Below are 55,000 nucleotides of genomic sequence, written 5' to 3'. Positions count from 1 at the left end.
TGCACCTGAATAAGTAGTTCAACCATAAAATAGTATTAAGAAACAAGTGACATTTGATGACACAAAAACAAACAAAAACAAAGTCTCCGCAATAATAATGGTTTATGCAGGGAAACAAAAAAATAAAAGACGACCTAAAAATCGATTGCCACAGCCATTTGTCATTGTAGGAAAAATCATGTTTCCTATTCTTATATTAAGTGTGTTCCTTCTACTAACACTTACGACAGGCATATATTTTGACAAAGTTATTGATTGTACAAGAGTACAACCAATAGGGATTTATCAACAACAGACACTTAACACCATTAGTGACACTAATGTTGGTGATATTATAACTGGTATTGGTACTGCTCTTGGAATCGCTCCACAAACAACGGCAAGTGGAGGAAGTCAAACTAAAAAGCGATTGAAGAAGTCATTAAAGACTCATTAACTGTTATTTTGGACCTAAATAAAAAGTCAGTACGATCAATTGGTGACTCCACTTTCTTATTAGTATTAACAGCCGCAAGAGATCAACTGGTGATTTCGCTTCTATAGCAGTATTAACGGTTGCAAAAGGAGCCGTAAAAGATGCTGGAGAAGGCGCAGGTTCCTTCTTCCAAAAGTTTATTGATGGTATTAGTGGAGCCATATTGTGGGCAGCAGTCCTATCACTAGTAGTATACCTAATTTTAAAAAACCAAACATAGATTATGTGCTACCATGTTTGAAGCAATATAGGAAAACAATGGTGGACAATACCATGGCAAAAAAATTTCTGTTACGTTTTACAATGGTAAAAATTTATGATGCTGTTTGGCAACGAGGTTGGACAATGATTTATTCCAATGGTGAGTTTTAATAATTAGTTATACTAACTTAAATTAGTAATAACAAATTTATATGATGATGTCTATGTTTTACAATAATGAACTTTATGATGCTGTCTTGCAATGATGAATTTTCTGAAGCTGTTTTGAGAACAAAAAACTTTTATGAATTTTTACGATGATGTTTTATAATGATGAGCTTTGTAATGCTGATTAGCAACGATGCTTTACGATTTTTAATGTTTATAATGATGAATTTTGTGATGCTGTTAATCAATAATGAATTTTTATGTTTTGTCATTTTTCTTTTTACCTGATGTTGCTGCTATTAGCGGGTTTGCTGTTTCGCTGTTTATACGAAACTTTGGTTTACTAATTTTGTTGTTTTGCTGTTTGTTCGAAACTGTGCTGATTATCAAGTACTTCTTCAAAAGGCTTTTTAGCATTCCTACTGTTTTGATGCTGTATCTGAGCTCTTGGATGGATTTTTTTCTTTGCCGTAAGTAATGTTACGAAGGTAACAACCAATCAAGCGTAAAATAGCAATCGATAGTTAAACAAAGCATTGACGCGTGAAGCGTCTAACAGTTGAATTTGATTAAGAACTTTTGGAAGGAAACGCGTCTGATCATTTTGATATTATATAAATGGAGAAGAGGTAAATGAAACAGAGTTCGGAGTTTAATCGTTCGACGTTGAAAAGAAGATAAGAGGCTGGAGATGATATAGGAGAAGAAAAGATATTAAAAAAAATTGTGTAGAATATCAAGTAAAAGTTAGGCTTCATATAAAATAGTATCAGTTATATTAATTGAAGAATTTATAGTAATAAAAAATATATTGTAATTAACTGATAGTTGTTTGAATTTATTATTATTAAATGCTAACCTAACACAAAGAATAAAGATTCTGGAAATATATTAAATGAATAGAAATCTTCTACCAGGTAACATTTATTATCAATTTTAAAGTAATTGAAAGAGCCCAAAAAATAAAATTTCTTGAAATGGTTATAGATAAAAATGTTTCATGGACAGCCCAAATAAAGCCTATCAACACTCAAATATCTAAAAATCTTTGTTTATTTTTCAAAGCAAAAATATTTCAAAATTTTTTTACTTTTAGTTTATACATAATCATCTTACATAGGCAAACATTGCTTGGGGAACACCTTCACAAAAGAAAAATTAAGTAAAGCTTGTGAAGCTCAAAGAAAAAAGAGGGATTGAAACTCATGACAAACTCATTGTAAAGACTAAAATAAACTTTTTACCATTCTAAAGTGCGGAGATTAACTTTTTAATTTAAATTTAATAGATCTGTAAATTAAAGATTGATAGGACTGTTTTGATTTAATTCTTGTGCAGTCCTGCTAACCTTCATTTTAATGAACTTTTAAGTTTTTATCAAAAATTTTGTTTTTCACTTTTGGACTTTTGGAGGTGGAGTGGTACGTATATGGTTAACATATACTTCCCACATGTGGGCCACATGAAACATTCACACACAAATGAAGTGTAGCATTTGTTCTTATTTAGTGTTGTTTTAGTAGTGTAAACATTAGCCACATATTGGCCGCACCCACGCTACCCTATATAGGAGAGTGGTAAATATATTGTTAACATGCAGTTGCCGTATATGGCCCGCATTAAAAATTTTTGTTGAGTGTCTAAAACTATTAAAACATATAGGCTCCTGCATCTGTAGTAGTATTGAATTAAAGTATTGTGTGTTGTTTTGGTTTAATGACTGTAATCAAAGTAGGAGTATTGCTTTAATTTAAAATAATAACCCGGGCAAATTGTCTGGCAACCCCTGTTAAGGTTCCCAAGCCACTTTTTAATATTTAAATTAGTTTAAATTCTTTTTTCTTTTTTACAAAAACTTTAATTTTATTGCAAACATGGTATAAGAGTGTAGATTTCACACTTATTGGTGTCTGTTAAAATTATTTTATAAGGTAAGTGGAAGCTTAACGATCTACGTTTTTTATTAAATATTACTTGAACACCTAAAATAATCTTTCCTTTCACCACTATATCAGTGGTAAATAACAAATTTTATTTTTCGTTTGTGACTCACTAACTTTTAAAAACTGCTATGAATTGCATACCTACAACTACAAATTTAAGAAATATTCATAAAAAAATGTTTAACTTATCATAACTCATTTCATAGAAATGTAGAGAAAAAAAAGAAGTTACTATATATTAAATATCTATGTAAAATAAAATAAAATGTCATTCATATTTTTATTACTTAATACCAAAAAAACATTCCATATTATATTCACATTAAAAAAGAAAGCTTTTAAAAAAAAAGCTTAAAGCTTTTAAAAAAAAAAGCTTTTCAATTAAACTTGTTTTTTAGTAATATCCTACATTGCAGTAGTTTAAAAAATTTCATATATATTTATGTAATAAAACTTTTAAAGTCAACTTATTTTGGGGTAGTTTATAACATTGCCGTTGTTTAAAAAAAGTAATGTTTTTTAAAAAAAAAACAATTAAAGAGAATTATATGATGTAAAATTCACCTGAAAAATTTTCAAAAATGATACCTAATACACTAAAAAATTTAAGCTTTTTTATGAAAATTCAATTTCAAAATGGTGTAACACTTTTTATAAGTTTTTTGATGCCCCGAACAAAAAAAATATATCTTGAGATGCCTAAAAGATACGATTCTGAAACTTTTTCCCATGGTTCTATATATAACAAAACTCCTTATTACAAAAAAACTGCAGCGGTTATCTTTTATGAATCTGATTTATTTGCATTGAAAGTTTTATAAAAAATTAAGAAAAATTGGTATTTAGTAATGAAAAAAAAATTATATACATTAATTTTTGCATTGATTTGAAAAGATTTTAGAATCTCGGGTATCTTCTCTTATATCTCCAAATGGGAGCTATTATTTTCTGTATTTTCCACTCTGACTTTGGTTTGTATGGGTTTTCAGAAGTAATTGCATCTGTTTGTATTAATATATCTCGATATTTTTCAAAATCATCTTTTCTTTATATTTCCTTATTAGGATTAAACTTTGTTATCAACTCCCAAAGTCCAGGAGTACCATCAATAATTATATCATCATCATTAATATGTATTGGTTTTTTTCCAATATACAATATATCATCTTTAGAATGTACTTTCAAGCTTTTTTTAATTTAAATAAAAGCCTGCACTTTATATGCAAGAATGTCAAAAAGGTCATTAATGAAGATGAAAAAATAATACACGTCAATGATTGATAACAAAGAATACTTTAAAAGAGCTAGGACACGGTGGACGGAAAATGTCAATTGTTGTATGGAGCAGAAAAAAAAATAAAGCTGAGAGATAGTTCCAAAAAATTAATTGGGCAGAAAACAAAATAGATAAATAAAGGTTTATAGAGCATAAATGAATAGTAAAAAGATGAGACTTTGCTAAATAACGAGTCAACCAAAAATGAGTTTTGGAAAATAGAACTAGAGATAGCAGCTCTTTTGACCTGAAAAAATAAAATTACACTGAAAGATGCACTTTTAGGCCTAATTAAAAAAGATTATTAATTATAATTTAAAGTCAAATAAATATTTTTTGAATAATAAATTTTTCATACAACGCTGTAAAAATAAGACTGCACAACACCAACAAAATCATAAAAACAGTTAACTGTTCTATACTACTTTTACTTTAAAATTCATGCACGCACTTCAGACTCGTTATCTTTCTGTTATTTGTTTAGCTAATGCTCTTTTGATCAAACACACACATATATATATATATATATATATATATATATATATATATATATATATATATATATATATATATATATATATATATATATATATGCAGATGCAAATTTCAAGCAAGCACGAAAACCATGTTCAGTCAACCACATAAGAAATAGTTCAGAGGCAAATAAGGAGAGTTTGCAAAAAATAATGCAAGACTATTTTGTAAGATAGAATTGATGTCTTGTGCCTTAAGAAAATTTAATGGAGAAAATACTTTAAAAAGGGAAACGGGAGTGATTTAGATATCTAAGCAGGTGTAATTTAGATTTGTTTAACTTAAACGGTGCAATAAATGAGGCTACATAATGGCCACATCAACGTTGGAACAATGTTGTATTATTGTTTTATTTAGTTGTTTTAACGTTAGGCTAACAATTGAAATGGAAAGAATGTCCTACGTTAGACTTTCCAACTTAAGATTTTTCAACACTAAAATGTTAGGTTTGCCAATGTTAAACAATTTTGTGATTTTGATGTAATAATAACGTATTTTTTTAAGTAAATATTGAACTTCTTTTTAATTACATAAGTAGTAATTACATAGTTGCGTTCTACCTGATATTGCCAACAAACAGATTGATCCATTGCTTGACATTCATATCACTCCAGCTTCTGCCTCTAAAGTCATTTCCTGCTCAGACTCTTCTACAAGACAATAATAGGTATGTTGTCCGTGGTTCGGACAACATACCTGTTATTGTCTTGCAGAAGTGTTCTCCGGAGCTGTTGTCTATACTCTCAAAACTATTCAACAAGTGCTTATCAGAGTCTTGTTTTCCAGCTTGCTGGAAAGCAACATCTTTTATCCCTACTTTCAAAAACCTTGAAGAGCGATCTGATTTGTCCAACTGCCATCCCTTTAGTCTTCTTCCTATCATATACAAGGTTTTTGAATCTTTACTTAACAAACACTCAATTTTTCATCTTTAATCTAAAAACTTACTTTCTGACCATCAATATGGATTTCTATCTTCTCGTTCTACAGCTGGTTTGGTAACAGTAATAACCAATAGGTTTTATTGTGCATTAGATAGAGGTGGAGAGCTTAAGGCCATCGCTCTTGACATTTCAAAAGCTTTTCATAAATTTTAGCATGCTGGTCTTTTAAATAACCTTACTTCTTACAGTTTATCTGGTAACATCTTTAAGATTATTGAATCCTTTCTTTCCAATCGCAGTATGAAAGTTGTCCTCGATGGACAGTACTCTTCTTTTTATTTTGTAACTTCAGGGGTTCCTCAAGGTTTTATCCTTGGCCCTATACTTTTTTTAATTTATATTAACGGTTTTACTGATATTCTCACATCTATGGTGGCATTGTTTGCTGATGATACTACCATTTATTCTTGCAATGATAAGAAACCAACACTCTCTGAATGCTTTGAGGGGGCATTTGAGCTTGAAAAGGATCTTACTTCAGCTACAGCATGGGGCTCACAGTGGCTGGTGAGTTTTAATACAGATAAAACTCAATTTTTTTCAAGTAATCATTATCGCAATAAGTTAGATCTTCCCATATTTATGAACGGTGATGTACTCGATAAGTCATCTACTCTTCATCTTTTAGGATTAACTCTTACTTTTGATCTTTATTGGAAACCATATAACAAATCAATTGCAACATTAGTATTAGCTAAGGTTGCATCTCTTTACCAAGCTCGACACTTTCCTACTCCGGATTCTGTTCTCTATCTCAAAAAATCTCAAACCCAGCCTTGTATGGAATACTGTTGCCATATCTGTGGCGGATTTTTAATTGATGCCCTTTCTCTTTTGGACACGGTGCAAAAACGCAATGTAAACATAGTTGGACCTGCTCTTGCAGCCAACCTCCTTTTTTAGTAGATGACACAATTAGAGCTAGTGTCTCATTGTGCCATCTACTACCTTTGATTTTTGTCTTACTCGACATTAAATTAAGTCTCATCTTTTTTCTGTGACTGTTTCTAAGTGCTCCACAATCTCTTATTATTCTAATTTTTTTTTCTCAAACATCAGTTTTTTGGAAATTGCTTCCTTCATCTTGCTTTCCTGATTCATATAATTTGCAATCCTTTAAGTTATCCGTCATTCTTTGTCTTGCTCTACAATCTTCATATTTCCTCTTCCAGTAAATTCCAACTTTAATTAGTGGTTGTCTGTAGCCTTGTTGGAGGCAAAGATATTAAAAAATAAAAAATAAAAAAAAATAACATGCTGCATAATTAAAATAAAACATATTAAAGTAAAAAAATAGCTTTGATGCATATCCTTACATGTAGCTATTGAAAAAATAATGATGAACTTTTATTAGGACAACTTTACATAAGAAGAATTATACTTAATCACTTAGCATCGCACTTGCTGCTATCCTAAGTCTTCTAATGTTGTCTATAAATCTTCATAAACAGTTATAAACTTATGTATGTTATTAAAAAAAAAATATGCAACTTCACTTTAACACAGAACGTAAAGCTCATTATGAATGTTATGCCACACAATATCTGAATTTGCAGAAGGAAAAAAATTGCCAGATAGGAATTTATATTAAATGTTAAAGAGCCGTTTGATGGTCTTAGAGACCTCAATTCCTAAATACACCATTAAATCAGGTATATTTTTTAATTGAATTACACCATAAATTTAGCTGGGCTCAAAACTAGAACTAAAGAAAAACTTAGGCAAATCAGTCTGAAAATTTATCTTTTTTAACTAATATGTACATATTTTTTATATTATTAAAGGAGCCCACCAATCAGGTTGCAAAATGGTAGGTCTGCCAGTCCACCACTGTTATAATAAATTTATGCATTTATACCCTAAAGAGAAAACTACCTTGAAATTCATTCTGCTTATCTAAACTTCCATATATTGGTTTGCCTTGATTTGAAAACCCATCTATTTTCCACAACGTATTTACTTTATTGTTAGTCCATATATTCTCAAAATTATAACCTATAATAAATTAAAACAGAAATATTTACCAAAAACTTTTTTTTATTTATATGTTACATTTGCTGACGTTAGTCAACACAAAAATTTATTATTTATGTATACCTTTACATTTGTATTAGCATTAAATTTTTTATTTGCCATTTTGATAGAATAAGATATGTGCTATGTTCATTAATATAGCAATGAAAATAAATGCTTACGTAAAAATAATTACTAACAAAACCAGATAAATAAGCAGATTTATCAACAACAACAAAAAAAAAAAAGTAAAACATTTAAAAAAAAGCTAAAAAAGTATAAGCATAAAAAATAATTTTAAATTTAACAAATAAAAGATAATAAAAAAGAATAAACCGTTTTTTTTTTCTATTTAATGTATTATAACAATTCTATTGTTATAATAAATTAAATAGAAAATAAAAACATTAAATTTAATACAATAGATTGATTTACTTTTATATAGAATTCATTTGCAAATAAATTTTGTCTTACGGTTGCTTTTAAACGCTTTCAACAATACAGTTATAGTTTTTTCCTAATGCTACAATTCGCTTCGAAAACTTCATGAATTTCTGTACATACATCAACTGAAGGTTTGTGGTTAGCAGATACTTTTTAGATCAGAAAGACTTTTAAAGCTGTAAAAAAAAATGATTTTATTTATGACTTTAATTTTGTTTTGTTTATGACAATATATCAGAGAGATTTTGACTGCTGTAAAAAAAAAATTTATTTTATTTATGATTTTTCTTTATATTTCTTTTTTTATAACAATTGATTAAAACTGATAACAGTTTTTAATGATATTAATTTTTAATAATATTTAAATAAGTAGATATTATTTGCATTAAGTTTAAATTTTTTGAAACAAATAATGATTAGTTTTATAATTTTATAAACAGCAGTTTTTAACAAAACTTACAAAAGATCATAATTTTATCCAATAGGTGTTTTAAAAAAGTTGCTATGTTTAGGGCACGCAATACCAGTTCTTCCTATAGTAATGGTTATTGTTCTCTGAACATCAGCTTTAATACCGGCATTTTTATTTAATATCTTTTAATAATTGCCTTGTCTATTCACTTTTAGGAAATGCTTATAACCTAATTCATTTGTTATCCTAATCATACTAAATTTAAAATTTTAAAAACTCGTTTAAGTATTCAATTTTCAACCAAACGTGGACTCGTATTCACTAAAAATGCGTGAAGCGTCTTTTAATATGCGTCTTTAAATATTATTTAAACGATGTGGTAAGTGGGTAGGGGATATTTGGTTCTGTGAAGCACTTTTTTTTCTTTCTAGTTTTATGTTTAGGAAATCATTTCAATTAATGAAAATAGTGCTTAGTCTGAAACATAAATCCTCAGTTTGATGTACAATCGACTGCTGCTATAACATTTTAACATAATTTGAATTGATTTTTTATAAATTGAATTAAATTAGTCGATTAATGTAGAGTCTGCAACGTCTATGGCTTATAATTTAATGATATAGCCGACATATTAACGATGAAAAATAGTTAATAGTGTAATAAATATTAAAAAAAAACAATAATGTAATAATTATTAAACAAAAGTAATAATTGTTACACATTAGCATAAAATTTTATCTGCACTGCGACACTAACATATTGCTAAAGAAGTTTTTTAAATAATATTTTTATCAAAAAAAGAAATACATGCTTGGAGTTTATTTGTCCAATAGTCACTGTTAATTTATACACGTTTTTATTTTATTATAGTAGTGCAAAAAAGTATATATGTACACTTTACTTCTCCCATACCAATTTAAGTCAGTTGATTTTTGTAACTACACTGTGACAACTAAATCAGACAATTTGTGTACAGATCAACTTTTATTATTATTATGTGAAACTTTAAAAATTTTAAATAATGAACGAATATAGTTTTATAAATAAACAACAACATTAAAACACAAATAACTATCAGTTCTATTTGTGTTAATAAGAGACAAAATGAATAACAATAACAATCTAAATTCACTGACAGGAGGTAATCCGCTTGTACTAATGGTGGTAGCCCTCCTATCCAGTAATCCAAATGGTTATTTTGCAGTTTGTGATTTCAACACCTACAAGTGTGAACAAGAAGCGAAAATTGAAGATTTAAAAAAGTTAATAGAAAATTTAACAAAAGGTAATGCAAACTTGACTAACAGAGTTCTTGAATTAGAAAATTCTCAATATAAATTTAATACAGCAGTGGCTGGTGATTAGGCTAGTAAAGTGAAAAAGACTCCAGATCAAATGCAAATTATTAATATTATCGCAAACGAAACCAAGAAAAGAGATAAGAGAGAAACTAACTTGTTTATTTTCGGTTTAGAGGTATCAGCATCAAGTGATAAAGTCAAAGCAATCAAAGAAGATAAACAAAATATTGAGAAAATCATGCGAAAGTTGAAGCTTAATGTCAAAATAAAACACATTATCAAATTAAAGTCAAAGAATGGATTTAAAGCTCCGTATATTGTTATTTTAACTAATAAATCGGAACAAAATTCTGTTTTAAAAAAAGCCAAAGAATCAAAGAAAGATAAAGCCTACGAAAATGCATTTCTAAATCCTGATTTTACTGAGTCTGAACGGTTTAAATCGAAGCTATTGAGAGAAGAGTGTAGAAAACTAAATAAAACAACATTGACAATGCAAATTATTACTTTGGAATAAGAAATGACAAGGTAGTAAGTATTAAGAAATAGCAATTAAACGCCAAAAAATACTTAAATCACATAAGATGCTTAATATTTGCATTAATTTAATAGTTTGAAAATATTTTGTAGCTGATAAAACTGAGCGCATGACATGTAAGTATACAACTCCAGATGAAGTAATAAAGGAGAAAGGAAAAAATAAATTTAAAACTGTTTAAATTTTACCATTTTCGCAAAATTATTTGTGTTCAGGTGAATTCATTCAAACACTAAGTTCAAGTTCATGTTCTATGTCAAATGCAAGTAAGTTTGCATTATTCAATTATTTTAAATTTTTAATTATCAGTTAAATTAGACAGGTGGTTACTTTTATATTACTTTAAGTTTATTTATTGTGAGTTTAAATTTATTAATTGTATAGTGGATAAATTAAAAGAGTAGGGAGCTCAATTTATTTAGTGTTAGATTTTTTAAATCCAAATTTTAATTCTAAATAAATTGAGAATATTGAATGATGTGTGTCAAATTTTTTTGAATTGTATGTTTTAATTTTTGATGATAAAGTGCATTAAATTGTTATCTTTATTTTTTTGGTTGTCAACAACAAGTTCTGGCATTTCAAGAAAGTTGTTAAGTAGATGAGCAATATATCCAATTATTTATCTTTAACAACAACATAAATTTCTCAACCAACTCCAATATTTTTATTTAGATTGCACAAAATCAAATAAAGAGCTTTTCCTGTTTGAAGAAAATATAAAATTTGATTTATTCCTAGAAGAAAAAGTAAGATTAATATATCGATATTTTTTAGTATGTCGGTATACACGTGTGTGTGTGTGTGTTTTAGTGCACTAAAATCTGCTAGTTTAATGTGACTTTTACTTCATAGAATATACAACTAAAACCTAAAGGAGGGCTTGATTACAAAGATATGATCAAAAACATGATCAAACGATTTTTCACCAATTTTGTCATGCGTGAAATGGTCATGAATGGTACCGGAAGCCTAAATGAGTTAGCTTTTGGCGGAACTGAGACCTACAAAACAATATACAAAGTAGTGACGCTCAAGCTCCTAATGATGACGGAAAAATAATTTTATCAAATTGTTCAAAGCCTCCTCAAATATACCCCTGCACAAGCAATAAAGATAGCAGTTGTATAGAAATAATATTGATATTTTATGTTTTATTGCGGATATATATATAGTTCCTTTTACATTTTGCTTAATAATTATCTTAAACTTAAAAAAACATAAAGTATGATTTTAAATATAATTATATACATACAAGTGCCCAATCTGTTTTATTAGTCGCTTCGATGAAAAACAAGAGAGGAAGAAAATGAAAATGACCCAAAGATAAACATAGATGACATTTATTCTGATTCTGATGAGGAAAACTTATATAGGAGTTTATTCAATTTCAGAATCAGGAACAATTGATATACCATCTGAAATTCACAATAAACACACTTTTTGTTCTTTTATATAGAAAATCAAAATAATCGTGAAAAAATTCAAAAAATTTCCCAATAAAAATAATTCTGTTTTACGAAATCATGTAAATGACAAGCTAGTATAAGAAATGTCATTGGTCTTAGATTCTTAAAACAGTGTGATTGCAGTGTGATTGTGTGATTGCTTCCAAAAAAGCTTGAATGATTTGGAAAACGACTTCAACTTTTGTTTTGCAGAATTAAGTTTATTTACTAGTATTATTGGTACATTGCAAACGATCAAAGCGGCAATTGAAAGATTGTCTTGGGTTGATGCTAATACAAAAGAACCGATGCAACGTTAAAATTATTATTAAAAAAATTATCAGAGCAAAGTCTCACGTATTTAGAGCGCTTGCTTACAAAGCTAGAGATATAGAGTTTAAAGCGAGCTCTGGGCATATTTTACGCCATCGGTGAAGAAGAGACATAAACTTATTTAAATTTACTTTCGCCATGTCCTGTGACAAGCCCATTATGCTTTTAGCTGAATAAAATAAAATTGAAAATAAAAGATTACGTGTAGAAATGAAGGGTGCGTTGATTCTTAAGATAGAAAAATAACGAAGTAAATATTGTGACGTTCTGGAATATCTTTACGAATCACACCAAATAGGAAAACGTCAGCGATAATGATTTATTTAACAACACAAAAAATAGTTCTTTTTTGAAGCTTGTTATCAACTTGCACAACGATTTAAACAAAATGAAGACAATCTTGTTGTTGTTGATCAAGAAACAAATAAAAACAACAATATTAAAAATGACTGTCACAAGAAATAATTTTATCATTAAAAGACATGATTCCAGGAAACATTGTTTTAGTGGATTTGTAGCACACCTATGTAAGCACTTTTAAGGGGTTCATTAGAGTTTTTCTGATCGGTTACTTAACAGACCATTAGTGGCAGCTGCTACAAGTGACCAGCCGATAACTTTTAATTGTGGTAATAGTGTCTTTTCATTAGCTAGCCATTTTTGCCGGCTACCACTAATAGTCCACCAAGTAACCGAATAGCAAAACTATAGTAGACCGCTCAAAATGTCAATATTGATCTCAACTAAAATTCCGCAATAGAATGCTAGGATATTAGTTATAAAAAGTTAGCAACGTTTACACATTACCAAAAATGCATTTGTTAGTCACATTGCAAGAATAAAAAAAATTTCAATGATTTAATGAGCAACATATAAATATTCTGGAGGAAAGCATCTTAAACAATTATATCAAGTTTTGTTAACGATGAGACCAACAAGTTCAATTAGAAAGGCTTTTTTCCGCAGAGGCATAATTTGAACCAAAATAAATTCTAGTTTAAGTGATAATCACAAGACTTTAGGTTAAAAATGTAGAATTTGGTAATAGCTAATAAAAAAAATTGATTTTATTATAAATTTTATTTGTTTTTAAAACCATTAGAGTACTGGTATTACCAGTATTAGAAGAAAGCAGTTGCGGCATAAACAGTATTAGTAAAATGTGGTCTTTTGCATACCCTTTATGTTTGAAAAAATTTTTAAACTTTAAATTTTTTTTTTTTTGGAGAGCAAAAAAAAGTTAATTGATTTAACAAAACATTTTACGCTAAATCAAAAAAACTTTTAGTTTTTGAACTTTAACGTATACTTTAAATAAAACTAAAAGTAAAAAAATATTAACAATTATTATCCAAATAGAAACAGGGGGTATGTAAAGCATTTGCTCTTCTTTTCCTTGAATATTATCATCAAAGTTGTGTCTGAATGGTGGCCAATGTAAAATATATTTTTTAATTTAATTGGCTATTTATTATTGATAACATTTTTTTAATGTTTTATATAATATTTTGTTAACTATATTTAATATAAACTAAACAATTTTAAAAAATCAAAATGTTTCAATGTTAGAGCGCTAAAACATAAATACCTGTTGGAAGAAAAATAAGAGGTTTCATTCCACTAACTCCTATAAAAAAATTAAAAACTTATTTCCTTAAATCTAACTTAAAATTTTCTAATTAATAAATCTTTTTAACGAAAATTACATTCAAAAACAATTATATAAATTAAATAAACAAAAAGGGTAATGATAATATATGTATCTTTTAATAAATTTAATAAGTTATTTATGTGCTTTCAGACGTCTTAGCGGTATTTTCACAAAGAAGCGCAAAATAGCATTTAACCAGCATAAATTCAAAGCCGGCTTAAAACTGCAGAGGTACATTTCTGGATCAAAAACAAACATACATACACACACATATATGTATATATATATATATATCTAAATATTATTACGCTAATATTATTAGTGCACATAGTTACGCATAGTTACGCCAATTGTTCGTATTGTTACTTACGGTTCTGAATTCTGTAAAATACACTATTTCTTAGTTTTTTAGTAGTTCCTAGACTTTTATAATGCGCGGTTATATGTCCCATGCTGTCTTTTAAGTAAGGTTAGCAGGCGAATTAGAGCTGATGTACTTTTATTCTCAAGAAGAATTGATATTGTTCATTGTTTAAAATAAAAATTTAAATAATCGTTTGTTTGTTGTTGGTTGTTTTTATTTTTCTTATTTTTATAGCCTGTTTTCATTTTTTAGAAGAAGTTAGATTATTTATAGACTATGATTATTAGATTATTTATAGATTAAGATTATTAGATTATTTATAGATTAAGATTATTAGATTATTTATAGATTAAGATTATTAGATTATTTATAGATTAAGATTATTTTTTGTAGAAAGAATAATAGGAATAAAATTTTATTTATGTATTTAATATGAAAAGTTAAATAAATAAGACTGTTGTTTGTGGTCATGTAAGTTTATATACATAAGTTTGCGTTTATTTCAATCTATTTTATATTTCTCTATATCTATATGTTTTGTTATATTCTAATATGTTTTATATTTCTCTATATCTATATGTACATTTTATATTCTTAGGAAAAATAATAAGGAATAGAAAAATTAAAAAAAATTCTTCTGGAATTTTTCACAAGAAAGTTGTGTCATGCTTCATTTTAAGGTATCTGTATTTTTGTTTATTAGAAATTTTTGATTTTGTTCTTAAATGGTTTCATCTTTTTCCTTCCAATGTTGTGAATTGTAGTCTGCATTCTTTGTTACATTAAAAATAATTGATGCTAATAAATGTTGTTTTATAGTTGTTAAAGGTTTGCATATATGTTTATACTATGCTCAAAGTTAAAAAGTTTTTGATAAATATGTGTATGTGATTATATATGTTATATAGTTGTTTTTAAAATGTGTTTATATAAATGTTTTTATAATAGTATGAAATGTATTTTATCTAATGTGTACATGATTGTTAAATGAGGTGCTTTTATATGTTATATAAAATTAAAAAAAAAATTGTGTTTTATAATTAGTATAACTATAACACACAATATATTTGAGATATAGATCTAGAGCAAGATTCGTCGACCTTACCAGTCAAGCGGTTTTACTGCATTAGGTCTAAGTGTAGTCTAGCCTTCAATATAACTATTCTGAAAATACATAACATTATTTTTAATAATTTTTTGTGTAATGTTGTTACCTTTGGCTTTTCTTTATGTTAGTGTCTGTTGTTAAAAATGATTAATAGGTAGTTTCATTACTAGAACTCGCTGCTTTTGTTTCTTAATATTAATACTTTAATATAATTTCTTCAAGCAGAAACATAAATTAGGGACTTTTATCTGAAATAGCGCAGTGAATATTATTATTATTATTAGTGCGTATAGTTATACCTACTGTGCGATATTAGTTACAATTCTGTATTCTGTAAAATACACTATTTCTTAGTTTTTTAGTAGTTTCCAGACTTTTCTTAACCAAGTGTTTTCTTAAAGAAGTCTTGACCTTTTATGGTACGAGTTAAAATGTTTAAGTTGACATTAGGTAGATAATGTTTAGTAGCTTGAAATGATAGGTAATATAAAATCTTTTTAAAATTTTATTAAGTAATTAGTTTATTGTAATCTTTTTTTAAATTGTACTTTTAAATTTAAAGCCTCGTGTTATAGATGTTAATATTGAAAATATAAGTTACTATAATTCTTAGATGGGGTCTACTGTTAAAAGATATTTATGGGTAGTTTCATGTTTTCAGATGCTTATAATGATTGGGATAAAAGCCATGACAACATTTTGTTGTAAATAAAATTTATCTATAGAATTGTTAAAACATTTGATCTTTGAAATAAATGTTTCTGGCTTTTCAGTATATGTATAATAATTTCACTTGCATGAATGAATTGTGGGTTAGGATATAATTGTGTTATTATATGTTTGTTTTTCTATATTTAATATAGCATTAACCATTTTCATACATTTTTAATTAAGTTTAATTGTTTATAATTTATTAAAATTTAGAATATTAGAAAATTCAAGTTAACAGAGTTGTTATTAATCATAATCGAGTTGTTGTACCAAGGAAATTGTAGAGGTTTACTTATAAAATGTACTATATATGTTATAAAGAAAATTTTGGATTTCATATGTTTTCACTTATAAATAGTTCAATATACACACACACACACACATATATATATATATATATATATATATATATATATATATATATATATATATATATATATATATATATATATATATATATATATATATATATATATATATATATATATATATATATATATATATATATATATATATCCTTGAAGTTGCAGCAGCGTCATAGTTTTTGTGTTAGAGGGGGGGGGGGATTTACAAACCCGCGTTAATAACCTATTTTCTACATAACGCATTTATAAGTTTTATTATGCGTTTTGTTCAATGTTTTCTCTCAACACATGAACTATGAAGCTGTCCGCGACTCCAAGGATATATGTATGTATATATATGTATGTATGTATATATATATATATATATATATATATATATATATATATATACATATATATATATATATATTTTATTAGAAACACTTTACTGTTTCTAATAAAAAAGGATAATTGTTTGTTTCTAAGTTTTTTTTATTAGAAACAAAATAAATTTTAACTTTTTTTTATTTTTTTGCTAATATGGTTGCAGGTTTTTCTTAACTTTAATTAAATAAACTTAAGAAATAGTAATACAGGTGTATTACTTTTGATGATGGCAAATTAATTTTATTTTACATTTATTTGGTTTCTTTATTTTATAATTTTTCGAATAAGATTTTTTTAGTTATTTATTAAGTTTTTTTATTTTATTGTTAACTTTAGAATAGTAAAACAAAGAAGTAATTAGTGTTGCTTTGATAAATATGTTTAATGATAATGATGACATCGAAATGGATGATAGGCTAGATGAAGTTATGTATTTACAAGACAATGTAAGTGCTATAAGACATGTTGAAAATAATCATAGACGAAATGAAAGAAATAGACTTAAGCGAGATGAAATTAATCATTTACAAAATGAAAGAAATAGGCTTAATCAAGATGAAGTTAATCGTGGCCAAAATGAAAGAAATAGGCTTAATTAAGATAAAGTTAATCGTTCCCAAAATGAAAGAAATAGGCTTGATCGAGATTATGTTAATCGTTGCCAAAATGAAAGAAATAGGCTATATTGAGGCGAAGGTAATCGTCGCCAAAATGTAAGAAGATCTGCTGGGCAAGGACGAATGTATTCTATATCTAAGAAATTTCCACACGAAACACATTTTCTATGTTGCCATAATGGTAAGGTAGCTTTGCCTCCACTTTCACCATTTACACAAGTTTTACAGGATTTATTTACAGGGAGTTATGTAGATCGTAATGCTAATGTCAGATCAAGATATTCCACCAATGCATTCTCAACTATATATATATGATCCACTTGCAGCAGTAAATTTTAGAATGCAACAATGTGGTAATGATCTTTGTTTACGTGATTTAATGTTTCAATTGCAAACTATAATTACTGAACAAAGTCCATTTGCTCTTGCATTTAAAAATATGGCTGAAGTAGAAGATGAAGAAATTTGTCATACGGCTATAGAAAGTCGCCAATTTTCTGTTGTAAAAATGTCTTTACTTGAAGGGGGTGATAGGCGTTGCTTTAATCTACCTTCACACGATGAAGTTGCATTTGTATTTGTTGGCGAAGATGGTGCTCCCCCAACTTCCAGGGAAGTTGTTATTTACCCAAGAGGTTATCCTTTAAAAATTGTATCAAGTATGTCAGCCAACTTAGATCCTATGATTTATCCTCTCTTTTTCCCAAGAGGTGATGCTGGTTGGCATAATCAGTTAGTGCATAACCCTGAGGATGCCACACTAGTTAGAAATCATGTTACATTATCTCAGTTCTACAAATATAGAATTTCTGTTCGGCAGTTTTTCTGTTCTTTATTTTATGGTTAGAAACTATTTCAGCAATATGCTGTAGATGCATATGTAAAAATTGAAGGCCAGCGTCTTGCTTTTATCAGAAATAATCAAGATAAACTGAGAAGCGAGCAGTATGATGCCTTACATGAACATGTTAACAACATTGCGAACGAACGTAATGTTAGACCAGGGCGAGTAGTTATTTTGCCATCATCTTATGGAGGAAGTCCTAGAGCTTTAAAAGAAAATTTTGAAGATGCTATGGCAATTATTAAAAAGCATGGTAAACCAGATCTTTTTATTACTTTTACTTGCAACCCAAAATGGCGTGAAATAACAGAAAATTTATATCCAGGTCAGACTGCAAATGATAGACCTGATTTGGTCACTCGAGTATTTAAACTCAAGTTAAATAACCTCCTCAATGATATATTCAAACATGGTGTATTAGGCAACTTGTAACGCATGTTCAGGTTATTGAGTTTCAAAAGCGTGGTTTGCCGCATGCCCACATTTTACTTCATTTAGCCAATGATGATAAACTTGAAACAGCACAGGATATCAATAATTTAATATGTGCAGAAATTCCAGATCAAATTGTTAATCGTGAACTTTATGATATTATTAAAACTTCCATGATTCACGGCCCATGTGGGATACCGAATCCTAATTCTCCCTGCATAAAAGATGGAGTGTGCAGCAAAAATTATCCTAAAGAATTTAATGCCAACACAGTAGCCGTTCACAATGGTTATCCACAATACAGACGTTGTGATGATGGGTTGGTTATCAATATTAAAGGCAACAATGTAGATAACGGTTAGGTGGTACTTTACAATCCTTGGTTATCTAAGAAATATCAAGCCCACATTAATGTTGAAGCTTGCATGTCTGTAAAGGCTGTTAAATATTTGTACAAATACATATACAAAGGGCATGATTGTGCTTTTGTTTTGATAAATGAACAGGAAGTTACAATGAAGAAAGTCACAATGAAGTAAATACTATTTTAGATTGTCGTGTCTATCGTTAAAAATGATTACAGGTAGTTTCTCTAACTGCTTTTAATTATTCACTAAAAGCCAATATAGCATTTGATATTACTATAGTACAATTGTTTATATCTCATTTTTTTTATCTATAGTGTTATTAATATTTTTGCTCTTTGAATGAGATTAAACGAGTTGGCTTTTCATTAAAGATAAAGATATTGGTTTCAAAAATCAACACCATAGCCAAAGTGCTCACAAAATTAAGTAGTTTTTAAAAATCTTTCTATTTTGTTCTTTTTTTAATTACTTTTTTTTCTTTTTATTTTTTTTTATTTTTTACATGTAACTTCCTACTAGCTTTATCTATTATTTATATTAGCTTTAATCATGTAGCTTTTTTAATGTTTAATCGTCGTCCCTATCGATAATAAATATTTTTAATTATTTTAATATGGTTTTCTTTACAATAGGCTATGCTTGACAGTTCGGTCCTGGAGATAGCGGCTGTTATAACTCATTTGGAAAAGTGCCTTCAACGTTAATTGTTTTTTAGAAAAATATGTTTTATATAGATTTTTTAAAATTATTTTTGTTACATATTTAACTATTTATCTTGTAAATAAATTTACTTTTTGTGTATGTATGTAAAAAAATTTATTATTAAAGTGAACACAACTGTTCTATATCTGCTCTATATCGGTTTTAACATCTCTTTTACAGCCTTTTCAGCTCAAAAAAAAAAAACAATTGTTTTATTCAACGCTTTTAGACTAATTGTCAATTTTGCTCAAATTTTTATTAACGTAAAGCGTAACAACTACTTAAAAAATGTCGAGTAAAAGCAATAGCTTTTTTATCAACCTGACTTATACAAAAATTGATAAAAAGTTTTGAATAAAACTAATAATTTTGACACAAAGTAAAAACAAACGCAAGGCAAAATATATTCCGGACATTTTTCGCTAAATATTTTCTGCATTTGTATAAATTTGGATTGGATGAATGCTGAAATAAATATATGTTAATATAAAGTAAATCGACATTTGTTTATGGTATTTTTCTTTTTTTTAATTACTAAGACTTGGATGATCTATGCATGTAATTCAAGTCATATTTTAACAAAACGATTTTGTGATATGCGCATTTAATGTTCGAACGTTGTGGAATAAATGGTTAACTGTATCTTTAATGAAGCTTACAATTTTGTTTAACTAAGAAGCCAAGAAAAATAAAAGTAAGCACAACTAAAAAAGTATTATCACATTTATATTTCATTAGAGAAAACAAATAAAAATGAAATAGTTATTAATAATTTATTTAGTAAAAACCCGTATTACGAGTTGCTATATTTATATATACTGCTAGTATATATAAATATAGCAGTTGTATAACTGTATAAATTGTTTTTGTTACAACAAAAGTAAAAAAAATTGACAAAAAACAATTGAAGATTATCAGATTTTAGTAAGTTTTTGTGAAGCTCATAGTGCAACTCCCATTAAGAAAAGCTACAATCTGTAGTAACATTGGAGCCTATCGAGGCTTGCTTTGAAGATATTGACAGTCGGAGACTAGGTTACTTTATTTGGTAAGATGTTTAATGCATTGACAATACGGTTTTTAAAAATGTAAAAATAAGCTAAATTGTTGCTATATTTTTTAGGGTGAAGTCACTTGTGATTTGGCCTTGGTGAAAATATGATAAAAGGAAAGTGCTAGTTGACTATATCAATGTTATTATTATTCTTATATTTTGAATGAGTTCACCTCGTTTACAACAGTCGACTAGAGAAGTTAGGCCAAGTTGAACTTGTAGCCCAACCTTTTTTGTTTGTTTGGTATCTTCTTGGCCCTGCGCTGTATCAGCTCAATACTTTATTCATCCTTCACCAAATTAGGGTTCCAAGTTATAACTACGAACTCAAGTAAAGGTCGGATTTAGGTGGAGTAAAGTTGGTTCCATAAGGAAGCATCGCGAGATAGAAAGTGTGTTTTATAATACCTAGATTTTGATTTGATTTACATGAGGTAATGATTTTGATTTGATTTACATGAGGATTGGGTTTCTACTACAAGATTCATGGTAATTTGTATTCCCAAGTCAAGTTCATAAGTGGTTGTATATATATATATATATATATATATATATATATATATATATATATATATATATATATATATATATATATATATATATATACATATATATATATATATATATATACATATATATATATATATATATATATATATATATATATATATATATATATATATATATATATATATATATATATAGATATATATGTATATATATATATATATATATATGTATATATATATATATATATATATGTTTATGTTTATATGTATATATATATATATATATATATATATATATATATATTATATATATATATATATATATATATATATATATATATATATATATATATATATATATATATATATATATATATATATGTAAAAATACGAATTCCTTTTAAACGTAAAGTACTTTATGTAACTCATATTAAAATGTACAATATACTTATATTTAAATGTAATCCTTTTTTATTTTTACATAAATTACATATCATTTAAGTTTAGTTTTTTAAATGAATAACTTGTAATTGAAATAGTAGTTTACTTTTACAAATAAAAATAATTTTCATTTTTATTTTTACTTGCAAATGTAACTGACTTTTATAGGTAAGTCGTGAATAGTAGTTTACTTTGAAAAGTAATTTTGGTTATAATTATGTAAAAAATTTACATCGAAATTCAATTTTTTTTTTATATGTAAAGTAAACTTACGAAATAAAATCTACAAAACACTTACTTTACAAAGTAAAACTACATTACAACAACAAATTACTTTTACGTGTAAAAGTAACTAATTAGAAAATACAGCTTTCCTAAAAGTAGTTTGAAAAAAATTGTTATTTACAATTACAAATAAAAATAAAATTTGTATTTGAAATTTTATACTTTTCTTTGTAAGTAAGTAAAGTGTAACTTTTATTAACTTTCTCAAAGAACAGTCGTTTCATGTTGATTTAAATAAATTTTGAAAAGCTTTTGGACACTGTTTGAGGGCACTTCTGGGTAATACTTCAAGTATTACTCTTGTCTGTTGGCAGTGTTTGTAGAGGGGCATCGGGAAAGGATTTTTTTTTGCGTAGATCATAAAGGGTAGATCTAATATATTTAGGGGCAAATCTTAAATAATTTATATGATTAAAGGATTGTTTATCAAATATAATATTTTATTGCGTTTTATTATATATAATCAATTTGAAAAAAGATAGTAAGGAAAGCTTGTCAATCTTCTACTACAGATTGATAGCACCCTCACTGTGGACCAGAGTGACCGCCAGTTAAGTTGTTCCCCAGGTCTGATTTTTCTTTTTCAATAGTTGGGTATACATTAGTAGACACCATTTATGACATTAAAAACTTCTGAGTGATTGGACAAAGTCAAAAAAAATTTGCTCAAAAGTATTTATTTTTAGCCATAAAAATCTTAATAAATTAGGTGAAAACTCGGTTGAAAGTCCGCGAAATTATTAAATTGTATATACAATGGCGGACTGTTTACATAAAACGTGTGCTGTTTGTCTTACACAGTTCGGGAAAAAGTCATCTAAAATTCAAAAGATCACTCCAGCAATTGAAACAAAGATAAAAACTTTCGTCTGGAGTCAGTATAGTTTAGATGTAACCAACTATCCCAAGGTTATTTGTAACAATTGCCACAGAAACCTCTATGATCTCGACAAGAACAAGGTGGAGTACCTAGGGAACTGGATAGTGAAGATATCCAAGGTAAAATTCATGTTAATCTGTTTTTTTATGTATAATAATTATTATTAATTTCTAGTTAATACTTTGTTATATTTACAATCACAGTTTCTTAACTAAAAATATAGAACAGATTTTTTTTTTAATACATGTTATTACAACATTCACTTAGTACATGTTATTAATACATATACATGTATTAAAAAATAATACATGTGTTATTAAGAAAACTTTCAGTTTTTCTATTGTATGCGTAGAATTAAAATGTATATAACTTTATATATTATTTATACAGCACGATAAGTATATGTATATACATATACTTAGTTTAAGTATGACATGCATGGAAGTATTTGAGTATAATATGTATGTATGTAGACTACATACATACTACATACATACTACATATATACTACATTGTAGTATATAAATATTAGTTATACAAAACATGTATATAAGGTTGTATAAGATAAACAACTAATTACTATTTATTTATTAACTATTTATTTACTGTTTACAGTGTAAGCTTAAAATTTAATTATACAGTTAAACTTACATAGTGTATAGTAAAATACCATTTAGTATGCTAAAATAATATCACTTACTGATCAATATTTTTTCCATTATTTTAGATTGAAAGATTGCATCTTAGAAGATCATCAAATATCAAAGACATTGTTGATGAAATCAGTGCTTCTAATGATTCTGAACATGCAAAGTCTTACAGACTATGTTTAACATGCTTTGGCTTTGTAGGTTAGAATTTTATTATTATTGTTGTTTTATTTTTTCATATATATAATGCTTCATATATATAATGCTTCACATAACAAAATTTATTGTACTTAATAAAATATTTAGTTAATTAAAAATTTTGTTCATTTGTTTTCAAACAAAAATATTTAGTGCAAGGAGTGGCTCATATCTGTACAGAGAGAAGAGCTGTGAACAATCTCATTGAAGCGGCAGAACAGCTTGGACCTAAATATTTAGAACGGGTAGCCTCAGGCAAGTATATTAAGCTGTTCTTTAATACAAATACATATTTAAAATTCCAAATAATAAACATATTTTATTTATGTATGTTGCCAGGTATACTTAAGCACAAGATGGAAGCTGAAAATATTTGTAGAGGACAGAAGTTTCAGTTGGCTACTCAAGGGTCTCCTTTGAACATTGTGGTTGGAACTCCTGACAAAAAAACTGACCGAATTGAGCTGAAACAGGTGTCCTTTGGTACTGTTATGGAGTTGGTTAAATCTCTTGAGCTTTCCAAAAATCAAACAAAGAATTTTTGTTCCAAATATAGATCTAGTATGGGAACTCAAACCTGTATTGAAGCGAACATCTTTGAAAAAATTGAAGCTCTCCATAACCGTATAGATGAATTTTACACTCCTAAAGAAGTAGGTTTTATGGATGGAGAAGAAGCCATTACTAGAACATTGGTTCATGTAAAAGATACATCTACATTTATACAGCACGTCATTACAGAAAGAGGAATAGATCCACATGACTCCATATTGAGAATAGCTATGGATTCAGGTCAGGGATTCCTTAAAGTTACTGTAAATGTGTTTAATCCCCTGGAAAAAACTTCTTCAGATTCAGAGCTAGATAATGCTGGAGTAAAAAGATCCTTTCTTATAGCAATTGTTGAGGGGGTTTCTGAAGCTAACGATAATCTTTGGAAGCTTATTGAGCCCCTGAATTTAAATGATGTAAAGTTTTACGTTGCATTTTATCTAAAATGTGCAAATTCAGTGTTTGGAATTAGTAGTCATGCTGGGAAATACAGTTGTTTATATTGAAGGGATCCTGCACTCTTGAGCCTGGAATTAAACGAACACTTAGGTCATTGGATGATCATTATAACAACTTTACCCTTGACGGAAAGAAGAAGTCAAAAATGTCACACTTTAAAAATGTTACAAATCCAAGACTTTTGTACAAAGAGGAAGATCCTGAAACTCTTCTCGAAGAGTTGGTTCCTGTTCCTGAGCTCCATGTTCTAATGGGAATAGTAAATAAACTTGCAGTACTTCTAGTTAGTGTATGGCCTTTGTTTGAGAAGTGGTTACAATCAAACTAAATCATGTTTCGAGGATACCAAGGCATAGGGCTTGACGGAAACAATGCAAGCAAGTTCCTAAAGTTGGTGGATATACTTGAAAGAGATGTTATAAACAATGGAAAATATGACTTACTACCAATAGTAAACTGTGTTAGAAAGTTTAAATGCCTTCAAGCAGAAGCATTTGGTATGGTAGCAGGGGATAACATCAGCACTGCTGTTCCGGAGTTTAAAAAGTCCTATGCAGATTTGATTGAATACGTGCATGCCACATTTGAGGGTATCAAGCTCAGTTTTCCATGGAAAGTTCACATAGCAGTATGTCATATACTTCCTTTTCTTCATTCTACTGACTGCGGCCTAGGAGTTTACTGTGAGCAAACAGGAGAAGCTATTCATCATGAATTCAAAAAAACATGGAATAGATACAAACGAAGAGTTAACCATATAGATTATGCAAAACGACTAAAATCCAGTGTTGTCGAGTTTGCATCAAAAAACATTAAATAAACTGAATAATTATATAATTTAATTTAATGTTTATAATTTCAAGTATATATTGTAAAGTATATTATTTATAGATTTAGACGTATATTATAACTAGTTAACATAAAGCTTTTTTACTTTGTGCTTTTATTTGTATAGGATAAGTTACACCTATTTTTTAATTTTTTTTTTCAATTTTTTTTAACACCCTAGAAGTTTTAAATGTTATAAATAGTGTCTTCCCAAAAATTTTTGAAAATTCCAACACCCCAGAAGTTCTAAATGTTATAAATGGTGTCTACTAATGTATATCTAGCTATTTCAAAAAAAAAATTAGACCTGGGGAACAACTCAACCTGGCGGTCACTCTGGTCCACAGTGCCCTAATAATCTCCTTTTTGTTGCGTTGGTGTCTAATCTCCATACGGAAGATTAGATAAATAAAATCCTATTCAATAAAATAGCGCTTTACAATAATCTTTAACTTTTTTTTCAAATGTTAGTTTGACTTCACAAGTTGTTTGTCGGCTTTCAGTTGTCCCGGAATCTTGAGATTGATTTTTTATTACCTTCTAGATTAGCTAGAGTTTGGAAATTTCCAGAATTTGTGTAAATTTGGTAAACCTACATGTTAAAATTGTTTCCGAACCAACTTAAGAATTCCACATTATTGAATCTCTTTTTTTCTTGATTTTACTTTATCTTTCAGACTTGTTAAAATTCTCTTAGGATTTGTGAGAGTTTCGGAGTTATCGAGTTGAGAGAGGGTTATAACCACTATTATGTAGCCTCCTCATTTGTAGTGGCATTCTCGGCCTTAAGGTGAATAACAAAAAAAAATTTGTGTAATCACGATGAATATGCTTGTTAAATTTTTTTCCTGGGAAAAGGGGGCCGTACCATTATTTTCTTTTTTCTCAAATATTTTGTTTTTCTCTAAAGTTGGTGTTAATAACTCTTTAACAAGGAAGTATTTTTTAAAAAAAGCTTTGAAAAAGCATTTTTTTGATTAATTTATTTTAGTATTACTTTGTTGTCGGCAGATAATAGGTTAGTGACCCTAATAGAAGTTTACGGTAAAGAATCCGGGCATATTTGTGCTATATGTTGCTGTTTTTTGCTTCTCTTAATCAGTGCAGTTGTTGTTAGGGCCGTCCCAAAGAGGTATCTTATTGGGGGTGAGGAGGTATGTGTTTTTTGCCAACTAGACACAAACACACACAAAAAAAAACGGCCCTCGATATTTGACATTTACTAACAATACTTTAAATCCTACCAAATAAAATTTTAAATGTACAAATGTGTTAACTCAAATGCATATATAACAGCTTATAGGAGGAAAGGGGGAGGAGATGCCCTCTTCACCTTAGGTTGGGACAGCCCTGCTCAGCCCTGGTCATAACAACCATTCAATGAAAATAATTTTTTTCTTTAAAGCTTCTAATAATTTCTTAATAGCTTTTCATAAAACTGTTGTCTGGAATGAACTAATTTCAATTAGTCAATTCCAGACAGCAATTATTTCAGTTATTTATTTCCGAAATAACTTTCATTTTTGTTAGACCGGTGTTTAAAAGAACCACGCTGAATAAGAGAAGTTAAAATACAAATCTTGGAATTTCAAAACGAAGAACCATTTCCAAAACAAGATCAATAAATCATACAGACTTTAAAAAAAACTTTTAAATAACTGAAATTAATAACATCAAGATTAATTTAAAAAAAAAAGTTCAAAATGTAAAAGTAAAAGTAATTAGTTTAAAAAGGATAAATTTTCATTACCAATACAGCCGCTTATTTCAATTTATTGAATATAGCAAATTTAGTAGAGTGGTTCAAAAAGCCCACTTTTAAATTTAAAACTATATAGTTGATTGTGAAGAAAAGTGTTCTATGTGAGGAAAAAAAATCAAGTTATTTTTTTTCAGTAAATTTTTGTTATTTTTTTACTTTAAATTTTTAAAAATTAAAAGTAAAGAAATTTAAAAAAATGCAAATAACAATATTTAAACAACCAGATTTCAACCACATATTTAAAATCAGGCCCGTAGCAAATATTTTCTTTTTGTTTGAGAATTTACTTTATGTGACAAAATGGAGCAAACTACAAACATTTTTATATTTATGTTTATGTAAAGCTTTGCAAAAATATTAAAATTATAAGAGCTTGTTAATAATAAACTCAGAAAATGTTTACCTCCTTTTCGTGCCGTTAGCGAGAGAGCAACGAGTTTATAATATTTATAAAAACATTTTTGAACATTTTCAATTAAATCTAAGTTCATTAACAAGTCTCTAAAGTCGTGCAATAATCTCTTAGTGTTCAAAAACCATATAAATTTCGAACAAACTCCCTATTTATTTATGGGATTTAAAATATTATCTTTGATTAAGTCATAAGTTTGTCGGACAATAAAATTCTGTCCAGCGGGCACAGACGTCAATCAGACGTTTTAGAAACTCCTTAATTAGGTGGCGACGTCTTAAACCAAATCTTTGGTTTATTATTTCGATATTATTAATTTTGGTCGGTTATTTATCGTTTAAAGATATTATACAATTTTCTATATTAGTCTGTTCACAAACAGAAACGGATGGAATTCGCCTGCGAAAACATGACACGCAATTGGGAACAAGTAAGAAATTTTAGATTAAATTTTTTTGGACGAGAAAAAGTTTACTCTTGGTAAGCCTGATGGTTTTAGTGGCTACTGGCGCGATTTGAGGAGATAACCCAAATATTTTTTGACAAAGAATTTTGGTAGTGGATCTTTGATGGTTTGGTTTGGGTTTTGTGCAACAGGAGTTAAATTTAACATTTACATCTTGCAAAATGAAAAGTTCTGAAGACATTGATGTGTTAAAATTATGTTTGAATCCATTTAAATATAATATCGACGCAAAAAGTTTGTTTTTCAACAAGACAACGCCAGCATTCACACTAGTAACGAAACTAAAGCTTGGTATGAAGCTAAAAAAATCGAGCGAATGTAGTGGGCTGCTCGCAGTCCAGATTTGAATTCTGTTGAAAACATCTGGGGAATCATTGTAAGACGTATCTATGATAACTAAAATCAATATAACTCAGTGGCAGAGCTAAAGTAGCGGTATCAGAATGCTGGGAGGAAATAGATCCAAAAGTGCGGGAAAACTTGGGGAGAAGAATGCCAAAACAAATTTATAAAGTAATTGAGCGCAAAAGAGGTCCATTCGAGTACTAAAAATGTGATAAAAACATTATTTTCGATAGTTTTAAAAAAAAAAAGGAGCTGCGTCTATAGAAAATAGTCAGTTATCTTTTTAATTTAATTCATTTATGATTGACATATTTTCAAATTTGATATTATTTTTTGATAATTTATTTATAATTTTTTGAAATACACTATAAAAATAAAGTTCAGTACGTTTTTAAGACATAATCCACATGCACATGTATAAATATATATATATATATATATATATATATATATATATATATATATATATATATATATATATATATATATATATATATATATATATATATATATATATATATATATATTTATATATATATATATATACACATATATATATATATATATATATATATATATATATATATGTATATATATATATATATATATATATATATATATATATATATATATATATATATATATATATATATATATATATATATATATATATATATATATATATATATATATATACAGCTGTGGCCAAAGGGCAAATATCTTAGAGCTTTGACTTTTCACTTTTTTACAAGAGTGTTAATTTTATATTTATATAGATGATTTGAATAAAAAAGCCAGGATATAACTAATTTTAAATATATTTTGATATAATATTATTATTATATCAAAATATATTTAAATAGTATAGTAGTACTAAAACGACTACAAAAAAATAATAGAAAGTATTATTTTACTGTAGTTGTTTATTTTAATAAAATGTTTTTGGTCAAAACAAAGCAAGAAATTAGTTTATGTGTATCATCTTACAAATAAATTGCACAATGTTTTCATTGAATTAATATACTTAGAATTAATATACAGAATTAATATACTAAGAGTGTATATGGCTTGCCCCTATGTAAATAGTAATTTTTTTAAAATAAAGTATGAAAGGTTTCAACCAATATCTGACTCAGGCCAGAATTTTTGAATATAGTATATTGAATGGTTTTATAATTTTTAACACATATCTAATTTTTTTACTTAAAAGATGCGTTTTTTTCGTGCTGAGTTGTTAACAACTATTCTTTGCAACTGTTATGTCGGTTAGTTTTTTTCTTTACGATTTACAACTTGATGTTTGTATTTAGCTTGGATTCTTAGGAGTTTTTTTAAAGAAATCCCGCAGTACTAATTGGTGAAGAAGAGAACAACAAAAGCAAAATAAAAAAACAGGAAACTGCAAAAGATAGTTTCTTTTTTTTTAGATCTTCTTTAAATAAAACATTGAAATATCTAATTTTTTATACTTTAATAATTTTTTTTTCAGTTTTGAAAAATACAGACAAAGTATTTACTCAAAAAAAATCTTTTTTTTTTCCTGCAAATTTGTATAAAAGTATTAAGTATAATAAATACGAGGTTATAGATCAAAATGCTGAGTATATGATGAATGAGGTGTTTCAGTGTTTTGAAGCTTTGTTGTTGAGTTTATTGTTGTTGCTGTTCAAGCAGCTGCACTTTATTCTAAAGTTATGTAATAGCCAATGATGCCAATTTAAGAAGCCATAAATTTTCTTTTACATTTCATTTTTCTTTTTTACATGGTCAGTAGAGATTTTATGTATTTATGTTTGTATGTATGAATCAGTTTTGTTTTAGTAGTAATGATTTTCAGCATGATTCAAGTTCTGGAAAGTTAGTCTACTGTTTGAACATATCAATTTAAAAATTAAAATGTATGAAACAAGGAGGATATATGACAATTTATGAAATGATGCTTAAAGTTTTGAAATAGTGAGAACTAATTTGGTGCTTAACTTCTAAAGCATGTGAGAGAAAATCTAAGAAAATTCAGCTACATCTTTGCCTTTTTTCTTTTATAAACTATTTTCGTAAAACTTCACATGAAAACTCAGTATGTGAAAGTATGCTTGTGACTTAACATTATACTTTCGATTACTATTATTAATTTTTAGGTTAGACTTTTCTAATTTTGATGTGCACATATTATTTCTGCTTATGCCACATCAAGGGTTATGTTCACCATGGTTAAAAAACTGCTTGGGTTGTAATCAGGCACAAAAGTAACTTTTCAAATGCTATTTATCTTTTCTTTATATGATTGCAGATTTTATTTTGAAAATAGGTTTGCAGGGCTCCCACTACTCCTTAAAAACCTTAAAAATCCTTAAAAAAAAATCCGTCTTAAAAATCCTTAAATAACCTTAAAAAAAGGTAAAATTAGACGGCTTTCAATTATTTCTCCTTATTTATTTTTATTTTTTGTTCATCTAGGAAACTTTAATAACGTGAAGGAATAAATTTATTACTTAAAGAAGAACTTAAGTCAATTTAATAGAAATAGTTAATTTTTAAGCAAAAAATAAAATGAACTTTTTTATAACATAAATGAAACTTTTATATAGTTAACTTCTGCATTTCAAGGACTATTTTATCCCTAAAATCTTTGAGTAATTAATAAAAAATAAGTTGAAATGATATTGTACAAAGTACGAAAAGTTCTTATTATTTGACCCGGGAGTTCCTGAATCTTGATAAAACTACGCACTCCTGCTTCAAAGCATCTTGTTCAAAAAATTAAATATACTGTTATATTTAGTAATTTGAATATATTAAATATATATATATATATATATATATATATATATATATATATATATATATATATATATATATATATATATATATATATATATATATATATATATATATACATATATATATATATATAAGTTAGTAAAAACACTTATCAAACTTTTAGTAGTCTTCAACAGCATGTTTCATCATCGGTAGGTTTATCAGGAAGCTCCCTGATGAACCTACTTATGGTGAAACATGCTGTTGAAGACAACTAAAAATTAGATAAGCGTTTTTGCTAATCTATAATTGCTCTGTTTTTTAAGAATATTGAGCACTCTACTTGTAAAATACAGCAACATAAGTTTTATATATATATATACATTTATATATTTATATATATATATATATATATATATATATATATATATATATATATATATATATATATATATATATATATATGTATATATATATATATATATTTATAAATATATACAAATATAAATATATATATATATATATATATACACACACATACATATTTATATATATATATATATATATATATATATATATATATATATATATATGTATATATATATATTTATATATGTATATATATATATTTATATATGTATATATATATATATATATACATATATATATATATATATATATATATATATATATATATATATATATATATATATTCATATATATATATATATATATATATATATATATATATATATATATATATATATATATATATATTTATAGTTATATGATGTACAACGTTGCTGCAACATAAGTTTTCTTATTGTTAGAGATGAAGAGAAAATATACCAAGATTACTACCCATCTTTAAAAAAATGTAACTTCTTATTTATGAAAAGTTTTTAATGAAAACTTTTAATATTGTATTATCAATGAACAAAAATAAAGTGATTTGGTTTCAGCATGACGGTAAAGAAAAAAGTATTTACTCTCTTACTTTAAATCTGGCAATTAACATATACTGAATCATCTATACTTGATGTCAGACGCCGTTGCAACGCTAAACTTGTATTTTGTTACAACGGTATTTATTTTATATTTTACATTTTTGAATAATGTTGGTAATAGTTGCTGTTCAATGTTGCAGTCTTATTTTTTAAGCAAAAAAAAATTTTTGCTTAAAGAATAAGAAATAATTTAAGCTCAATTGAGGTTGTTTTAAAATGTTTGGTGGATGGTTGATATACCATAGTTATCATTTATCGTACTATTAGGTTTATAGTATGATTAAAAACTGCAGTTGTTATGATTTAATGTAACAGTATGACTAATAATTTTTATATTAAATGGAAACGTTAAATTTGATTTGTGTAAACATTTGGGTAAAACGCTTCTTTTTCATTCCAATTTTTGGACCACTTTTGTTTTTAAACACAGCTACCTCTTCATCTCTACATAATTCGAATTCATACGTGCTCTGAAGTTGCGAAATCTTGAAAAGAAGAAAAGTGCCGACCAACTTTCATACCTCTGCTCCATCAAATGCGCCCATAATAACATCAAACAATCCGCTCCAATTTTTCATCCTTGGTTTTTCGAACTTGGTCATTGGTTAATAATAAAGATTTTTGCGCATGGAAATTAATGTATTATGGTCTGCAACAATGGTAACATAATGCTTCACAAAGTAAATGGAGTCGATAAGTAGCTTTTCATTAATAGAAGGGTAAAATGTCAAAAATAATAAATTTATAAACATTTTTGCCATTGATGTTTTTGAACTAATTAATAACCTTTTGTGTTCAACTCCACTGATTTAAATGCAAAACATTTCTTAGCTTGGTAGTAATATAAAATAAGAAATGCTTAGTTATTCTATCAAGTTTAATCTTAGTTGGGTTAATGAGAGGAACAACATGGTTATTTAAAAAAGTTGGCTTATGGTCTTTTACTGTAATGAATAAATTGAGAGATCCGTTTATGTTGATTTAGTTAAAAACATCATTATTTTGGTATAAAAATCTTCAAAGTAGTTTTTCTGTCTTTTTAATGTGATCTTTTATTATAAAGTTGTTTTTTTTATTATTAGATATAAAGACGTTCATTATTAACTTATTGCATTTGCCTTTTGATAAATAATACAAATTCGATGTTTTAACTGAGTCTGATTAAGTATCCACTGTCTATAAGTATGTCACTGTTAAATAAAGAATCTTTTTTTAAGTTAGGAAGCTACAATAAACCATCAAAAGCTGTTTCTAATTAGTATGAATGAAACGCATTTAAACGCACGCACTTTTTGAATTTTTTTTTGGACAATATGGTCTGTTAACACAATAACAATTATTAGTGTTTTTATTTTTAGTACTATTGTTAACATCGTTCATACTATTAGACTAGTTGTTCATTAAAAAATAGGCCATCCATCTCATTCTTTTAATGAATACTTCAGTTTTTTAAGCAATCGCAATTTGTAGTCTTTATTTGATGTACGTATATTGATTATTTAATAATTAAAAATATTTTTTCTCATTTTTTTAACAACTTGAGAAAAGTGCTTAACAGGAGGAGCAATGAATTTATTGATATTTAATTGACTTGATTTGATACTTCACTTGATATTGAAGTGTTAAAATCTAAAGAAGGATTTCTGATTTTCTTATGAATAGTATTTTTAAGACTTTATTCTATATAATTTATCATTTTATTTTATATAATTTATGACTTATTTAAGACTTTATTTTATATAATTTACAATTACCTCCCGTTTCCCTTACTTTTTACCACGAATAAAAGGTTGAATGACAAACATTGTTTTCAAAAAAAAGTTCTATTAACTTTTAGGTAAGATAAAGGATTGAGACAACTAGTATATAATTTTTAGTGTAGTATTTATAATTTTCATAATAATTTTAAAACAAATTTAATGAAAGTAACTAAAATTGTAACGGAGCATTATTTGAATATTGAAAAACTTAAATAATGATAAAACTAATCTCAATTACAAAAAAATGACAAACTTTTACATTTACATGATTTTTTTTTTTTCTTTTCTACTGAGTAGTTTGAAATTTACTCTATCTTGCTGCATAAACGTTACATAAACATATAAATCAACTTTTCGCATTATCTTTTTTTTTTCACTTTGTTTTTATTTAAACCTATTCATTCTCAACAAGGCTGCAAAAAACCAATATTGAGTTTTGGGAGTTACCAGAGTATAAAGAATATTGCTAAAAAGATAGAAAATGGTTGACACAAAACTTAAAACGCTCCAAATTTTATGAGTTAGAAAAACTATATGAAGCAAGATAATGGAGAGCACGAGCATGTCAGTCTTAATCAAAACCTTTTGACATATCAAAAGCATAAGCTCAAGGCTTGCTCTAACCAATTAATGCTTCATCAAAACTTTATGTTGATAACAGTTATCTGTAAAGTCAACTTTAGAATGATCTTAATAGAGAATTTCAGAAAGTTAAGGTTACTCTGAAAAAGAAGAATACAATTATAGATTTAGAAAGATCATTGAGTTTTTTAAAGAAGTTATCGAAAAGAAGGACAACAAGAAACTAAACTTAAGCAGAGAACAAAGATAAGGCAAAAATCAAAGATTGTAGTTAAGTGCTTTAGGTTATTAAAAAAACTTGTAATAAAATTAAATATCTGAGTTAGAGATTCAAAATTACGCAAGTTATGAGGTCAGAGTCAGAAGGGTATGTTGTGCTAGTGCAAAGCCACTTAGTGTGATCAACAATAAGGTTACCTGTAACAGTATTATTAGCTGAATTCTAAAGATAAAGGACTTCGTCAATTTAATAAGGAAAACATTAAAAAAGTGCAGTCATTTTTATGGTTCTTTCAAAGAGAGCTTAGTGTCTTTTATCGTAATTCTTTTTATCTTTCAGATAAAAAGCAGAACGATAAAAAACAAAGAAAAAAGTGATTGAGAAAAGCAGTGTTAAGCGAAAATATAAGAACAAGTGGTCCAAGGATTAAAACTTGATTACTCAATAAATAAGTTTGTGCATAAGTATACGCTCAGACCTAGCATGTGGCGATTGGAGTACCTAAGACTGTAGCTGGGTGCAGATAAGATCTGTCTGTGAGTATTTTGATTGAGATCATCTCTAGCTAGTACTTAACCAAGTGCCCCAAAACAGAGATATTTTAGGTTAAATTTAAAGTTAAATTTTCTCTAAGCTTTCGCACAAAGAAGCAAATCCAACTAGACATAGAGAAAATTCTATTTAAACACGCTATATTATACAAAAATTAATTTTGTAGTTTGAAATCCAACATTTTTATTATTAGTTGCACAAACTGTAGTAAATCTTACAGTACTGGATTTTTGTTTCTTATTTAGTTTTAAATCGTTAAGTGTTATTAAACAGTGGTGTGACTGCATTTATGGAAATTATTTAAAATTAGATTATTAGCCAATAATTTTACAACTAAGTGTTAAGCTTTTTTTGTTCAGTTGGTAACATTAGCTTAAAAAATATATTGCAACTTAATACCTGTTATCTTTTCAAAATACCATTTAAACATTTTATTGACAATAACGTTTGGTTGGATTATAGACATCATCGAGTACACAGTTTAATAAATAACATAGTCTTCCTATTTTCTTATTGTATTTCACTTTTCATAGATTTCCTAATATAAAAATTTGATCTTTATTTTAAACTCAAAAATTTTCGACTTTATTTTAATTCAAAAGTTAAAAGTTTAATCTTCTAAAAGTTTAAGTGAATTACCATTAGCTTAGGTGATCATTCTATATGGACCCTTTGTCTTTAGCACTTTTTTTACATAAACTTAACCTAATGTAGTTGTTTTTGCAAACAGATTTTATAAAATGAACTTAGATTTAATAAATAGCTGCACTCATCTTTATGCTTTTGGTAGATAAATAGGTACGCAAAAAAAGAGTATGATTCAGAAATATCAGAAAAAAAATCAATAACATTAAATTATAAATCTTTCTTTCATCAATCATCAAAAGTTTCAGTATTGCAACTGATTTTCTGTTCTATTAATTTGGTTCTATAATGTTAAATAAAGAACTGCTTTTTAGAGGGTTTTGTTACTTTTTAGCAACTTTCTCTTAACAGTCTCTTTTATAACTTTTTTACTTTTTTTTTGTTTTTTTTTTCTATCATAAATTTATTGACATTTATTATTTTGGTAATGAGACATGTATCTAATAGTTGAAAATTTTTCTAACGCTTGAATGATGTATGCATTACAATAAACGAATAGTACTTTTACTTTTCTTGCATTAAACTTATTTTATCGAGAGTATGTCTATGGGATATGATTTTCAACGATAAACAAGACTTTACTCTCTGAAGTTCTATAGATCATATTGAGCAAAGATTTTCAATATTTGTGCTATTTAAATCACTCATCACCTAGTCAAATTATTCAGCATCAAAAATACTTTGCATTATTTCTTTTTTTCCATAATGATACATAAATAAATATAAACAAATAAAAAACCATTATTAACGTCATTTATAATTTCTGTTTATGTTACCAGTTTTTATTATTTCATGCAAAGACACTTCACCAAATAGCTCCTTGGTTTTTAGCTAGGATTTTAAACAAATATTTCACTGTAGTTGAGTAATTTTATCTAAACTCGTAATTGGAGATGGTCTAAAATTGTATTGTGTTTTAGCAGCAAAAAATTTTTTCTAAAAACTACTATTATTTTCTTGAAACTTCTAATCCAGGTTGAACTTTTAGGTTTAGGTAATCAAACTGACATGATTGGATGGTATTTATAAACAAATAAAACCAATTGGACCCAGCTAGTTTCAATTTTTTCCATTAAGTACTTTTAAACATTCATTTTTAAATATCCTGATATATAATCCTTTTTATAAAGACAAGTAACCTTTATTTACTAACGCAGTGTTTAACAGCACTTACTTTAATGCTTCAGTTATTATTTTGTTTTTTATAAGTACTGGGTTTTTGACAAAACTATTTGCTATTTTCCTATTAACTTCCTATAAACGTTTTTAGTGATTGTTTGAATGAATGAAAAACACAGTTTAGAATAAACTAAAAGTAAATAAATGTAAAATGGACAAACTAAATATTTTTCATTTACTAACAACTGCTTTTTAGAAACAAATGTTAAAGTTATTTTACAAATTATATACAAACACTATACAGTTGCAGTAGATGTGGTACTATAAATTTTGGTAAAATCATTTATGAGAAGAATATTTTACTATTAAAGTTTATATTTGTAAAATGTTTTTAAATTATAAACTTAAACAGTTCATCATTTCTTATAGAGACAATATGACGAGCAAAAAAAATTTATTGGATAAAAGGGCAGATGGTTAAAAAACGTTTTTTTATCACTATGCGCCTAAAGTTTACGATTACTATTATGTTATTCTATTATTTTCTAGACAACTAACTACATAATTTTTTAAATAAAATTGAATAAATATCAAAAAAAATGTAAAAAAATTAAATTACAATCTGAATTTAGAAAGTTAGTTTTTTTTGTCTTTAATAATATAAAGATAATCACTTTTTGGTGTGACCGCTTCAATAAATTCATTTCTCAAAGTATATAAATAAATTAAACAAATAAAATACCGTGTAACAGTTTGCCAAAATTCGATGATAAAACAGTTTTACATATTTTGTAAAACTGTAATAAAAGAATAATAAACACCTACTTGAATTCCCATTAATAAAATAGACGTCTTTTATAAAGCCATTTTGAGCTTCGTACAAGGATCCTGAAGCAAAGATTTTAACATCGGAAAAAAATTAAACGTATTGATTAACTTCAGAGAAAAAAGTTTCATTATTAATTTTGATTGTGAAAATATAGTCTGATCCATTAAAAACTTGACGTATCTCAATGCTTGACCAAACATTTATATTAAAAGGTTTCGAGAGAAAACCTTCGCAACAGTTACAATTAGTTTCCATCGAAAAGCAAAGTCCACCATTTTCATAGAACCAAATGCCAAAAACATTTGAAAATAAAATAACATTATGCCAACCAGAAACAAACTTTTTTGGATAAACATCAAATGAAAATAAAAATTCTACATCCAGTTCATTCATAAAAGCAATGCAATTTCCTTTTACCAATGGTATGATGGTGTTAACAACGTAAACTGCAAAATAAAATAGCAATAATTTTTTTTATTTACTAGATAAAAATTATTTATTAGGTAGTAGCATTATAGCAAGACCAAGATTATGTTATACTCCAATAGTTATTATCTTGATCTTGGTAGGCAGTAAAACAAAAGTTAACTTGTTTATCAAAGTGGACAAATCAACATTAGAACAATGTTAAACAATGTTGTTATTATGTTGTATGTAAGTTGGATTAGCATTTAAAATAGAATGGATATATATGGTTTGATTTTCATACATAAACCAACGCTTTAATGTAAAAGTAACATGCTTTTAAGTAAAAGTTGCCACTTAGCGTAATTTTCTTTTTGTTAAGAAAACACCATGCAAAATAAATTTTTTTTATAGCTTTGCTGTTTAAAATAGGACCTAACATGTTTATATTCTAAAACAAATCATTTCGGGAAAAAAACTGCTTGGTGTTGCTCGTTTTTAATCAAAAATGCTAATTCTGATCGAAAAATAAAATAGCACCACACACTCTTTTGTTGTAAAATACTCTGATAACAGAAAAATAATTGTGAAAATAGCAAGCGTTGATTTTTTTTTTTGTTGCTGTTTTATTCGTTTTATGTTAGTGCGTATTAGTAGAAGACATTTACATATAAAAATGGGACGTGGAAAACATTGTAGTGCAGAATAACGAGAACTGATCCAAAAGTTGATATCAGCAAGGAAATCTTATAGATAAGATGGTCGTTTAGTTGAGTGTTCCAATAAAATGATAAGTAATGCCATAAAATTTCAAAAAAAAGCCTGAAACAAGTGGTCGAAAACGTTCTATTTCAACATTGCTGGCCAATCACTTAGCCCGACAGGCTAAAAAAGAACCTTTTAAAACAGCTATTGAGCTGAAAAAGAACTTAAACGTCGATGCAACAGTACAAACAGTTCGGAGTTGTCTGCGAGTTAATGGATTAAAAGTCTGTAGCCACAGAAAAGCTCCACTTCTAAGTGCTAGACATGTTGTGAAGCGTATTGCGATTGCTAAAAAACACTCAAATTAGCCACTCGAAAAATGGAGGAAGTTTTATTGACAGACGAAAGTAAGATTGTGCTTTATGGTGGAAAAGGCTCTCGGGCATATGTCAGATGACCGCCGAATGCAGAATACAATCCAAAATATACCATCAAAACTATTAAACATGGAGGCTGTAGTATAATGATATGGGAAGCTTTTCTTATTAAGGAGTATAGCCCATTCATCACATTACTACTATTATGGACCAACACGTTTATGTTGATATACTGGATAAAGTGATATCGCCGTATGCAGACTATGAAATGCCGTTGTCCTGGGTGTTCCAACAGGACAATGACCCAAAGCACACTAGCAAGAAGACGAAGAATTGGTTTGAGGAGCAATTTAATTACTGAAAACAATTTAATTACTGAAAAACATTTCCACAAACAAAAACATGACACTTTTATTTGACTCCTCCTGTTTAAAATCAAATAAAAAATTGACTATAATAGTTTTAAAGGTTAAATTATGTATAACTATTATTTCCTGTTTAAAAAAAAGAAAACATTATTTTGATAACATAAATAACACTACAGATGATTTTTTGAAAGGCTACTAATGCTAAAAAAAAATTAAACTTAAATTTAATGAATCTTCATTAAAATTATTTAATAGTAACAATAAAAGAAATAAACATTTTATATACAGTGCTTATGGGTGGAATACAAGAAGCAAACTTGAAATTTGGAGTCATACTTCAAGTCAAAAATTTGACCTAAGCAAATGCAAATAGAGAACTTGAACTCGAAGTCTAACTCAAAAACTGGCCGTTCTGAAAACTTGAAAAGCCAACTTGAGAAAACAAAAATCTTTTCTGAATGCAAGAAGCGAACTTAAAATTTCAAGTCATACTTTAAATCTGAAATCTGACTAAAGTGTTTTGCAAGAAACAAACTTGAAACAAGTTCGTTCTTGAAAAATCTGATTTTAATTTGTTTTTTAAGTTTGGCACAGACCAGTTTTGAAAGCAAACTTGAAATAAAAAAACAAATCGTCATTATCATTTTGTGTAATATGCCGTAAAAAGTTACATAGAGTTTTTGTCAACTTGATCAATTCATGAGTAAATTAATAACACATCATTATTATTTACTATATAAATATATGTCATCAGTACCACAACTGTCAATTGTGTGTCGGTTTGATGTTACTTGTTCATTGCAGGTGAGAAAGTATTTATATTATTACTATAACTATATTATAATAACTAATATATATATAAATATATATATATAAATATATATATATATATATATATATATATATATATATATATATATATATATATATATATATATATATATATAAATTAGTAGAAACACTATTATTATTTATCATTCTATAATTTTCTTTGCTGGTTGTTTCTCCTTTTATAAGATCATCAGGAAAATGATGATGATTTAATATATATGAACCAACAGATGAAGAAACAGCCAGTCAAAGATAATATTAGATAAATGTACTAATTTATATGTTAAAGATCCTTCAAAAGAAATTTTGTCTACTTGTCTTTAATGGACTAGATTTGTTCAGGGATCACGAGATTTTACCAACTCAGTCATTAAACAGGTTTTAGAAGCTCATCTGCACGCCAATGTTATAGGAAACAACACCCCAAATTATTAGCACTGGTGTGAAGGTGGAATGTAGTTTGGGAATTTGTTTGCAATATCACTTTACAAATAAAACCAAAATATTTGATAGACATTCTATTTTGCTTAACTCTCAACATTGCCTTTTAACATAATGATCTATGGGTAAATAATTAAATATAAACATATAGCAAAAAAAAATGGTTCCAAAGCATTAACAAGAGGTTTGTAGGAAAAATTAAATTTAAGGCTCAATTCTATTTATAAATACTTAAGTTATGAAAGAATAAAAACAATAATAATTAAAAAGTATCAACAAAGAAAATCTTTTTTATATTTATTTTTAATATGTAACTTCTCAATATTTTTTCAAAATTTTTATTATAATGTCATAATAGTTTTGTTATCTTTTTGGCTTTTCTGGTATCTCAGGTTTTCTGATAATATACGAAGACCTTTCTTCAAATATGAACTTCTATGACTCATTCGGTCATTTGTTATATATATAATATTGGTATTGTAAAATGCTATAAGTAATAAGCAAGAAAGAAATTTAAGTTTGTTTTGCATCAGTAGTATCCTAAATGTACTTATAATTTTAAAGTTTTTTGAAATTTAAATAACTTAAATTCTAAAGTTGATTTATTCTCATAAAATTTTAAAATGTAATAAAATGATTTTGTGACAATACTTGCAAAACATAGTCTCTTGTTAGAATATTACAGTTTATTCTGGTCAGTTTCACCTGTCTTCTTTTCCCCTCTTTTACTCAAATTTACAAAGTAAATAAATTTGTTTAACCAAAATTAATTATTTATATAACAAACATAATAAATGCAATAAACTTTTTCTCTAATTCATATATTGACCGAATTCCCACACTATTCCTGTCACATTAATGATACAAGTCAGCTTAAACTGAGGGGCAACTTTTTTCAAAATATCCTTATTTGACATAAGTTTTAAAGATATGATTGTTTGGAGCTTACTTTGTTTTCGGAGGTTATCTATCTCAAAGACCATAAAATGCTGGATCCGCTTCTGATCTGTCCAGATTTTGACCTTATCGTTCTATTGCTGACTTTAACCGTTGTAACAAAATAGGTTCTGTCGTGCATAAGATGAAATCTAACTTGTATTAACCATTTTCTTCTACTGATTTTGTTTTCTGTCTCTATAAATACTATATTCGTTCTGATATTGAAAACTGTTGTTATATCTTTTAATTCATTTTCTGTTAACTCCAAACGTAATTAGTGTTTGCTTGTAGTCTTGTAAAAGTTTAACTTTTTTTTTAATAAAAATTTTAATAAAAAAATTGAGTAATAACAACTTTGTTTTCAATAAGCTTTGCTGATACCTGCATAGCATATATGCCATTTGAATGTTAATTTGCTGTAATGTTGTAGTTAGAGGCTAGGATTAAATAGTAACACGGCCATTTTTATTTTAATCCAGTATATTTTAATAAAATACTAACTTTTGATAAAAATTCAAAAAACAAATTTATTATTTTTGTAACTCTTTTTAATTTATTTTTGTATATTATTTATATATATACATATATATATACAAATATATATATATATATATATATATATATATATATATATATATATATATATATATATATATATATATATGTATATATATATATATATATATATATGTATATATATATATATATATATAAATATATATATATTTATATATATATTTATATATATATATATATATATATATATATATATATATATATATATATATATATATATATATATATATATATATATATATATAGTATATATATATATATATAAATATATATATATATATATATATATATTATATATATATATATATATATATATATATATATATATATATATATATATATATATATATATATATATATATATATATATATATATATATGTATATATGCCCTTGGATGAAAAAGTCCACTTTGTTATATATCAAGTTATGTACATTTTCTGAAAGCTCAAGTGCATATGCGTCCTTTAAAAAATTGATTATGTCCTAAAATATGGACTGCCTTGGCATTTGTTGTCAAACTTCTGTTCTTCTATGAAGTAGAAACAATTTGTTTAATATTGTGGGAATTGTCCTACAGCTTGTTGTAATAGCTAATCACAAAGTTTATTTGACTGATTTCATTGACACTGGAAGTGATAAAAGTAAGCATACAAGCTCTAGTTTAACATAAATTTGTGAATTTTCATTTTTAAATGAAGTCATAGAAAACGAGCAAATTATAAATGCAATTTATTTGTAATAGATGATTAATTGAAAATATATTATATTCCAACATATGAGACAAGTGAAAGCAAATCTGATAAATCCATGTCTTTAATTAAATAGAATTAGAGCTCTGATAAAGAAGGGGAGGATTGTCATAATATTGTTACCAGTGATTTAGGTAATTTTGAGACATAATATTATAAATATAACATAATTAAAACGTATAATACCAATGGTTAGCAAGTAATTATCTCTTTTTAACTTTGTTTTCTTATAAGCTTATCAATGGGAATGAGATTGACTTATCAAACACTGGTCCACATTGAAAACAGAAAAATCAACCAAGCAAGTGACATGATAATGTGCGTAAGGCCCTCATGAACTCAGGTAAGGCGTACACAACTAAGCAAGGAATATATGTTAAAGGAAAATATTTTTCTAACCTCTCCTCTCAAATGTTGCAATAATTGTATCATTTAACTGGATATTGAACACATTATAGCAGCTCACTCTTCATTTTGGGCTTTGAGAAACGTGAATGCGCAAAATACTTTTGTTGCACATTCTGTTTAGAGGAAAGAAATGTTCCGCCATGGAGATTGAATGTTTTCTAAAACAGACAAGAAGAAACTAAAATCAATAACTGTATCAAGTACTGATAGTATCATATCAGTGTACTAGTCACTACTAATCAGTGTACTAATCAAGTACTGTCACAGTGCATTCTAAAAATGGAGATATTATAGTATGCAAAACATTGTTCTTGCAATTATTCCAAATCAGTAACAGTCGACTTAAATCAGTAACAGTCAACAGAATTCTTAGAACGTCAGTAGGTGGAGTACCAAAATTGGATGGGAGGGGGAATCACAATCATCATAAGACCTCGCCATAGAGCTGGGAACGAAAGGAAAGATCTGTCTTCCGATTTGAATATAAAAACTATGTATAATTTATGATTAGAATTTTGAAAGGAACGGCACATTGATTTTATTAAGAAAGGGGCTTACAGACAATGTAATAATTAAAGTTTTAATTTATCATTTCACATTCTGAAGAAAAGTACATGCTAAAATTGTGATTAATTCAAATTTGCTATGCAGATAGTGAATGGTGAACACCAAAACGATCTGAAGACTGCTCATGAACTTTATCTTAAACAGACGGAGATTGCAAGAATGAGTCTAAGAAATGCAAAAAATGAATCATTTGCAGAAATCATTGCTTTCACTTTCAATTTGGAGAAAACATTACCTTGTCCTTGTATTTCTGCAAATTTGGCTTACTACTGTAGATAGCTTTAAGTAAATAATTATGGAACTTATGATCTTGGGAGTAATGAAGCTACAATGTTTATATAGCATGAAGCAATGGCTTTAAGAGTATCAGATAAAACTGGTTCATGTGTAATGAAGTGTTGTCTGTTAAGGTTAAAGAATGGTGTAAAAGATATTGTAACACATTCTGAGCTTAGGAGGCCAAAATCGAAAATTAAAAATGGCTCTGATAAGATGTTTTATGTCAGCAAAGGAGCCAGATGTTTTGAAGACTTGGCTGACTGGAAAGCGCGCAGAGTTTCTGAAAAGAAAAGCCGTGGTTCGAGTCTAACCATTGGCGTCTTTATTTTTTTAATTTTTGTTAAATATTTCAAAATACAAAATACTGTTCAAGTTTTATAGAGATTGAATTTTTTTAAAAAAGCTAAAAATTCTGAAAATGTCAAAAAACGGGGGGAAGTTTGTTGCTTATGTGTCATGATGAGATACTAATATACATCATAGTTTAAAAATTCACGTTTTCTAACTAAGTCGAGTTTGTGCAAGGAAAATGAGTATGTAACATGTTCATAAATACAATATAAAATCTATAAAACAATAAAATTGTTTTGTTTTGTATTTTAAGTAACAAAAATTATAACAAAAAAAAGCAAACTGATTATTTGAACTTTAGAGTTTAACAATTGTTTTATCTCGCCCCCGTTTAACATTCTGAACCGAGTACGCAACAACGACAGATCTTAGAAAACCGTAAAAGTAGTATTATACTGTGAATTTCATTGGAACGCTCAACTCAGATGATCTTAACTGATAATGCGCGAGGCATTGCAGATGTGCACATGATAACTTTTTTAAATTTCTTGAAAAATCGTTGAACCATTTATTATCATTATCATAACTAATATATTTTTTGAATGTACTTTAATTTATAAATAAAATCCGTTTTTTAATCTGTTTCTAAAGTTTCTAAAGTTTAATGTTTTAATGTTTTGAAACATGTTTGGTTTTGAAGGTGATGTAATAAAATTGTGCCTTGACAGGCTGCTAATTATATAAAAGCTAAAAATGACCTTATTTTAAATGTGAGCAAGTTGCTTTTTATTTTTTTTATTGGTTTTCAATCATGTTTTATATGAATCTAATTACTTGCAATTGTCTGGTTGTGATTTATAGTTTTAGTTTTATTTTATAAAGTTAAATTTACTTTTAAAGAATCTTTCGAATTTACTTCGTAAAAAATTTACATATGTTTTTAATTCCACATTTTGTATAAAATGCTTAAAACGGAATAACAATGTTTTATTTTTCATTTTAATTGTAGTACCACTTTTTATTACATATTGCTGGTTTTAATTTCTAATTTATCTTCATCTTTAAAATCGTTTTTAAAAATGTTTAATATTTTCTAATATGATTGTTTTAAATTGTTTTTAATTTTTGATTTGATTACCTGTATTTTTTTTACCTATATTTATTTTAGCCAATTTAGATTTGATTACCTACATTTACTTTAGCCGATTAAATTGTAATAATCGCAGCAACAATCGCTGCTGCATTACCCATCTGTAACTGGATTTGAATGTATATAGTCAAGACTATTAAGGTTTTATAGTTGCACACTTAACTTAAGTATTCAACTAAAATATCATTCAGCTATTTCGGCAATCATTTTAGAAATTAGCCCTTATCTATATCTATTCCACATTTTATAGTGCACTCAGGGTGTGGGCCCATAATAGGGAAAAAGATTTATTTTATTTCATTAAAGAGAAAGGGATTACCTTTACTAAAAGTAAATTGGGTGAAGTTAGAATGGGTAGGGTAAAATACATAGATATATATTTAAATGTTTTTAAATTAATAAGTATATTTTCATTGATCTTTTTTGTTATATTTTGTTTCTAAATAAATAAATTTGTAAAGAAACTACCAATTTTGTTTCCTTTTTTTTTATATTAAATTATGCTTTCAAAAAAATTTTGAAAGCATAACTTAATATAAAAAAGATACTTTCTGTTTCTGCACTAACACCATCAAAATTTTAAAAGAACATGCATATTTATTGTAAGGATTTGCTGCTGTGGCGGCGTTAATATGTTAAAACAATATTTTATTATCAGTTTAGAATTTGTGAATACTTTAAATGGCAGTAATTAATTTTTATAATAACTAACAACTATCACTGGATTAGGGGTATCTAATAAGTCCTTTCAATGTAAAAAAAATTTCACAACGTATGTACATAATTGATGTGTCCTTATCTGATCACAAAAACATTAATGTTTTTAATTAAAAGGATCTTATTTTTAATGAAAATAAAAATTTTACTAGGAGAGATCAGGGTAAGATAAAGAGCAGGAAAAAATGAAAAATATCCTAATTTTTCAGTTTCTCAATTGACGGAGCACAAACAAAACAATGCATGCTACCTTATCGGCCATTTGTTTAACAACAGTGTAAAAACGCAAAAACCGCCAGTTTTGTTTTAGTTATGAAGCTTTGTTTATTTACCGCTAACATGTTATAACTTTTATGCATGTGTAAATAAGATCTGCTGTCAAAACAGGTAAAATGTTTTGTCTATTGTTCATATTTTGAATTTAATTCTGATACTATCTATTACCATGAATAAATCTCACTTAATCGGCTTTCTTTATGGCAATAAAAACGAATATTCAAATACGGACAGTTCGGGGAAAGAAGAAAGGGGTAAGATAACAAGCAAATAATATAAAGAAAACTATGTGACAAAGTTGCTAATAATAAAAAGAAAACAGTGAAGAGGAATATTGTGACCCTCCAACAGAAGAAATGACTACAGTGTTGTAAATACTGGTGGTATGAGAAATGTTCCCATTATGAAAATGGCATATTTATTTGTGACTATTGTTAGCTGCAAAACTTATTATTTGTTAAACAATGTAACACAATAAAAAAAAATGTATTCAACTTTTTTTTTAGTGTTGTCATTTTGCCCCACGGTCAAAGTCATCTTGCCCCGGTACTGAGGCGAGATGAAAATTTGATATGGTTGTGGATATTATCCTTTGTTTCTTTCATTTAAATAAAAAAATGTTATATATTTAATACTACAAATGGTTAATCTAACAATTCATAAAAAATTAATTTTACTATCCTTGAAAATAAAGTAATAAACAACTTAAATTGTTAATGTAGTTATCTTGTCCTAATCTCCCCTATATGCTTTTTTTATATTTTTGATTGCTTGTATATATAAGTTTACTTTTATTATCTTGTGATGGTAGAGTTTTTCATTTGATTTGTTTGCACTGATAGCTTTTAAGAGTTCATTATTTTGTGTAACTGTCTTTGCAATAAATGTCTTTTCTTTTAGATTTTGACTATTTTTAACATTATTTGTATTTCGTTAATCTAAATTGCCAATTTATGATGCAGATGTAGTTCAATTTTTTTTGTAAATAAAACTTTTTTATGCATTTTTTGGTTTTGTTATTCTGAATAAATAATTTAACATAGTAATACAGTAGAGTATTTTTTCCTTTTTATAATTCGATTACATTTTTTTGATTTATTAGATGACGTATTTGTTTAATATTGACTTGAATAAAATTTAAAACTATTGAAAATTTGTTAATAAATGTGTAAATAAAACTATTTTTTATTTTACAAAGCTGTTAGGCATTTTTTTTGAAAACACAATCCGTTATGATTTGTATTTTATCTATATGAATGAAAGTCTATGCTAATATCTAACATTTAAACTATATAAGAACTATATACAGAACGAATATAGTATTTAGTAAAATTTACTATATTGAAATTATATAGAATATATTTTTAAGGGATATATTCTGATAAAGAATAAATATAGTAATTACTATATTATTTCTTTTATAATATTTATATATTGCATTCGTAATAAATGAAGACCACAGGGAAAAAAGGGTATATAATAAGGGTATAAACCAATGAGGTATAAATGATATGATATGATATATTATTTCTTTTATAATATTTATATATTGCATTCGTAATAAATGAAGACCACAGGGAAAAAAGGGTATATAATAAGGGTATAAACCAATGAGGTATAAATGATATGATATGATATATTATTTCTTTTATAATATTTATATATTGCATTCGTAATAAATGAAGACCACAGGGAAAAAAGGGTATATAATAAGGGTATAAACCAATGACGTATAAATAATATAATATGATACATTATTTCTTTTATAATATTTATATATTGCATTCGTAATAAATGAAGACCACAGGGAAAAAAGGGTATATAATAAGGGTATAAACCAATGAGGTATAAATGATATGCATTAAGGAAAAAAGCAAACTAACTTATAAATTTCTTATAAGCTCTATGTATGCTGAAAAGGTAACAAAGAATAAGGTATAGAAATGATCGGTATCGAATAGATAAGTATCGAAATGTTCGATTTGGTATTGATCCGTATTATATGATAAATATTATTTAAATATGATCCATATTTTATAGGTCCGGAAAGCAAGGAACAAGGATAAAGGTTGGTGAGCAATGATTTACGAAGATCCGTATTTTTACAGATCCAATCAGCTAGTTATTGTTATTATTATTGTTATTATTTTTATTATTTTAATCGTTTCCTGTTAAAAATTAATAACTTTTAATTAGAATTTAAAAAAATTTCCAATAGTTGTTTAATTTGATTATTGAAGATTTTAGCTTTGTTTTCAGAGAGTTGCGTTGTTAAATTTTTTTAGTGATTCGTTTCTGGAAACTATCTTTTTAAATAAGGAGGGACTATATATAATTGAGAATTTTAAAAGTCTTGTTGTTTCAAACAATATTATAAAGATGCCTGTTAATCATGTAATGCATTTTTTTATATTGTTTTTAAAAAAATGTGTTGTAAAATGTTCTCGAGCCAGATTTACTTTGTATTTAAACATGAAAAGTATGTTTTGATAAATATTATTTAAATATATTTAGTGTGGTCATTTGTTCCAGTAGAGTTCAGCATGAGTAAAATTGTTTTTGTTATGCACTAGTCTTAAAGCGTGTTTTTAACGTAAATAAAGTAGTTTTAATTTAGATCTGTAGGTGCTGCCCCATGCTATATTTCTATACATGAGATATCTATGCATGAATGAAAAGTAAACCAGTTTTTAACTTTTTTGTGACGGAAATGGTTTTGTCTTAAAGAATAAACCTATGTACTTTGATATTTTTGTGTTAATGAAATTGATGTTGGATTTCTAGGATATGTGTTCATCAACTAGAATCCCTAAAAGCCTTTGTATTTAGAGCTCTTCCAATGGTTATGTTTTCTATATAAATTGTTGATAGGTTAAGGGGTATTTGTTGATTAGAGTGGAAAAGTATAAGTTTAGTTTCCTCTATATTGAGTCATATTTTATTTGATTTAAACTATTTTTTATTTGTTTTTAGTTAAAAAATTATTTTTTTAAAGAGGTCTTTGATTGTCTTTGATAAATAAAATTAGTTTGTATCATCGGCAAACATAGTTTTATCAATATTAGAGGCATTTGTAAGATCGTTTACATAAATAAAAAACAAATTGAAATCTTGGGAAGCACTATCTTTTGTTTTTAGTAAACTTGAGTTGTTTTTCTATCTATAATAACACACTGTAGTCAGTTTTAATGAAAGTTTTTAAAACCTTTTTAAGCTTGATTTTTTACACCATAATTTTTCATTTTTGTCAATAAAATTGCATATCTTTCTCAAAATCTCATGTAAATCTAAAAATCTTTACAAATGTTTGCAAAAAAAAAAAAAACTATTATATAAATATAAATAATTATTTATCCTATATTTTATAATTTAGTAATACTCTATTAGACCAAGTTATTCTTGAAACACTTAAACAAAATTTTTTGTAAGTATTTTATCAATCTAAAGTTTTCATCGCATATATATAAATATATATATATATATATATATATATATATATATATATATATATATACATATTTTAATAATACAGAGTATTATTGTCTAACCATTTCAGTGTGTATCACCATCACAGACGCGTTTCGCCCTTTAGGGCCCATCAGCGTGATGATGTGATACCCAAAGTGTGTAAATACACCAGATGATCTTCTTGGCAGATCAATGATACTTGTGGTGCTACAATCCTAGTGGTAGCAATCATTGTGATACTACAATCCATAGGATTGTAGCACCACAAGTATCATTGATCTGCCAAGAAAGTGAGCTTGTGCATTTACACGCCTTCGGTATTATATCATCACGCTGATGAGGCCCAAAGGGCGAAACGCGTCCGTGATTATAATACGCACAAATTGGTTAGACAATGATACTCTGTATTAATAATATACACCAATTTCAGTACTGGTAGTTACTAGTCGCCTTGTGAGTGCCATACCGTGGTTGGTACTTTTTCAAAAACATATATATATATATATATATATATATATATATATATATTTATATATATATATATATATATATATATTTATATATATATATATATATATATATATATATATATACATACCTTTACAAATACAAAAAAAAGCAAGACATTTATTTGTTAAAAAGTTATTTAGAAAAAAAAAAAAAACATACACGAGCAGGAGTTATTTCTATCCCTAGCAAGACCAGAACCATAACCGTATTGGGATTTACATTTACATATTGTGGCATCATCATATATAATACATTCTGCTCTTATATTATCACATTTCAAGCAATCAACTAAAAGTATAAATCAGATATATAATAAATAATAAAAATTTGATTAGGTTCAATGTTTTCAATCAGCAAAAAATGAATATCATTATATATTAAAGCAAATTAAATTAAAGATTTCTTTTGTCATTTTGAACTTGAAACTTTTTTTAGTAAATCCAATTGACGCAAACTTTGTACTATTTAGGGTAAAAGAATCATGAAGTAATAATACTAGTATTATAATACTAGTATTGTTAGAAAAAGATGCTTTTTATTAATTTAAAGAATCAGTGCACTAATACACATGTATAGATACAGGAAAGTTGTTTGTTTAATACTTATGATGAGTAGTTTGACGAGTTTATAACTAAAAAAATCCTGAAAATATCATGAAGTTTGATGGACATCTTGATAAATTTAAAACATTTAATTTAAGGCTCAGACACCCAATAAAACGGCCACGCTTCGTCTTAAATGAAACTGACACTTTTCCACAGATAGAAAGCACATATTAATTAGACGTAAGGGTAATATATTTTGTTTTGCTTTCAAATGAGCAATTTTGAAAATTATATAAATCACATTGTTAGGAAAACATGAAGACGTTAAAAAATTCTGTAACAACCATGAGCAAGGTAAAAAGCTAGATAAATTATATTATTTCCTTATTAAAGAAAAGCTGTGGCTATTGCTGGAATTAATAAATAGCGTACTGAGTATTATATTTTCTTTAAGACAAGTTATTCAAAAATTTTAAAATAACTAAAGTACCAAAACTATAAAACACAAATAAACACATGTTAATCCGATGTTGGGGTAAAGTATTTTGTATTGGTTTCAAATGAGCAATTTTAAAACTTATATAAAATACATTGTTTCAAATGAACATTTTTAGGCGCTTTACATTTATTTGGAAGATATTGAAAAACAAGAATTTTTTACAAAATTCGCATTTAATATTTGTTATAATATAAGAACAAGAGATTGCCGCGCTATAAATCTATGTTTTAAAAATAACTGAGCAACATATTTGGAATCATGCAAAAGAAAAATTTTTATATTAGCGGAACAAAGTTCCAATTTAAAAAAAAATCAACAACGTATGAATTTATATTTATAATGTATAATTATTTTTCTCAGTAAATAGAAGATAAGGCTGCTAGAAAGATAGTTCATTCCTGCATTCAGCAAAACGCTTTTTATGTCCATCCAGAAAATAATCTGCTAGTTGAACAAGCATCATCCGATAAGGCATAACTCATAGATGCTGTTCAAACGATATTTGAAAGCAGAGCTAATCAACAAAATCAGGCATATTCTAAACATTTTTTCCACATGTCCGAACTGTTAAACGTTAAAACGTAAAAGTGGTTGATTAAGTTAAGTGAATTGTGATTAAGTTAAGTGAACATGATTAAGTTAAGTGAAACTAAAACACTAGAACTTCCTATGAAAAAGAACATGTCAAATAAACTATTGTTGGCACTGGTAGCTGAACCTCTCACTGTGCTAAAATTTAAATGTCACACTGAAATGGTAGGACAAGCCATGAAGGAGGTTGAAATGACCAGTCAGAAGGTAGTAGGTGCGAAGAGATGGAATTCAACAATAAAAACTTCAATAGTAAATTACGCCAAATATCCAAATCAGGATTCAAAGAAGGATTTTATCCTAAAATAGTCATATTTTGCCTTAATGAAAGAAGTTTTTATTTTAGTTTAGGCTGTCGTGAACTTTCAATTCTGTATCTTTTATTGTCCATTAAAACATAGAAATCTTTATTCAATATTGCTTAAATTGTAGTATTTGGACTATTAACCTGTTGCGCAAAGTCAGAAAATTCAAATTGGTGGATAAATATCAAGATATAAGCCGATTTGGATAAAGTTTAGACCATAGCTATGTGTACTCCTTTGTAGTAATAAAACAAAATCGGAGCAGACACTTTTTAATATATAAATATATATATATATATAAATATATATATATTATATATATATATATATATATATATGTATATATATATATAAATATATATATATATATATATATATATATATAATAATAGTAATTTATTAATAACTGTCGAAACTTTTATAAAAGCCTTTATTTATCTGGTATTCGCTACGTCATCCAATTCGGGATAAAATATATGTGGCATTTTCGATCTTTTACATATGTGACATTTTCTTCCCGTAGCCCATGTGAGATTTACCATAAACTAGTAAAACAAGACTATCCAAAAACAAAAAAATTTTAAAAATAAGTTTGCTTTTAAAAAATTAATTTTTTTTTTAAAAATTTTTTTATTAAAAATATTTGAAAATATATTTAAAATATTTTATGCTTTTTGAACGCCGTCTTTTAAATATTGAGTTTATAAAGTATGTTTGACTCATTCATTACTGGAAATTTCAGATTCCTAAAATGTTGTCAAACATATTCTGAAATAAGAAAAAATAAATATTAAAAAGTAAAATTTAACCTAGTAACCTTTATGAACATACACTGAAATTAAAGTTTATTTATTTTTAAGTTTTTTTTACCATATATCTAAATAACTTATTTCTAGCCTTATACCCTCAACTTGAAATTTAATTCACATTCAATAATTAATAATTAAAACCAAACCCAAGAAATTTCATTTGTGGTTTATAAATATAAATTAGCAAACAAATTATACTAAATAATAATAATTAAAATAATAATTAAGTGACGAAATAAGAGTGTAACTAATATTATATTGTTAAATAACGACATTTAAATTTTAATCATTCTTTTCTTTACTTTATTTGTTATAATAATACTAGTATTATAATACTAGTATTGTTAGAAAAAGATGCTTTTTATTAATTTAAAGAATCAGTGTACTAATACACATGTATAGATACAGGAAAGTTGTTTGTTTAATATTTATGATGAGTAGTTTGACGAGTTTATAACAAAAAAAATCCTGAAAATATCATGATTTTATACTCAGTCCTGTCATTTTTCTATTTTATAATATTGATCTTATTGAAAATCTAAAACCTTGTGTGGCTTTCTAAAATCGGCAACAGTAAAGATAACGAATATTTATATATATATATATATATATATATATATATATATATATATATATATATATATATATATATATATATATATATATATATATATATATACATATATGTTGTTTTTTTTACTGCTGCCGATTTTAGAAATTTTTGGATAGTAAAGACTAAAAAGTTTAATTCTTTCTTTCGAAACATAAGTTCTCATTTAGCTTTATAACAAATGATATAAGCCAAACAAATCTAATTTTTTCATCTTGTATGTATATTTTATAAAACAGTTAACAATAATAACTTTATTACATGTACACGGTAAAAGGTATTTTATAGAAACCACATGGTAAAATCTATATGATGCGGCCAAGGTAGTATAATGGATTTTTGCCTACCATTTGCTAATAATTCTTTTACAAAAGTATGATCTCAAAAAGATATATTTTTAATTAAATATATCAAGTGATACTTAAAAGAAACAATTTTGATAATTCCAATTTATTTTTGCCTTTCCAATCCATGCTTTTAAATTACATAATCATACACTGTATGATTGTATCATACCACTGTATTATATGTATGCAGTCCTGTATTATAAAGGACTGTCGCAACAAAACATGGCTTTGATGACCAATTAAGCTTTCTATATGCTCTAAGGCAAAGCCCTGTCGAGGTTACATGAAACTTTAACTGTTAAAATTATACGAAGCATAATTAAAAGAACTTAAGCACAATTTTTTACAAAAATATCTATTTT

At 26.7% G+C, this 55,000-nt stretch overlaps 2 protein-coding genes across 2 annotated transcripts; both read left to right on the top strand.

The window, feature by feature from the left end:
• The first annotated feature begins 17,651 nt into the window (after positions 1-17,651).
• LOC136082674 (uncharacterized) lies at positions 17,652-23,583 on the top strand. Its single transcript, XM_065802091.1, has 4 exons — positions 17,652-17,975; positions 18,072-18,419; positions 18,500-18,835; positions 23,455-23,583. The coding sequence occupies exons 1-4, from the start codon at positions 17,652-17,654 to the stop codon at positions 23,581-23,583; spliced, it is 1,137 nt and encodes a 378-aa protein (XP_065658163.1).
• Positions 23,584-23,585: 2 nt separating this feature from the next.
• Positions 23,586-24,633, top strand: LOC136082672 (uncharacterized). Its single transcript, XM_065802090.1, has 2 exons — positions 23,586-23,830; positions 23,915-24,633. The coding sequence occupies exon 2, from the start codon at positions 23,932-23,934 to the stop codon at positions 24,631-24,633; it is 702 nt and encodes a 233-aa protein (XP_065658162.1). The 5' UTR covers positions 23,586-23,830; positions 23,915-23,931.
• The last annotated feature ends 30,367 nt before the right edge of the window (positions 24,634-55,000 follow it).

Source organism: Hydra vulgaris, chromosome 07 (genome assembly GCF_038396675.1).
Source record: "Hydra vulgaris chromosome 07, alternate assembly HydraT2T_AEP".
Taxonomy (NCBI): domain Eukaryota; kingdom Metazoa; phylum Cnidaria; class Hydrozoa; order Anthoathecata; family Hydridae; genus Hydra; species Hydra vulgaris.
Note: the sequence above shows the minus strand (reverse complement) of the source record. Positions and strands in the feature narration are given on the sequence as shown.

Excerpts from the sequence above, each read along its gene's own strand:
- LOC136082674 (XM_065802091.1), top strand. The coding sequence starts at position 17,652 with ATGGCTGAAGTAGAAGATGAAGAAATTTGTCATACGGCTATAGAAAGT. Across the intron at positions 17,976-18,071 it reads ACCCTGAGGATGCCACACTA|CAATATGCTGTAGATGCATA; the intron begins GTTAGAAATCAT and ends AAACTATTTCAG. Across the intron at positions 18,420-18,499 it reads GACCTGATTTGGTCACTCGA|GTTATTGAGTTTCAAAAGCG; the intron begins GTATTTAAACTC and ends ACGCATGTTCAG.
- LOC136082672 (XM_065802090.1), top strand. The coding sequence starts at position 23,932 with ATGGAAGCTGAAAATATTTGTAGAGGACAGAAGTTTCAGTTGGCTACT.